Raw genomic sequence first — 71262 nt, forward strand, 5'->3', positions numbered from 1 at the left:
ATCAGACTAAGATTTTGATCCTAGGAGAAGGTTCATCAGACTAGGTCATTTTTTTTTCAAAACAACTTAGGAGGAAATGCATCTCCTATGGGTAAAACTTAACTTTGAGGAAGTGCGTCTCCTGTGGGTACAATAAACTTAGGAAGTGCGTCTCCTATTGGGGATAACTGTTCTTAGGAAGTGCGTCTCCTACTGGGTGAAACTATTCTTAGGAAGTGCGTCTCCTATTGGTACAATGGATCTAGGAAGTGCGTCTCCTATTGGTAAAACTTAACTTAGGAAGTGCGTCTCCTATCGGTGAAACTTTCTTAGGAAGTGCGTCTCCTATCGGTGAACTTAACTTAGGATGTGCGTCTCCTATCGGTGAAACTTTTTAGGAAGTGCGTCTCCTATTGGTGAAACTTAACTTAGGAAGTGCGTCTCCTATTGGTGAAACTTTTTAGGAAGTGCGTCTCCTACTGGTACAATGGATTTAGGAAGTGCGTCTCCTGTGGGTACAGTAAACTTAGGAAGGAAATGTATGCCTCTGTTATCTGGGCGGGCTCCCAACTTCAACACTTGAAAGTAAAGACTGAAATGTATGCCTCTGTTATCTGGGCGGGCTCCCAACTTCAACACTTGAAAGTAAAAACTGAATGTATGCCTCTATTATCTGGGCGGGCTCCCAACTTCAACACTTGAAAGTAAAAACTGAATGTATGCCTCTATTATCTGGGCGGGCTTTCAACTTCAACACTTAAAATAAAAAGACTGAATGTATGCCTCTATTATCTGGGTGGGCTCCCAACTTCAACACTTAAAATAAAAGACTGAAACCAACATATCCTATTTGAGGGCGGATGAACCCAACATATCCTATTTGAGGGCGGATGAACCCGACATATCCTATTTGAGGGCGGATGAACCCAACAGATCCTATTTGAGGGCGGATGAACCCGACAGATCCTATTTGAGGGCGGATGAACCCGACAGATCCTATTTGAGGGCGGATGAACCCAACAGATCCTATTTGAGGGCGGATGAACCCGACAGATCCTATTTGAGGGCGGATGAACCCCGACAGATCCTATTTGAGGGCGGATGAACCCGACAGATCCTATTTGAGGGCGGATGAACCCGACATATCCTATTTGAGGGCGGATGAACCCGACATATCCTATTTGAGGGCGGATGAACCCGACATATCCTATTTGAGGGCGGATGAACCCGACAGATCCTATTTGAGGGCGGATGAACCCGACATATCCTATTTGAGGGCGGATGAACCCGACAGATCCTATTTGAGGGCGGATGAACCCGACATATCCTATTTGAGGGCGGATGAACCCGACATATCCTATTTGAGGGCGGATGAACCCGACAGATCCTATTTGAGGGCGGATGAACCCGACATATCCTATTTGAGGGCGGATGAACCCAACAGATCCTATTTGAGGGCGGATGAACCCAACATATCCTATTTGAGGGCGGATGAACCCGACAGATCCTATTTGAGGGCGGATGAACCCGACATATCCTATTTGAGGGCGGATGAACCCGACAGATCCTATTTGAGGGCGGATGAACCCGACATATCCTATTTGAGGGCGGATGAACCTGACATATCCTATTTGAGGGCGGATGAACCCGACAGATCCTATTTGAGGGCGGATTAACCCAACATATCCTATTTGAGGGCGGATGAACCCGACAGATCCTATTTGAGGGCGGATGAACCCGACAAATCCTATTTGAGGGCGGATTAACCCGACATATCCTTAAGACTTGAAAATGTCTTACCTCGAATACTTGCTGGGGATTGGGATGAATTTTCATTTTCTACCTTCCCCATTTTTTATTATTATTCTTTTTTTTATTCCTTTTTTGTTTTGTTTTTGCATAGATTATTATTATTATTATTATTATTAGCTTCCTCCTTTGAAGTCTAACCGCTGAGGATACCGACTTTCCAACCTTGTGTTGGACCCCTCGCAACTGCTAGGGATAACACTGTTGAGGAATTATTTACTTACCTGTTGGGGGTAAAATGTTATCAGCTGGGGGTACCTGACTTCCAGAAAATTTTCTAAATGGAAGGAAAATTTTCTGCCCCAGTTTGATAATATCCCTTGTGGCATGCGTTTCTGCCTCAATGCCATTTCCCTTACCTGTTTCAAATCAAACAAAATTGTTAGTTTAAAACATGGTGGTTGGTTGTGATACTCCTGCTGGGATGGTTTTCCTTTTCTCCCTCCTTGCTCTGTGTTCCACAACTTGTTGGGGATGATATTATGTGCTGGGGATAATCCCTTCCTGCTGGGGATATCCATCTTCTTTTGTGGCATAGCTCGGAAACTGGCATTTTCCCGACCTTTTAGTCAAGTATGGATTTCGCCAAATCATGCTCACTGCTCTCCTTGCTCTGTTCAACGGGCCTTGTCTTTGAGGTTTATAACCTTGGTTTTGGCAAGGATATCCCTCTTGATGCTCGTCAATCCTTTTGTCAATTCCCTTTTGCTAGGGATATCTTTATTGACACTGGCCTCGCGTTTGTTCCCCGCTGACTATACCACTTGTATGTACTAGTCAGATCCCATTTTGGGAAGCTGATGGCCTATTTTGAAGTCAATTCACACTTGTTCTGACCAAACAGACTCTATTGGGGATTTTTATGAAAGGAAAAGATAAACGAGGATAGAATAAAAAAGACAAAGGAAAAATGACTCTTTATCAAAAGAAACTACAAATAAAAACCTATCAAATGCAGATACTGACTCTACTGGTCACGACATGCACATGTGGCCTATCCTCTACCGTCAATCATTCTTCAATTGGCAATTCCCACTCGATTCTCAATCTTGTTCGACTTGTAGTGCCCGAAGGGTTTTCACTATCAAGTCTCTCTCATTTTGGTTTCTCTCAGCTTTCATCGCCTTATGGTGCCTGTGAAGGTTTTCACCAATAAGACTCTCTCGTTTTATATTTCTCTCCAGCTAGGGGATTTGGAGTGTTGCCGGTATGACTCTTTATGTTGGAGATTAGAGTCCTTTCTGCTGTGGAACAGAATGTTATGTTCGCCGGTAAGACTCTTCATTTGTCTGACTTGGCATCTTTTGAAGACTGATCAGAAGGTCTTTCTTTGGACCGTAATGTGGTTTTTTGGATAGGGCTAGAAAGAAAGGGTATTAAAGGCTCAAAAATGCATCGATTTTGGGTTATTAATTACAACCTTCGGAACTAGATTTATCTACAACAAACGCAACATCTGCCCCAGTTTCTTGCTTGGGGATATTTTAATTGATTTTTTTTCATTTTTCAAAACTATGACCGAGCTGTGAAGCGCCTACGTATCCTCTTTGAGGAATCAGGTCAAACGTAGTTCCCAATTCCTCTTTTCATTTGATTTTCTTTTTTTTTTCTTTGTTATCAATTTCTTTTCTTTTCTTTTTCTCTTTTTTTTCTCTCTTTTTTCGTTTTGTTGTTTCTTTCTTTCTCTTTTTTTTTTGTTTTGTTACAGATTCCGAACGAGGGGTATGAAAGAAAAATAAATAAGGCTCAAAAGGGGTAACGAAGGATAAAGAGTTTGGGTAGCAGAACAAAATGCCTTCGTCATTACAGTCTTCAAAATATGCCAAATGCAAACAACACGATTTAAATTTGTAGTCTCTTCTGATGGTGATGGACTTGACAATTATATTCAACATCTGTTTATTCATTTGTCACTTCTAAAGCACCGTTGGGCGACACTCTCATTCTCATTATTATGAACGACCCTCATGCCAATTTAGGCGAATCTTTCTTTAACGGTTTTCTTTGTATTTAACTTGCCCCAGTTCCACATGACTCGGGCTCTGAATAATCTCAAACCGTCCTTATTTTCTTTAAATGGTCTGATCGCCTTTCCAGGGTTTTATGATTAACTTTAAAGACTAGGCCCAAAGTGTGCGCGCATGTCATGTCCCTAGAATCGGCATCGAACAAAAATGGTAAAAGGACTAAACAAAAAGATGACTGGAAATAATAAAAGACCGGACTTTGTATTAGACTACCGGTGAAATGGTTTAAATAACAAAACAAGCAAAACAATCCAGAACAAAAATCCTAAAAACAAACTGGACAAGACAACATCCGACTCATAACCCTAATAATCCGAACAACAGAAATGACAACAAAATGAGCCACCACAAGCTTCTCTCTTGCTGACCAAGGAACAAAACGTCCTCCCATTTTATCAAAATTGGCATTTTAGCCACTAAGCTTTGCATCCATATTACCAGTTTCAACCTCATCAACCTCCGTAGGCAAGTTCTCGAGGAGGTTCGAGTGCTCCATGTCACTGTTATTAATCGCAACCCGCCCTTCTCGGATCATTTTCTCTACTTCCCTTCTCCAGCTATGACAGCTCTCAATGTTGTGCCCTATGACATTGGAGTGGTAGGCGCATCGTGCTGCCGGATCAAAGCTCCTTGCAAGCGGATTTATAGTACATGCGGGGAGTGGCTCAATCGAACCAGCATGCCTTAGCCTTTCAAACAGACTGGCATAAGATACCCCGATGGGGGTGAGAGCCTTTCCTCGTTTCAGCAACCTCTTCATTCTTGCATGTTGACAGGGCCGGAAACCTGATCCAGGTGGCTTTTGGTAGGCTTGTGTAGGTGGGTAAGCATTTTGTGGAGCCGGGTGCCTGGAAAGTGAAGTATGGCGGGGAAAGAAGTGGTGTTGGGGAGTGGAGAAGCATTGAGGAGTGATGGAGCTACTCGGGTAGCTGGGAAAACTGTCATAAGCGGGTCGGGATGGTGAGTATGGGGGATCTTCCGCTATGGTGTTGGGCGCTTGGGAAGCGACAGAGTTCAAGAAGCTTGGCGGGGGAGGGGGCGGTGCTTTTCCAGTTATCCACGCCTGATACATGTCTGCCACATGTTGTCTCAGCATTTTTACTTCTTCCGCCAACCCGTTGTTCCGTTTGACCAATTGTTGTCGGTCATCAGTACCGACCCACTCGGTTCTGCGGTTCTGATCCATTGTCTTTTGACTTTGCTTTGCAGGGCGGAGTTACCACAACCAACCACTCTCTATATATGGACACATCAAAGGGAAGTCATCACGTTAGTGTTAGGGCATTGGACAGACAATCATATATCAATAATGTACCCAAGCAGTTAGGCAATTGTGCCCCCGAAAAATCTTCCACACTCTCTTTTATTTATTTATTATTATATATTTATTTTATTTTCTTTTTTTTATTATTATTTTTTCATTTTAGTGGTGGTCGAATCTTATGGAGATTGCCTATGTATCATGACCCCGCATGAATCAGACCTTGCGTAGTTCGGACCGCTGAAAGATACACAATACAAAATATTTTTCAATTTTCATATTAAAACAAACTGGGTTTCAAAGGTTTGAAGATGGCCTACAAACCGGCAAATCAAACAACCCACATATTTTAATCAAAAGCTTTACAAACTCAAAAACAAAAGGCTAGCTCCCTTTCTCTGTTCGACAAATGCAACCAAACGGTTATTTTTGCAAATGTGGCCCCTTCCAAATTTCACATGAATTTTGAGGCCGGGGAGGATTATTTATGATACTTTACAAACTTGTCCGTTCTTTTACAAAAATAACCTTTTGACAACTGAAAGATACTCTAAGGCTATTTCGGCAAGAACGGTTTAAGACGCGGCCGAAGCTGACTCGGCTTATCATGACAAAATTCAAACGGTATTCACCTGACCGCTGACCCTTTGTTTTTTTTTTCAAATTATAATGAAAACTTAGTGTTGCAAACACGACCCTTCAGCGCCTCGGGGACGAAGATTTTTTAAGGCTGTGTGGGTCCATATCTCAGAATGACCCAAAGGTGGTTGTTTACGCAAAGTCAGCCTTCCGGCGTCCCTTTCGGGAACATTCGGCTATTTATGACAAAACAACATCACCTGACTTATTTATAACTCTTTTTTCATCGTTTTTCAAATTAGAAAAGTCAATATTGCAAACACGGCCTTTCAACGTCTCGGGGACGAAGATTTTTAGGCTGTGGGGGTCAACTGGACCAAGTCTTAAAAATGACCCAAAAGTGGCTGTTTATGCAAAGTCAGCCTTCCGGCGTCCCTTTCGGGAACATTCGGCTATGTCTTGATAAAACAGCGTCACCCGACTTCTTTATGACAAAAACTAAAATTTGACATGCATTTTTTGTTATTATTATTATTATTTGTTTTTTTTTTGGCTTTTTAGCAAAAGGTGGGTTGGACCCGATGAGGGTTGCCTACGTATCTCACATCCGGTGAGAATCGAACCCGCGTAGTTCGGGCAATCAAGAATAAGTAGATGAACTAATTTTTCTGAATTCGTGAAAGAACTACTTTAAAAGAAGAAAGGAAGTATATTTTTTGATTTTTGATTGATTTTCTTTTTAAAAGAAACACTTCTAAGATATATTTTTGAATTTTCATTTGCTCTTTTTTCCTTTATTCTAAAGAAGAAGAAGAAAATATTTTTCGGAATTTTGCTTTTAATAAAAGGAATGCTTCTCAAAATGTTTTTTTTTTGGATTTTGAATTTTCTTTTCAATTTTGAAAAAGAATCAAAATATTTTCGGATTTGTTTTTTTTATTTTATATTATATTATTTTTTGAAAACAATTAGAAAGACTTCCTAGAGAAGCCAATAATGGAGAAAATATTTTTGGATTATTTTAATTTTGTCATTTTCATAAACAAATAAATAACACATATTTTAAAAACAAGACTCTTTTTTTCATTTTTATGGCAAGACAAACAATTTTCTTTTCTATTAATGCTTTTTTTTTTTAATAAAACAAACTAATAAGACATATATTTTTTATTTTATATTCTCAAAATTTTGGCAGAGTTTCGACACTACTCGGACATTTGTTTTTTTCTTTCTAAAAATAAGTAGTTATATCTCTACACTGCCATTTCCTCATCTTTTCACGATTTTCTAATTTGTGGAAAATGATGACAATATACAAAATCTTTTGAATTTTCAAGCCTTGTTTTTATATGTATTTTTATTTTTTTATATTTATTGTTATTTTCAAAATGTGGCATGGGAAACATAAGGATTTCCAAGACATCTTGGATTTCGCAAATGTTCCCCATGCGCTTTTTCCAACATATGAAGCGTCGGGGACATATGGGAATTCCAAGACTTCTTGGATTCCACAAATGTTCCCCATGTGTTTTCCCAAAAAGCAAGCGTGGGGGACATAGGGAATTCCAAGGCTTCTTGGATTCCACAAATGTTCCCCATGCTTTGATTAAAATAACATCATATTGGAAATGACCAAATGACCCATACGCCCTTGACTAAATACAACATGTAGCACATAGGATGCCGAAAGATTGTCTATTATTTTCAGGTTGCTTGTCCTAGACGGACCCAACCCCTATGTTGAGTCCCCTAAGTCAAATGCACATGATGCAAATAAACGTTCCTACTAGGGATCCGGCATGTGGCTTTGTTATACTAGGTTCAAAAACCTGGGTCGGGGTTCTAGACAGTGTACCCGAGCGGACAACTCGAGCTGAGGAAGGAGCTCCTTTCCGGGAACCAAAAGGCCAGCCGGCTTAGAAACTTTCCGAGCCTCTTTTATTTAGGGTATGACACTAACAGAATAGGGAGTCTCAACCAGTGAGCACATCCCCGGAGGTAAGAAGAGAAAGGTTTCGGCACAGTTTATATACAGTTCAAATAATATCAAAGCGGTAAAAGCAGCATTTAGCATGTTATGTCAAAACATGCAATATATATCGGATAATAAAGCCAAATGTAACAATTATTCTAAGCTTGAATCCTTGAGCCCTGAACCAGTGGTTCTGGGTTTAATTTCCAGCAGCGGTTTTGTCATACTGGGTTTATAACCTGGGTATACGTTCTAGACTGTGTACCCGAGCGGACAACTCGAGCCGAGGGGGGGCAGCGTACCGGGAATACAGAAGCTTCACCGGCTTAGCAACTTGTCCGAACCTCGTTCTAAATTGGGATTTGACACTATACAGAAAAGAAGTCGTACGAAGTACACCCTTCTTCATGATTCAGAAGACTCAGAAAGGATATGGGTTTCGGCACAGTTTATATACAGTTCAAATAATATCAAAGCGGTAAAAGCAACATTTAACACATTAGGCTCAAACATGTAAAAATCAGATAATAAATAAAGCCAAGTAATAACAATTATTTTAAGCTCGAATTCTTAACCCTGAACCAGTGGTTCTGGGCCCTTCCCCAGCAGAGTCGCCAGAGCTGTCACACCTCCTTTTTTCGCACCCGAAGGCGCAGGGGGAGTTTTTTCCAATTAAAGGACAATCGAGACGGGATTGGTTTATTTATTTCAGAGTCGCCACTTGGGAGATTTAGGGTGTCCCAAGTCACCAATTTTAATCCCGAATTGAGGAAAAGAATGACTCCATATTATCTGCGTACCAGAAATCCGGATAAGGAATTCTGTTAACCCGGGAGAAGGTGTTAGGCATTCCCGAGTTCCGTGGTTCTAGCACGGTCGCTCAACTGTTATATTCGGCTTGATTATCTGATTTTATACAAGTATGAACTTATGTGCAAATTTTAACTTTTAACCGCTTTATTATTATTGTTTTTACAAGAATGTGAACATCGCTTAAAACACGTCTTTGGACTGCGTCACATGAAATGCACCCACAATCCGGAACGCATTTTATTTGATGTTTTGAGATTTGGATTTGGGTCACATGAAATGCACACCCGAGTTTAAGAAAGTAGATTATTAAACACGCGCCTAAAGAGACTATCGTGTTATTATTTTGGGAAGGCCACGAAATTCGCTAAGCGGCCCTCCTGAATTCTAAATATTTTTAATATATATACATTTAGAGGGCCCCGCAGCTTCTACATTTTTGTTTGTCGAGGCTCGTCTCATTCATTATTTTTAAAAGAATTTGCAACGTCATGGAAATGCATCTCGGGCCACGCCATAATCAATATACCCGCGTTTAGAGACACATTTCGATTCCGTCGAGATTAGATTTGGGTCACATAAATGTGCACCCGAATTTAGGAAAATTAAATTATTAGAGGCGCGCCTAAAGCCACTAGCGCATTATTATTTTTGGGTTGGGCCGTGAAATTTGCTAAACGGCCCGTCCCGGAATCTAAGTATTTAATATACATTTGGAGGGCCCCGCAGCTTGTATTTTTTTTTGGCGAGGCTAGTCTCGTTTTTTTTTTATTTATTTATTTATTTGAGGGCAAACTTAAAGCAACTACGATTTTCTACCAATGAAATCATCCGAGGTTAAACAAAAAAACAACGATTCTAACAGGTAATAATATCCAGGGTAAAAATGAAAAAATAGAATAACCTCGTTCATATGCTTGCATTTACTTTAAGCATGCAGTAACTAAACATAGAATAAATATTTTTAACATAACAACAAAAATTGCATTGTTGACATTCATATATATCGAATATTCTCATTTATTGCCTTAAACCATAATATGCAAAATGAATGAAATGAAACAAAGGACGAAGAACACCAACCTTCGAACCTCGACAATCCTAGAACGACAAACAGTGCTCCCTACGGAACTCGAACCGGACTTCACTGAACAAGGCACAACAACGAAAACCCCGGAACAAACTCGACGAACCGGACCTCGACTCAGCTTTTGAACTTTGGACTGGAACTCGACTTCAACTCGACCTCACTGACGGACTGTTTGGTCGACGACTGTGGGGTCAACGGGCAGTGTTAGACGGGGAGGGCTCCTAGGTTTTTTCTAGGGTTTTGTGGTGAGGAAGAAGGCGATGGGGCTGGTGGTTTTGCTGGACGTGAGGAGGAGGGGGTTCGACTGCTGGGTAGTGACGACGAGGTGATGGTTGTTTGACGATGGTTTAGGGTGGTCGGAGGTTTTTGTGGACTGGTTTTTGTCGACTGTTCCTTTTGGCGTGGGGTGGCGTTCGGACAGTGGAGGTGAGCGATGGTCGTGGGCTGTGTGAGACGGTGGAGGGTCACGACTGGAGAATAATGAAGCAGCGATGGGGGACTGCTTGTGGTCGTTTGAACGCAAGGGAGTGGGTTGCGACTGGTTTGGTGGGTTACGCCGGGAAGATGAGGACGGTGGCGAGGAGGCAGTGAAGGTGACGGGCTGTTTGGGCAGTGGTTTTGGGGTGCAATGACAACGGGGGTCGTCGTGGGTAGTGGTCGACGATGGCTGCTGGGTTTTTGGACGTGGTCGATGATGGAGTAGGGGTTGTCGACCGGGAAGGTGATGTTTGGTGATGGGTGGTTGCTGGTTGGAGGTGGGTCGTTTGGTGTTGGATGAAGGGTCGTTTGGGTGGTTTACTGGAGAGGTCGTGACGGGGGTGTTCGAGCATGGGGAGGGGGTCCGGTGGTCGAAGGGTTTTTCCAGTAGGTTTTTTTTTTGGTTTTTTAAAGAAGACCGAGGAACAGTGGTCGTTTGCAGTAGGTTTTCTCCTTCTTCTTTTTAAGAAGAAGGTCTACAGTAGCTCCCTAAAAAAAACGGAAGTCCCCCTTTTTGGCTTGTTTGTCCGTGTTTTGTAATGTTTTGCCAAGAACAATGAGCCCCACGCGTGGTGGGGTTCAAGGTTTATGTCCCCCATGCGTGGTGGGGTTCCCCGTGTACGGTGGACTCGGTTTATTATGGGCTAGGTCCGAAAATTAGGCCTAAAAACCGGGTAGTTTGAACCCGAATATTATTCTTTTGCCCGGAGCCGAGAAATAGAAAACGTTGCTTAACTAGTCCTACGTAAACAAAATAACTACCAAAAATAAGACTAGTATTTAAACAAAACTATATCTTTTTTTAAATATTTTTTCAAGATTTAAAATAGCTACAAAATATTAATAAAACCATTTTGTGTAATTTTCGTTTTTTAAATATTAAGATAAAATATGAGGTAATATTTTTGTATTTTTCAAAGTTAAAATGACTATAAAACCTTAATAGAACTATATTTTATTTATTTTTTGTAATTTTCGAAATTATATAAAGTACCAAAATAAAGTACAATTTTTTTTTATTTTTCAAGTTTATGAGAAATACATAAACTAAAATTTATATATATTTTTTTGAAATTTTTCTTTTTGCAACGAAATAAAGTAAAAATAGTTAAAATAGCTATACTAGTCCTAAATTAGATATTTAAGCTTAAGAACGTAAAAATTTCCGGGAGGGTCAAAAATCACGTGCTTACAATAACCACTGACAGATTTCCTTGAGTCTGGGCAAGCTGCCCAACCAGAATCACAATAGGCTTTGATGGACCAGTCTGGATCATTAGGCATAAACACACCTAGAGTAGGATCACCTTTGAGGTATCTCAACAAACGGAAAGCAACCTTCAAATGCAATGTCCAATCTTGAGCTTGTGAGGAAGTTCGGCTTTCTAACTAGCTTTCTATAGTAAGTGAGGTCTGTTAAAGGCATCCCCTCTTTTGCTCTTAGTTTTACATTGGGATCAAGGGGTGAAGCGAGAGTACTGTACTCCAGGCAGTCATACTCTTTTAGAACGAACTTCTTTTGTGAGATGATTGTAAGCACGTGATTTTTGCCCTATATGAGAATTACTCCCAAAAAATTCAAAAAATAAAATAATTTTTCTTGGTGTGCAATTTTTGTGATATTTTGTGTAACTATTTGTATGTTTGTCTATACATGTTTATTTGTTAAATTAATAAAAAAATACAAAAATAGGCATCTTTTGCATTTTTAGCATTTAATGTCCAAATGAACAATTTTATGCTTAATTATTACTTAATTGTGTGTTAATTGTTATTGGAAGTTAATTTGCGCTTTATAACTTAATTTAGTTCTTAATAATAATTTAAGTACTTTTATAATTTAGTTTTAGAAAAATAAAAGAAGAAAAGAGAACAAAAATACAAAGAAAAATCGGATTGGGCCACTTCTTCAATTTCAAACCACAGGCCCAAATAATTGCCCAACTTTCCCCATGACCCGGTCCGTTTCAAACCGGGTCGACCCGGTCCGCTCCATTAACCCAACACCCCATCTTCATTTTTGTCCAACACAAAACAAAACCAAAAAAATAAAAAATAAAAGGTGAATTATCACTATTAATAGTTTTATTTTTTGTTTTTTTTATATATAAAAAAATCCGAAAATATTTTATTTTATTTTTTTATTTTTATTTTTTATTTTTTTAAAAAAACATATATAATAATTTCGGGAATGTTTTTTTTTTAAAAAAAGTAAAAGAATGTAGAAAATTTAAAAAAAAAAAAAGTTTAAAAAAAAAAAAAATTTAAAAGTAAAAGAAGGTTGGAATTAAAAAATAAATATAAAGGTATCTGAAAATTTAAAAAAATTTAAAGTAATTGAAAGTAGCATTTTTAAAAGAAAAAGAAAAGATAGTGGTTTGTTTTTTAAAGAAAAGTTAAATAAAGTGAGATTCTCTTTTAAAAAAAAATAAAAAGTGGGATTTTAAATAAGATAAAGTAATTAAAGTTGGAATTTTAAAAATAAAAGTAAATAAAGGTGGGATTTCTTTTTCTAAAAAAATAAAAGCAATTTGTAAGTGGGATTTCTTTTAATTAAAAAAATAATAAAATAATAAAAAATAAATCTGAAAATTTCGAAAATTTTGCTATAAATAGAAGAGAAAATTTAGGAAGAAGGGTGGAAAAAAAGAGAGGAAAAACTAGATAGAGAGAAGAAAAAAAAGAGGGGGCGGAGTGAGAAGTATACACCCGATATACATTCTGGATACACTGAATATACAGGGACATAATTCATTTTGGAGAGTTTTGAAGTTGAAAAGAATAGTTACTGTTTCATTGCCTCGCTTAAGATCTGAAATAGTCAGAACCTTCCTGCCTTTTACTTCTTCTCTATACTTGGAGTCGTTTATAGTCTCCTGGTTTACTACTATTCCTACTGTTACTGGTCTATTCCTGTGTTGCTGGACTGTCGTTGTTGTGCTACATTGTTACTACTGTTGCTGCTTCTCAGCTTCATCTTCTCTTGTTTTCCAATACCAGGTACATGTCTTTTAAATTTTAAGTTGGAAAGAGATTCAACATGACTCATCAATGAAGTTTGAATTGAAATTCTGTTTTCTATTTGTCCAAGTTCATCAATTTAAATTTCATTTTTGTTTTATGTTAGTTAATTAATAGTGAATTCAATTTGATAGCTATGAGCTAATTGTCTTACTTTGAAAGTTCGTATAAAGATTTGTAATAATATTAGCTCATTATCTCATTAGTTTAATCATATTAAATTGTCAAAGTAGGGAATATGGCATAAATGTTGGTCATTATTTAATTTTGTTGTTAGTTAAGCAAGAAGTGATGTATAAGTACCAATTGCAACACTTGATATCAATGGTAATTAGAAATAGAATTTGCATTAAGTAAATCATGAAAAAAAAAATTGGAAAATATTTCCTTCCTTTATGAATCATTCATTTTCAGTTTTATATGCAATTTATTCTTTGATATATATATATATATATATATATATATATATATATATATATATATATATATGTCATATTTGTTTTTTTTAATAATATTAATCATATTTGTATTCTGTCCTTTGAAATTGAATAGTTGAAATGAATATAACTTATATTCGGAAAATATAATCAACGGTCAACATTTAATAAATTGTAAATTCTTTTCAAAGAATTTAAGGGCACCTTAAATGGGAATTTATCATGATTTTCACATAAAAATGTATAGATATAATAAACAATTTGTGGAAAATCCCTAATATCATTACGAATATTTTGCACAATTAGGGATACGTTCGCATACCCTGATTATATTTTTAAAAGCAAAAATTCGGATTATGCGTACGCGCAATTTCGAACGAATATTTAATAAAAGGATTTTTCCAAAAGGCGTTAAATCAATTTCATAAAAACCCGAGATGTACGGTTCATTATTCAAGAAAAACAAATATTCTTGATCCAACACAATTTCGAAAAATGATTGCTTAATAAATATATTATAAAAAGTTATTGTGTACACGTACGCGTGACACAAGTCCGCAATTTTTTTAACACGAATATACGTACGCGTAATTCGATTCAAAGAAGGGTCATCAATAAGCGGTAGTAAAAACATGTAACATCAATGTATTTAATAAAATCAAGGTAATTAAGCCAATAATAAAAACAGTTAAGCGACCGTGCTAGAACCACGGAATCCGGAAATGCCTAACACCTTCTTCCGGATTAACAGAATTCCTTACTCAGGATTTCTGGTTCGCAGAATAATAAACAGAGTCATATTCTCCTCGATTAAGGGATTATAATTGGTGACTTGGGACGCCTTAAAATTCCCAGGTGGCGACTCTAAAACAAATAAACAAATCCCGTTTCGACTGTCCTTCAATTGGAGAAAACTCCCCACGCGCCCTGCGGGCGCGGCGAAAAGGAGGTGCGACAGCTCTGGCGACTCTGCTGGGGATCAGACCCAGAATCTCTGGTTCAGGGTTTAAAGAATTCAAGCTTAAAATATCTGTTTTTATCGGCTTTACTTACTATATAATTTTCAACTGTTTATATGCTAATATGCTAAATATTTTTTTATCGCTTTAATATTATTTGAATTGTGAATATATACAAATGCTACGAAACCCCCTTCTTTCTGAGTCTTCTGAATTTATGGTGTACACGTGCGCGTGACCCACCTTTCTGTTAAAGTCATACCAAATAAGACGGAGTTGGGACAAGTAACTAGGCCGGGCAGACTTTCGTGCTCCCGGTACGTTACCCCCACTTCGGCTCAAGCTGTCCGTTTGGGTAAGCCAGGTTTAGAACAATCAACCTAAGGTTTTACACTTAGAATAACTCAGCCATGTACCGGATCCCTAGTAGGAACGAATATTTGCATCATATGCATTTGCCCTTGGAGACTCAACACAGGGGTTGGGTCTGTCTAGGACAGGTGAACCCAAAATTAAAAGACCATCATGATGCATCCTACTTGCTACTTGTGCATTCATTTGCCTCGAACATGCTTGTTGACCAGCTTAAAATAAAATCATGGTAAGAAGCAAGGAATAAAATGGGTTGTTTTAAAATTTTCGAAAAAAAAATAGTTTTAAATTTTGAAATAAAAATATTTAATAAAAAAAATTCGAAAATAATTTTTAGTATAAATTTTCCAAAATAAATTTTGACTTTATTAAAATTAAATTTCAGATACAAAATGAGCACCACACAAAGCCCCTCATCCACAAGTACGGAGGAATTTCTATGTCAGCTTCAAATGTGGTGGTATGATTTGGGCGAAGACGGTCAAAAATGGGTCGTCAAGCATTTGGGAAATCTCACGGACATTATGAAAGTTGAGCCTCGGGATGATCTGATTACGGCATTAGTAACTTTCTGGGACCCTGTTCACAATGTTTTTCGTTTCTCTGACTTCGAGCTTACTCCTACATTAGAGGAGGTAGCTGGCTATGTTGGTTTTGACGGAAGTTTAAGAAATCAAAGCTTGATATTCACAAAGGCTCCTTCAATACATCGATTCTTCGGTCTTCTGAACATCAGCAGTCAAATCAGGAAAAGCAATGTCATCAATGGATGTTGTTCCTTCAACTTTTTGTATTCCAGATTTGGAAAGTCAGATGGGTTCGAAATTCATGAGAAAGGCCTTACTAATAAGCAAAACAAAGACACTTGGCAGATGCACCGACGATTTGCTTTCATGGTGGCTTTTCTAGGAGTCATGGTCTTCCCAAATAAAGAGCGAACAATTGATATTCGCACCGCAAAAATTGTGCAAATCCTCACCACTAAAGAAAATCACACCCTTGTCCCCATCATTCTGTCAGATATTTATCGGGCTTTGACTTTATGCAAATCAGGAGCGAAGGTTTTCGAAGGATGCAAAATTTTGTTGCAAATGTGGGTGATTGAACATCTCCAACAACAACCCAAGATCATACAGTATGGGTCGAACAAAGCTAATTGCATCGAGAGCTATGAGGAAAGAACAAAAAATTACCAAGCTCCAGAAGGGATAGAAGCATGGGTATCTCATCTAAAGGCTTTAACGGCAAATCAAATTGAATGGACTCTGGGATGGCTCCCGATGAGAGAAGTAATACATATGTCAACCTCAAATAATTATCTACTACTATTGGGATTGAGAAGCATTCAGCCATATGCACCACTAAGAGTCCTAAGGCAACTAGGGAGATATCAAATAGTTCCTGATGAGGAAGATTTGAGTATGCAAGTAATCGAATTACACCCAGAAGCCACTATTCCCGAAGCTCTACTTCAGCAGATGTGGAATGGGTGCCGATACTTGAAAAGTGATACTCAAGTCCTAGACGCTACCAAGGGTGAGATAAATCCTGGATATGCAAGGTGGTTCGAAAAACGGTCTCGCATGGATGATGTACCGGAACCTGAGCTAAAAAGGCCAACAAAAAGACCCCATGTTCAAAATTTCAATGATAAAATCCAAGAGCGGTTAATCTGGGGAGAAAAAGAAAAAGGGTACAAAGCCACTATCCATGCCCTAAAAGAAAATCTAAGAAGCCTCAGTTTGGAGAAAGATTTGCAAGAACAAGAAGCCAAAGGCGAGAAAAAGAGTCTAGCTTGTGAGAATGAAAATCTTCATGCTCGATTCCAAAAAATGAAAAGAGTCTCTGAAACGCCAAAGAGAAGCTGGAAAGATCAAAAAACCATTGCCAATCTCTTCGAAAAAATGCAAGATTATGATTCCATTCTTGCAGAAAACGAAAGGGCATTGAGCAAAGCAAAAGAAAGGATCCAACAATTAAATGAAGAAGCCAGATCTAACAAGGAACGCCAGGATAGGCGATCCGAAAAAGACAAGGCTCAATTCAAGAAGGAAAAAGATTATTGGATGCAATCAGAAGACCAGCTTCGTGCACAACTAGAAGAGGCAAGAAGATGCAACAGAGAATACCAACAAGCAGACCTCGACAGGGAAAGATCACAAGCAATATTAGAGCAGGCCAGACTCCGAGCTCTATTAGAATCAGCTTTAGATCGTGAAAACCATGTCAGAGACATAGCCACCACTCGTCAGCAGCAATTGCAAGACCAAGACCAACGTCTCCAAGGTTTCAGGGCACAAGTCCACGACCTGGCAGTCTTCACATCTCAAAGTTATGTAAACTGCCAAGGAATGGATTATGAAAGGTTTACAGAGCATGCGCCCACTTTTGCTCGTCATCTAGCAATAGAGTTGGAAAGGATGTATCGTACGCTGGGAGGCCATCCAGGTCAAGCCCCACATTGAGCAGATAATCCAATATTAGAGAACAAAAGTGGAAAGTGGGGCATTTTGTGAGATGTTATGAATTGTATCTTTTATTCTGATTTAAGTGTGTGTGTTTCAAGCTATTTTCTTAAAGTTTTCGAATGTAATTCCATCTTTGTGTAATAAATAAACATGATTGACTTTGGTCCGAACTACGCAAGGTCTGATTCATGTTTGACATAATACATAGGCAATCTCTAAGAGTCGACCACCACGATAAAGATATCTGTAATAGATAAAAGTGAATAACAATAAAAAATTTCAAAAGCTGGGACGATACAAGCAACCGAGCGAATGCATAATAGAAAGGGATTATTTGTCTAGGAGCATTGCATCTCAACGTGTGATTATATATGTGTTAAACTCTCGAAACTAACAAGTTTGTTCATTTTCAGAATTCAACCAGTTAGTTTCTCTAAAGAGTATACTGGCATATTATCACTATCACACAAGATCAAAAGGACCAATACCCGAAAGTATGTCTATCCCAGATGTTGACACAAGTATGGAGATAGAAGAGATGGATGTCGGGAAAATGAAAGAAGAAATGCTTAAGCTCAAGCAGCAAATGGCAGAAATGTATCAAGCTTGGTCTACAGGACAGTTGCCCCCATCTTACCCAAATAACCCTGCTCCATCAATAATCCAAACTCAGGATAATATCACCACTGAATTATCCCCAAGTTTCCCCATTTATCAGCACTACCGAGGCACCACCTCTCAGACACCACAGTCTCCACCTCCAAAACCAGTTCCGTACCTTCCTCCACCTATGACTCCTGTTTTTGTAGCACCTCCCCCTGCTACATTTCACAAATCTCCTAGTGAGCCTACATTTCAGGCCCAAGACAACCAATATTACCCCCGGAGCCCACCTTCAAAGCCTCCGAAATCAATTCACCTGCTCCTCAGTTTGATCTCCCAACCGAAATTAACAAGCCAGCCAAAAATGCTGAACAAGAAGAGATGTTCAGGAAGGTCAAAAGTCTAGAACAGTCGTTCCGAGACATGCGAGGATTAGGTGGGCAAGTCAGTGTAGCCTACAAAGATTTATGCTTATTCCCTAATGTACAATTGCCATTTGGCTTCAAGATGCCCAAATTTGACCTATACAGCGGGCATGGCGACCCAGTAGCCCACCTAAGGGGTTTCTGTAGCAAGATGCGAGGAGCTGGGGGAAAGGATGAATTATTGATGGCTTACTTCAGTCAAAGTCTAAGCGGATCAGCTTTGGAGTGGTATACACGCCAAGACCATGGAAGATGGTATACCTGGGATGACCTGGCACAAGCATTTGCATACCATTTCCAATACAATCTGGAAATCATCCCAGATCGATTATCTTTGACCAAATTTGAGAAGAAACACAATGAAAGTTTCAGAGAGTATGGTTTTCGGTGGAGAGAACAGGCAGCAAGAGTGGATCCTCCTATGAAGGAGAGCGAAATGGTAGACTATTTCCTCCAAGCCTTAGAACCAACTTACTACGCCCACTTGGTTTCAGCGGTTGGAAAATCATTCAACGAGGTAGTGAAAATGGGAGGTATGGTAGAAGAAGGCCTCAAGACAAACAAAATCATGAGCTATTCAGCAATTAAGGCAACTACTCAAGCTATTCAAGGCGGGGTAGGAGGAATCGGAAGAAAGAAGAGGGAGGAAGCAACCGTAGTTGATTCAGGAATTTGGCCAGGACCCAGGGGTTCACCGCTTTACTATAATCAGCAACGACCTCGCCAATCAGCTTACCACCATGATTCATCCCAACATTACTATCACCCTTCAGAGCCTCATTTCGCCATTAACCACGCTCAAGCATACAATCAGCCACCTGTTCACACCAATTGGCGTGCTCCTGTCACACCAAATACCTACCCCCGAGCTTATCCCGGACCAGGTTTCAGGCCTAGACCAGCATTCAGGGGAGAAAGGGAACAGAAAAAGAAAACTTACACTCCATTGGGAGAGTCTTACACTGGTCTGTTCCACAGGCTGAGACAGTTAGACATGTTAAGACCAATACAATCCAAGATACCCAATCCTCCACCAAAGAATCTGGATTACACCATTAGCTGTGAATATTGCTCCGGTACACCAGGCCATGATACGGAGAAATGTTGGCATTTGAAAAATGCAATACAAGAGCTGATTGACTCTAATAAAATCGAGGTTCAAACCCCCGAAGCTCCAAATATCAATAGAAATCCAATGCCAGCCCATCAAGAGGCTAATATGATAGAAATCATACAAGCTGATGGGGAGACAAAGAAGCCGTCACAAACTGTCATGATGATCAAGTCTCATGAAACCAAGCCAGATAAGCAGTTAATGGAGGAGAAGCCGGTATCTAAGCATAACAAGAATGGTGGTGAACCGTCTATGATAGTCGATGAGGGATCATTGAACAAAGTTGCCGCAAAACAAGAGAGGACAAAGGTGATAGTACCAGGGGTTGCTAACAAACCCGTCGTAATTGTGGAAGGAGCACGTACAGATCGAGTTATTATTGCACCTGTAATTCAGCTGCCAATCATCAACAACAAAGCCATCCCATGGAACTATGAACGGGTGACCGTAATGTACAAAGGCAAAGAAATCAAGGAAGAAGTGTGTGAGGTACAAGGCTTGACTCGTTCGGGAAGATGTTTTACTCCCGAAGAGCTGAGAAAAACTAAAAACAATCCAATGCCCACGAAGAAAGCTGTGACGGAAGAAGAGGCGGAGGAGTTTTTAAGAAAAATGAAGCTCCATGATTATTCTGTTGTGGATCAATTAAAGAAGACCCCTGCTCAAATTTCATTGTTGTCATTACTGATCCATTCAGAGGAACACCGTCTGGCATTGATGAAAATCCTGAATGAAGCTCATGTTCCTGAAAAGATCTCTGTAAATCATTTGGGCAAAATAGCCAACAGAATCTTTGAGACGAACAGGATTACATTTGCTGATGATGAATTACCTGTGGAAGGTACCGAGCACAACAGAGCTCTTTACCTCACCGTGAAATGTGAAAACTCCGTAGTAACCCGGGTATTGGTCGACAAGGGGTCCAGTGCAAACATATGCCCTCTCTCAACTTTAAACAAATTAAAAATTAAAGAGGAGAGGATTCAAAAGAACAGTATCTGCGTACGAGGATTTGACGGTGGAAGTAGAGATTCATTTGGCGACATAGTGTTGGAACTAACTATAGGGCCAGTTGAATTCATAATGGAATTCCAAGTTTTGGACATGACTGTTTCTTACAACTTGTTGTTGGGTCGACCATGGATCCATGCTGCTAAAGCAGTCCCGTCAACATTACATCAGGTTGTCAAGTTTGAATGGGACCATCAAGAAATAGTCGTGCATGGAGAAGAAAATTTAAATGCTCACAACAGCACCATTGTACCGGTCGAGAGAACAGAAATTGACCAAGGACCATGGGTATACCAAGTGTCCGACACGGTGTCGGTAGAAAAAATTCCAGAGGGGAAACACCTTTCGAATCCAAAGATATCCTCTGCATCAGTCATGGTAGCTTATGAAATGCTGAAGAATGGCTTTATACCCGGCAAAGGTCTGGGCTTATCTCTGCAAGGAATTGTACAACCAGTATCTCTCCCCGAGAACTGGGGAACATTCGGTTTAGGGTTCACACCTACCGCCAATGACGTGATAAGGGCCAGGAAGTTGAAACACCAAGCATGGTTTCTTCCAAAACCAGTACCACAGCTGTCGAAGTCTTTTGTCAAGACCGGTGCTAAAAATCGCCCGATAACAACAATTCCTAAATCCCAGGTCAATCCTGAGGAAGAATTAATTGAAAGGTTCGAGAAATTGTTTAGTGATGTGAATATGTTGGAAGGCGGAGAAGGGTGTAGCAACGCAGAAGTTCAATTCGTTGGACCAGAAACAAAGCTCAATAATTGGAAAGCCACTCCTCTCCCAATTCGAAAGGAGTCTTGGTAGTTTATTTTGATTTTCTTTCAGTTTGTTTGGGTTATTTCAAGGTTGTAATCCCAAAGTTTATCTTACAGTTTGGTTGAAGTGTGCAAACCTTGTTATTTTTCATCATCCAATAAAAAGCAGTTTCCTTTTTATTATCGTTCCTGATAGTTTTCTTTTCTTTTTCTTCTTTCCTATACAGTTCCTTTTACGCTGGCTCTAGTGATATGGCATGCATGAGGAATCCTCAGCCCAGTCTTAAAAATCAATCTGGTTCCGAAATAATAATTCAAGAAATATATTGTGATTATGAATCAGAATATGATGAAGATGCGGTTTTTGAAGAGATTAGTAAAGAGTTAATTCACTTTGAGGAAAAAATCAAACCTAACTTGAGTGATACCGAGGACATCAATATAGGGGACACGAGTAATATCCGAGAAACTAAAATAAGTGTCCATCTGGAGCCAAAGATCCGAGAGGAGTTAATTAAAGCACTCATAGAATTCAAAGATGTTTTTGCCTGGTCGTATGACGACATGCCGGGCTTGAGCACTGATTTAGTGGTCCACAAATTGCCCACCGATCCAACAGTGCCTCCTGTCAAGCAGAGGCTGAGAAAATTCAAGCCTGAGATGAGTATGAGAATTAAGGAAGAAATCACCAAACAATTGGAAGCAAAGGTCATTCGAGTCACTCGATATCCTGTTTGGTTGGCTAATATCGTTCCTGTACCAAAGAAAGACGGCAAAATTAGAGTATGCGTCGACTATCGCAATCTCAACAAAGCAAGTCCAAAGGATAATTTCCCATTACCCAATATCCATATTTTGATCGACAATTGTGCCAAGCATGATATAGGGTCTTTCGTGGATTGTTATGCCGGATATCATCAAATTCTAATGGATGAAGAAGATGCAGAAAAGACGGCATTCATCACACCATGGGGAACTTATTGCTACCGGGTAATGCCATTCGGTTTAAAAAACGCCGGAGCAACCTATATGAGAGCAATGACCACAGTGTTTCATGATATGATACACAAGGAGATTGAGGTATACGTGGACGATGTGATCATAAAATCAAAGCATCAGGCCGACCACGTTGAGGATTTGAGGAAGTTCTTCTTAAGACTTCGCAGGTACAACCTCAAGCTTAACCCTGCCAAGTGCGCATTTGGAGTTCCATCCGGAAAGTTGCTGGGATTCATAGTCAGTCGACGAGGCATTGAGCTAGATCCGTCAAAGATCAAAGCCATCCAAGAACTGCCACCCCCAAGAAACAAAACTGAAGTAATGAGTTTGTTGGGAAGGTTAAATTATATCAGCAGGTTTATTGCTCAGCTCACGACAACCTGCGAGCCAATTTTCAAATTGTTAAAAAAGGATGCTGCAGTCAAATGGACCGATGAGTGTCAGGAAGCGTTCGATAAAATAAAAGGGTACTTATCAAACCCACCCGTGTTGGTCCCGCCAGAGCCAGGAAGACCTTTGATTCTTTACTTGACGGTTTTGGAAAATTCATTTGGTTGTGTATTGGGGCAGCATGACCTCACTGACAGAAAAGAACAGGCCATCTACTACCTTAGCAAGAAGTTCACAGCTTATGAGGTTAAGTATACTCATCTGGAAAAGACATGTTGCGCCCTAACATGGGTAGCTCAAAAATTGAAACACTATTTGTCATCCTACACTACTTACCTCATTTCTCGTTTGGATCCCTTGAAATACATTTTTCAAAAGCCTATGCCAACGGGAAGACTTGCAAAGTGGCAGATATTGCTCACGGAATTCGACATCATCTATATGACTAGAACTGCAATGAAGGCTCAAGCACTGGCCGATCATTTAGCCGAAAACCCGGTCGATGAGGAATATGAGCCGTTGAAGACTTATTTTCCTGATGAAGAAACAATGCATATCGACGAGGTGGAACAAATCGAAAAACCTGGCTGGAAACTTTTCTTTGATGGAGCCGCCAACATGAAAGGAGTCGGAATAGGAGCTGTAATCATTTCTGAAACAGGGCGTCACTATCCTGTTACGGCTCAATTGCGATTTTATTGCACCAATAATATGGCTGAATATGAAGCTTGCATTTTGGGGTTAAGGCTAGCTGCAGACATGGGTATCCGAGAAATCTTAGTCATGGGAGATTCGGATCTTTTGGTACATCAAATTCAAGGAGAATGGGAAACCCGAGACTTGAAGCTCATACCATACCGACAATGTCTACATGATCTTTGTCAGCGGTTTCAATCAGTGGAATTCCGACATATTCCAAGAATCCATAATGAGGTAGCCGATGCATTGGCTACCGTGGCATCAATGTTGCACCATCCGGACAAAGCTTATGTAGATCCGATACATATTCAAGTCCACGATCAACACGCTTATTGCAATATGGTTGAAGAAGAATTTGATGGTGAACCATGGTTCCACGACATCAAGGAGTATATCAGAATGGGAATATATCCCGCACAAGCCACAAGAGATCAAAAGAGGACCATTAGGCGATTAGCAAATGGATTCTTCTTGAGCGGAGGAGTTTTGTATAAAAGAACACCAGATCTTGGATTGTTAAGATGCATAGATGCCAGACAAGCTACAACTATCATGTCTGAAGTACATTCAGGAGTTTGCGGACCCCACATGAGTGGATATGTGTTGGCAAAGAAAATCCTCCGAGCTGGTTACTATTGGCTTACCATGGAGAGAGATTGTATCAGTTTTGTACGCAAGTGTCATCAATGCCAAATACACGGAGATTTGATTCATTCTCCACCATCCGAGTTGCACACAATGTCGGCACCATGGCCTTTCGTTGCTTGGGGCATGGATGTGATTGGTCCAATTGAGCCGGCAGCATCCAATGGACACAGATTCATTCTGGTAGCTATTGATTATTTTACCAAATGGGTTGAGGCCAAGTCATTCAAATCAGTAACCAAGAAAGCTGTGGTCGATTTTGTCCACTCAAATATCATATGTCGATTCGGAATCCCGAAGGTGATCATCACAGATAACGGTGCTAATCTCAACAGCAACTTAATGAAAGAAGTATGTCAACAGTTTAAGATTACACATCGTAACTCTACCCCATATCGGCCCAAGGCTAATGGAGCAGTAGAAGCAGCCAACAAAAACATAAAGAAGATACTTCGGAAAATGGTAGAAGGTTCAAAACAATGGCATGAAAAATTACCATTTGCATTATTGGGATACCGCACTACTGTTCGCACTTCAGTAGGAGCAACTCCTTATTTGTTGGTATACGGCACTGAAGCAGTAATTCCTGCAGAAATTGAGATTCCTTCCCTTCGGATCATCGCCGAAGCAAAGATTGATGATGATGAATGGGTCAAAACCCGTCTAGAACAGTTAAACTTGATTGACGAAAAACGATTGACCGCAGTATGCCATGGTCAATTATATCAAAGAAGAATAGAAAGAGCATACAACAAAAAGGTGCGTCCCCGGAAGTTTGAAGTAGGTCAGCATGTGCTGAAACGTATTCTTCCACATCAGGTTGAAGCAAGAGGCAAATTTGCTCCGAATTGGCAAGGACCATTCATTGTGACCAGAGTATTATCGAATGGTGCACTATGTTTAACAGATATTGAAGGCAAATGCATAGATATGACGATCAATTCTGACGCGGTAAAGAGATATTATGCATAACTTTTTGAATGTTTGTATTTAGCACTATTTCGAAGATTGAAATGACAAAGGCAATTTATTCTGCTATCCAAACACTATACCATTTGCTTCCCCTTTGAGCCATACTTGTTTCTTTCCTACCCTCTCTTGGAATCAATAAAAAAAATAATCAAAATCTTCACTATTATGTAGTGAACTACGTTTGACCTGATTCCTCAAAGAAGGATACGTAGGCGCCTCACGGCTCGGTCATAGGGTGCACAACATGCACAATGTGCACGGAAAAGAAATATTAAGAGACCCCAATCAAGAAACTGGGGCAGGAATTGTATTGGAAATAAGAAAAGATTCCAAGAGTTGTAATTTTAAACCCATACCAAAGCTATTTAGCTTTTAATACCTTTTCCATTCCTAACCTTAATACCAAAAAGACCTTTTGATCAATCTTAGAAAAATGCTGAGGCAAGCAAATGAAGTGGTTCATAACACTCTGGTACAAACAAGGAAAAAAAGTAAAATGAGAGAGTCTTATAGGTGAAAACCCACACGGGCACCATAAGGCGACGGAGGTTGAGAGAAAAGTAAAATGAGAGAGCCTTATAGGTGAAAACCCACACAGGCACCATAAGGCGAAAAGGAAGTGAAGAAGTGAAAAACGAGGAAAATTTATCGGTGAAAACTCCTTGAGACAATTGAGAGGAGATGGATTAAAAGACTGGGTTGATTAATCCAAAATGCATACCCTGATCATTGGTGCCAGTAATTCCAATCAGATAAGTCCTTTATTCCTTTTCCAACAGTCATCCAAAAAATTGGATTTTTCTTTTCATTCTATAATTGTCGAAATCAGCGTATTTCGTTACTAATAATCTTACTTTCTCCAAGCTTTGAGATAAGTTTTATTCCAAACAAATAAGAAGGAATGTCAAGGTATACTACCAAGATTCAAGGTTACAAAATACAGCCACGAAAGGTGGGAGATAAAATACGGGTGTAAGAAAGATGAAATCAAAAGTGGATCAGCAAAGTCAGAAGAGGCACATGATTACAGTTGAAAGGTTTTGAAGGAAAACACACAGAGGGGAATCCTATAGTCAAGGATCAATTACAAAGACAAAACAGTCTTTTCAATCATTCCAAGGCAATAAAGAGAGACGAAGAGAAACATCACCATCTGCAAGAATACCACAGCCAACCACCCTGCTTTAAACTAACGAAGTTTTCTTTGATTTAAAACAGGGGCAAAAACAATATTTGTGTCAGGAAATACCTGGTAAAGAAAAAGAAGAAGTCAGGCGTCCACCTGGAAAATGAGGATGAGAAAAAGAAGAAGTCAGGCGTCCACCTGGAGAATGAGGATGAGAATTAAAAGAAGTCAGGCGTCCACCTGGAGAATGAGGATGAGAATTAAAGAAGTCAGGCGTCCACCTGGAGAATGAGGATGAGAATTAAAAGAAGTCAAGCGTCCACCTGGAGAATGAGGATGAAGAATTAAAGAAATCAGGCGTCCACCTGGAGAATGAGGATGAGAATTAAAGAAATCAGGCGTCCACCTGGAGAATGAGGATGAGAAAAAAAGAAGTCAGGCGTCCACCTGGAGAATGAGGATGAGAAAAGAAGAAGTCAGGCGTCCACCTAGAGAATGAGGATGAGAATTAAAGAAATCAGGCGTCCACCTAGAGAATGAGGATGAGAATTAAAGAAGTCAGACGTCCACCTGGAGAATGAGGATGAGAAAAAGAAGAAGTCAGGCGTCCACCTGGAGAATGAGGATGAGAATTAAAGAAGTCAGGCGTCCACCTGGAGAATGAGGATGAGAAAAGAAGAAATCAGGCGTCCACCTGGAGAATGAGGATGAGAATTAAAGAAGTCAGACGTCCACCTGGAGAATGAGGATGAGAAAAAGAAGAAGTCAGGCGTCCACCTGGAGAATGAGGATGAGAATTAAAAGAAGTCAGGCGTCCACCTGGAGAATGAGGATGAAGAATTAAAGAAATCAGGCGTCCACCTGGAGAATGAGGATGAGAATTGAAGAAATCAGGCGTCCACCTGGAGAATGAGGATGAGAAAAAAAAGAAGTCAGGCGTCCACCTGGAGAATGAGGATGAGAAAAGAAGAAGTCAGGCGTCCACCTGGAGAATGAGGATGAGAGAAGAAGAAGTCAGGCGTCCACCTGGAGAATGAGGATAAGAATTGAAGAAGTCAGGCGTCCACCTGGAGAATGAGGATGAGAATTAAAGAAGTCAGGCGTCCACCTGGAGAATGAGGATGAGAAAAAGAAGAAATCAGGCGTCCACCTGGAAAATGAGGATGAAGAAAGAAAAGAAGCAGTCGAGGCACCCACCTGAAGAACGAGGAAATGCAATTGAAGTGTTGAAATCAAAAGCCCGCTCATATGAAAAAGGAGCACACTTAGAATCAATAAAACAGAGGAGTCCAACAAGATCCCCAACAAGAAACAACAAGAGTTCCAAAAGGAATACGGAATAAGACCAATGCCCAAGAGTCACCAAGATATCAAGACAACAAGAAACGCGAGAGCATGATCTAGATAAGATTTTATAATTCATGTACCATAGTCTAGTTTAATTTTGTATTTCCTTTACAGTAAGGTGTAATAAGGAGGTCAGCAAGCAGTAAAAACAGCACGAAGCAGCAGTAACATCACAGTCCCACGGTAGTCCCAGCTACCAAAACTTCCCGAACTACATTGACCTGATTCCTGTTTAGCCCAGGATATGTAGGAAACCTTTGAAGCAAAGGTTCGGTCAAATCTTTTTCAAAAAAAAATAAAAAAATAAAAAAAATGCTTCACACTGAGTACTCGGATGGGCAAAAATCGCTCGCTTTATCTTTGCACGAAAACCCTTCGTGTCTTCGGGCAAAGAGGGGCAGTTGTAAGCACGTGATTTTTGCCCTATATGAGAATTACTCCCAAAAAATTCAAAAATAAAATAATTTTTCTTGGTGTGCAATTTTTGTGATATTTTGTGTAACTATTTGTATGTTTGTCTATACATGTTTATTTGTTAAATTAATAAAAAAATACAAAAATAGGCATCTTTTGCATTTTTAGCATTTAATGTCCAAATGAACAATTTTATGCTTAATTATTACTTAATTGTGCGTTAATTGTTATTGGAAGTTAATTTGCGCTTTTATAACTTAATTTAGTTCTTAATAATAATTTAAGTACTTTTATAATTTAGTTTTAGAAAAATAAAAGAAGAAAAGAGAACAAAAATACAAAGAAAAATCGGATTGGGCCACTTCTTCAATTTCAAACCACAGGCCCAAATAATTGCCCAACTTTCCCCATGACCCGGTCCGTTTCAAACCGGGTCGACCCGGTCCGCTCCATTAACCCAACACCCCATCTTCATTTTTGTCCAACACAAAACAAAACCAAAAAAATAAAAAATAAAAGGTGAATTATCACTATTAATAGTTTTATTTTTTGTTTTTTTTATATATAAAAAAATCCGAAAATATTTTATTTTATTTTTTTATTTTTATTTTTTTAAAAAAAACATATATAATAATTTCGGGAATGTTTTTTTTTTAAAAAAAAAAAGTAAAAGAATGTAGAAAATTTAAAAAAAAAAAAAGTTTAAAAAAAAAATAAAAAAATTTAAAAGTAAAAGAAGGTTGGAATTAAAAAATAAATATAAAGGTATCTGAAAATTTAAAAAAATTTAAAGTAATTGAAAGTAGCATTTTTAAAAGAAAAAGAAAAGATAGTGGTTTGTTTTTTAAAGAAAAGTTAAATAAAGTGAGATTCTCTTTTAAAAAAAAATAAAAAGTGGGATTTTAAATAAGATAAAGTAATTAAAGTTGGAATTTTAAAAATAAAAGTAAATAAAGGTGGGATTTCTTTTTCTAAAAAAATAAAAGCAATTTGTAAGTGGGATTTCTTTTAATTAAAAAAATAATAAAATAATAAAAAATAAATCTGAAAATTTCGAAAATTTTGCTATAAATAGAAGAGAAAATTTAGGAAGAAGGGTGGAAAAAAAGAGAGGAAAAACTAGATAGAGAGAAGAAAAAAAGAGGGGGCGGAGTGAGAAGTATACACCCGATATACATTCTGGATACACTGAATATACAGGGACATAATTCATTTTGGAGAGTTTTGAAGTTGAAAAGAATAGTTACTGTTTCATTGCCTCGCTTAAGATCTGAAATAGTCAGAACCTTCCTGCCTTTTACTTCTTCTCTATACTTGGAGTCGTTTATAGTCTCCTGGTTTACTACTATTCCTACTGTTACTGGTCTATTCCTGTGTTGCTGGACTGTCGTTGTTGTGCTACATTGTTACTACTGTTGCTGCTTCTCAGCTTCATCTTCTCTTGTTTTCCAATACCAGGTACATGTCTTTTAAATTTTAAGTTGGAAAGAGATTCAACATGACTCATCAATGAAGTTTGAATTGAAATTCTGTTTTCTATTTGTCCAAGTTCATCAATTTAAATTTCATTTTTGTTTTATGTTAGTTAATTAGTAGTGAATTCAATTTGATAGCTATGAGCTAATTGTCTTACTTTGAAAGTTCGTATAAAGATTTGTAATAATATTAGCTCATTATCTCATTAGTTTAATCATATTAAATTGTCAAAGTAGGGAATATGGCATGAATGTTGGTCATTATTTAATTTTGTTGTTAGTTAAGCAAGAAGTGATGTATAAGTACCAATTGCAACACTTGATATCAATGGTAATTAGAAATAGAATTTGCATTAAGTAAATCATGAAAAAAAAAATTGGAAAATATTTCCTTCCTTTATGAATCATTCATTTTCAGTTTTATATGCAATTTATTCTTTGATATATATATATATATATATATATATATATATATATATATATATATATATATATATATATATGTCATATTTGTTTTTTTTTTAATAATATTAATCATATTTGTATTCTGTCCTTTGAAATTGAATAGTTGAAATGAATATAACTTATATTCGGAAAATATAATCAACGGTCAACATTTAATAAATTGTAAATTCTTTTCAAAGAATTTAAGGGCACCTTAAATGGGAATTTATCATGATTTTCACATAAAAATGTATAGATATAATAAACAATTTGTGGAAAATCCCTAATATCATTACGAATATTTTGCACAATTAGGGATACGTTCGCGTACCCTGATTATATTTTTAAAAGCAAAAATTCGGATTATGCGTACGCGCAATTTCGAACGAATATTTAATAAAAGGATTTTTCCAAAAGGCGTTAAATCAATTTCATAAAAACCCGAGATGTACGGTTCATTATTCAAGAAAAACAAATATTCTTGATCCAACACAATTTCGAAAAATGATTGCTTAATAAATATATTATAAAAAGTTATTGTGTACACGTACGCGTGACACAAGTCCGCAATTTTTTTTAACACGAATATACGTACGCGTAATTCGATTCAAAGAAGGGTCATCAATAAGCGGTAGTAAAAACATGTAACATCAATGTATTTAATAAAATCAAGGTAATTAAGCCAATAATAAAAACAGTTAAGCGACCGTGCTAGAACCACGGAATCCGGAAATGCCTAACACCTTCTTCCGGATTAACAGAATTCCTTACTCAGGATTTCTGGTTCGCAGAATAATAAACAGAGTCATATTCTCCTCGATTCAGGGATTATAATTGGTGACTTGGGACGCCTTAAAATTCCCAGGTGGCGACTCTAAAACAAATAAACAAATCCCGTTTCGACTGTCCTTCAATTGGAGAAAACTCCCCACGCGCCCTGCGGGCGCGGCGAAAAGGAGGTGCGACAATGATAACACCATCTGCCTTGTACAAAACCTCCAAACCTAAGAAATAGTGCAACTTTTCGAGATCCTTGATCTTGAACTTATTGTGTAGGAAAGTCTTCAGCTGGTCCATTTTTGATTGGTCTTTCCCTATAAGTAGAACATCATCAACATAAACTGCTACATATGCAACTGAGTCCCCCTTCCTCTTAGAAAACAATGAGTAGTCATTCATAAATTGTTCATATCCCCTTGAACACAATGCCTCAGTTAATTTTTACACCATTTTTTGCTTGCCTGTTTCAAACCATATAGAGATTTATTCAATTTACTGGCCAAACCTTGACTATCCACCATAAGTTCTGGTGGGACTTTCATATACACCTCTTCATGCAAGTCACCATGAAGGATTGCATTATTTACATCCAATTAGAAGATGTTCCACTCACTCTTTACTGCAACTACAATAAGTGTCCTAACTGTATTCATCTTCACCACCGGAGAAAATGCTTCTGTGTAGTCCACTCCTACTTGTTGTGTGTAGCCTTTCACTACTAACCTAGTCTTGAACCTTTTAATAGTTCCATTTGCTTTGTGCTTCACTTTATAAACCCATCTACATCCTATTGCCTTCTTTATAGGAGGCAGAGGTACCAGGTCTTATGTATTATTGGCATAAAAGGCTTCAAACTTCTGAACCATAGCTGCTTGCCAAGCAGGGTTGATAGCAGCTTCCTCAAATGAAGATAGTTCACTATCATTGCATATGCTACTTACCAAAGATTGACTGTCATGAACCAAGGTATTAGCAGAAATATGATGATGTTTAGGGAAAGAGGCATTCAAGGAGAAATCAGTATGGTTATGTCTGTCTGTATGTTCATGAGGAGTTGGTCTATGCACAAAATATATATAATCTTTCAAGTATACAGGTGTTTTGTGTTCTCTTAGTAACTTTCTTAAATTTTGGAGTTGGATTAGGTGTGTGATGTGTTAGAGGTGAATCAGTGGTGTGTGGGAAATATGCATATTGTGATTGTTGTAAGCCTGCATTGTTTGGTGCATGTGAAGGAGGTAGAGGACCAGGAGAGGAACTCGTAGAGGAAGGTGACAATATATTGGATATAGTACCTACATTCCTTTGATCACTTATAGTACCTTCTTAAGATGACATTGTATTAGTATCAATCATGTGACTAATAGGAAATGGATGAAGAGTTGAAGGGAAAAAGGAAGATTCAAAACTAATATTGAAGGGGAAAATAGACTCATGAAACACTACCTCCCTGGAAATGTGGATTTTCTTGGTGGCTAAATTCAGCACTTTGTAGCCTTTCGTGCCAAAGGGGTAGCCTATAAAAATATGTGGTGTTGTCCTTGGTTCAAACTTATCTCTATGGACTTTTGGTATTGTTGGAAAACATAAGCATCCAAAACTTCTTAACTGAGAGTAATCTGGTCTTCTATTGTATAAGACTTCAAAAGGAAACTTGTTCTTAAGATAGGTCGTAGGTAATATATTTATAATGTAAGTGCCTGTTAGAATACATTCCCCCAATTACTTCAAAGGCAAATTAGAATGAAACAATAAGGCTCTGGCTGTTTCAAGAATATATTTGTATTTCCTTTTCACCACTCCATTTTATTCTGGTGTATAGGGGCAAGTCTTTTGGTGAACAATTCCTTTTGAGTAAAAAAATACGGTAGCTTCAGTATTAATAAACTCCAGTCCATTATCAGATCTTAAGGACTTGATGGAGGTTTTGAATTGGTTTACAACTAAGGAAACAAAAGCTTTGATAGTCTGGAGGGCATTGATTTTACATATTAGCAGGTGAGTCCAAGTGGACCTGCTAAAGTCATCAACCATAGTAATGAAGTGTTTGTATTTATCATGTGTACATTCATGGTAAGGACCCTACTAATCCACATGCAAGAGTTCAAAGATTTTATTTGAAATACTGATTCTTTGAGGAAAGGGAGCCTGGCCTGTCTAGCCATAGGACAAATTGAGCAAACAAAGGATTGCTTAAGGGAAAAAGTTGGTATGAAGGATATTCCCCTCATTTTTACAAAAGGCACATGTCCTAGTTAGGGGTGTACAAAGGAAACCGACAAATCGCACCAACCCGATAATCCGAGTCAAACCGAGAAAAAAAACCCCCACTATGGTTTGGTTGGAAAAAAAATTCGACCATAATTGGCTTAGTTTGATTTTAACTAAAGAAAGTCAAACCGAAACCAAACCAACCCGACATTACATATATAGAAATTTTAGATATATTTAATATATAAATATACTTATTGTGATGTAATTTATAAATATTTCTTAAAAGATTTCATAATTTTATCTTTTGAGGTATTTTTTCAAGGTTGGACTTAGAACTTTTGAATGTTCCAATAAGTTTTATAGCCATTAACATTAGTAAATTAAATAGTTTTAACAAAAGCCCAAACCAAAATCAAATCAATACTAATGCTAACAAAAGAAATTCAACTCAATACTACGAACGAGAATGTATTGAATATCTATTTTTTGTTTTGCAATAATTTAGATAAAAATGCATAACATATTTTTATTTTTTCTTAGCGTTTAGTCATGTAATTAATACTCCCTTATTAGTCTACTTATTTTAACATGACTTAGTACTTTTAGATTATGTTTATTTTATTATGGATTTTAATTAGCGATATTTATAGAATATAATTTTATTTTCTTTATTGTTGAATATTTTAGGATAATGCCATGACATATCTCATATTTTGTATTATTTTCTTAGAAAATACTTTATATAGTTGTATCTTAATAGGACTAAAGAAATATTTTGAGCACAATTTATATGTTTTGTTCTACGAAGATTTTATCAGGAAAAAAACCCCGAAAAAATCCGAATAACCCGAAAACCCGAGAAAATTCGAGAAAAACCGAGAGTGAAAAACTCGAGTTTTATTGGTTTGGTTTGGTCTTTAGATTTAATAACCCGACACAATTGGTTTGTTTTGGTAATTGTAAAATCCGAACCAACCCGATCTATGTACACCCCTAGTCCTAGCCTATCATGCCACAGAAGGTTAACATTATTGACTTGAAACATGCATGAATTGAATCCAGAACAATGACTCTTATTATCCAGGTATGGATTATTTACAATTGAATATTGATGATTCTGCAAATGACTCAAGGATGATCTATTTACATATGGAGATGGATGAGAATGCAGGTTATTCAGAAGAGGACTATTTACATCACATGAATGAGTAGAAGAACAAACAACAGAGTTGTTAGCTAAACTATTGTTTCTCAGACATTGAGAGCATATCAGGTACAGTCCATCCTTGACTTTACCAATCTCTAGAGGCCTCTTCAGTGAAGGGGCTTGCAGAAGACAAGTATTGTCAGTGAAAGAAGTCATACCTCTCAAATGTTTGCTCAACCAATATACAGAAATAAGATTGAATTTAAATGAAGGAATGTGAAATGCTTTATATAGAGTGATCTTAGGTGCAAGTTTTACATTTTCAATTTCTATCACCTTCACTTTATAACCATTTGGTAAAACAACTAATAAGGGATAAGGTAGGATTTTGATGTCAGACAATAAGGACTTGTTAAAGGTCATATGGTTTGAGGCTCCTGAATCTAGTATCCATGTGTCAATCTTTGATTCAAAGCACCTACATGAGAGTTTACCAAAATCAATAGAAGATGTGCAAACAATAATACCTACAAAGTTTACAACATTGGTAGGATTTGAGTTGTTTGAGTTCTTTCCATCATTGCCAAGTTGAAAATGCTGAAGTAGATTAACAAGTTGTTCGTACTGATCCTTATTCAAATTTACATTCTGATTCTCATCTTGGGCATCACACTCATCAAGCTTGCTTGTCATTGCATCAGTTGACATCCTTTGTATATTTGCTAACATCTTATTCCCTCTATTGTGTCTGAAGTTTTGATTGGAGTTCTGGGCATTCTGAGGGTATCGTGTATTTTGATTAGAATTCTATCCATTTTGTGAATAACCGTATAGCTTATAACACTTATCCCTTGTATGGCCTGGCCTCTTACAAAAATCACACATAGGACGCCCTCTGTTGTTCCTAGAATAGTTGTAACTTGGTGAGAAATTTGTTCTAAAAAGACTTGGTCTTGAATTGCTCACATTCAAAGAGGTGGACTTAATCGACAACTTTTATTTGGCTTGATCTCTCTTTGCTTTTCATCCTGGATAAGTAAGGAGAAGGCTCGAGCCAACGTAGGCAGTGTATTCATCATAAGAATACTCCATCGAATGATAATGTACACTTCATTGAGTCCCATGAGAAATTGTATCAACCTCCTATCTTGTTCAGATTTGTACATGCTTTCCTTTGGGCCACAATTACAAAGGCAGCTACATTGAGTCCTCTTGTTCAGAGTATTCAGCTCTTCCCATAACTTTTTCAGCTTAGTATAATAGCTAGTGACGTCAAGGGCTTTTTGGGAGAGATCCTTGATTTCTTTCTGAATTTGATACAATCTAGCTCCATTGGTTTGTTCATAGCGATCCTCCAACTCCTTCCACCACTCAACAACATCACTCGCATATTCTACACTATCCGCAATTTCTTTGGAAAGAGAATTCAGAATCCATGAAGTGACCATGTTATCACATCGTTCCCACTGCAGATAGGTTGGAGATTGGGGATTTGGTTGCTTACATTCACCACTCACAAAACCTAAGTTTGTTCTTTACGGATAAGCCACGAAGACACTACGTCTCTGGGATCTATACCCTATCCTATCGAATAGAACAAATACAAACATCACACCAGGATTGTCGGATGGATGCAGATACAAGAGACCACTTGGGTTGATTCCCGTGCTCGGAGGCACGGTGACACCCGTACTAGTATTAGCCGTATCTTGTTGGTCGGTAATAGCCATTAGAACGCAGAATTAGTTGATTACTGATAGAGGAAAAACAATCGAAACCAAAACTTTTAGAGTTCTATGCGGTAGATTACTGACGTACGAAGAACTGATCGAATTAGGGTAGATCGATCAAATTAGGTCAAAAAACTAGAAAAGAGAAAAGAGGATTAGGAAATGAGTGAGAAGAGACGAGAAGGATTAACTTTGCTCTGATACCATGACAAGATTGTGACTGATACTAGCTTAGTGGATCTCAACCTCAGCTCCAATGGCTGAAGCTGAATCTGGAAGCTTTTGAAGAGTCCCTGTGAGAGAGAGAGGAAGAAGACGAAAGCAGAAGAAGAATGCTTTGATGAAGAATGAAGCTCAATTATATTGAATATGTACAGTAACATATATATATACACGCAGAAAGAGTGACAGCGGTACACCTTGACTACTAACTGTTGTTAGCGGTATCCCAACTAACTAACCAACTAACTCTACCTTTAACTAACATACAAAAATGAACATAAAAGAATAAATACAATCTCAATAAAACTTACAAATAAATTAGAAAGACGTGAAGCTATTCATATTTGAATACTTTTGAATTTATCGCGCCTGTGAGTTGAATGGTCACGCTTAGCACTGTTGAGCCTGTGAAGATGCAGCAAGATGAGACATAAAGGTAGCATCAAACTCCAACCACATGCTCATGTGCTTTAGTTTGGTTTAATTTCTTTTTGTTCTCATTTATTTCCTACCAAAAAGTGTCTCTCAAATGCAGTACAACTACATTCAATTATTTATGCTTTTGTCTGTCCCTGTTCATTTTTTAATGTACTTTTTCTCCCTATAATGCACCCTTTGCTTCAAAGCAGTTGTTTGTGCTAACCTATGAAATTTCACCAAATGATAATTTAAATTAAAAATAGCCAACAAATGTATAAGTTATATATAATCTATGTATAATATGTATATAATCAATATATAATATATGTATATCGGTTAGGAAAAGTAAACTATATAATCGAAGGGCTATTATTACTGTTATTTCATAAACGAATCCTTCTCGAATTTTCTCATTTTTCTATGTATATATGTAATACATTGTGAAGTATAAGATGCCAAAATATGTAACACACAATGATGGGTAGACTAAGATTGAGTAATAAAGTCGTGAAGGTACATAACAATTTTAAAAGACTAAAAGGAGGTGGCAAGATAGTAATGGATAGCACATGGTGGATGCTAAAACAGGAGAAAAAATTTGAGCACTCAGAACAAACAGAAAACAGATGGAAAGAAGATGACAAAAATAAGTCTAACATTCACGGGTAACAGAAATTGGAATTAACCATTAAAAGGAGCTAGCAGTCCTTTTTTCACATGCCAACACTACTGAAATCAAATAATTCACGCCCTAAATTCAACTGTTTCTGTGAAGTAAGTATGTCCCTACGTCCACCACCTATTTTAAGAGTTTGTGCACTGGCAGTATATAAGTTTTTTTTTTTTTTACATTATAACATTAAGTTGACCTACAATAACAGATAATTATTTAATAACAAGTTTGATATAAAAATCTGTTATAACAGATTAAACTGCACTAATAATATCAAAACAATTACACTAGTGATATATATAACTTAAATTCTTAGTATTTCTTTTACCCGTTCCCTCTTCCATACCGTCAAGGGTGCTGGTTTGAATTGATTTCTCATTGTACCATAATGTATTTACTCTCAAATTCTTCTAGTTTGTATCTGCAAATATTCTTGGTTTTATTGTGGTGTATCCACACATTGGAGTTTCTTGAATTGGCAAGTGCAGCTACTCCAAAAGTGAAAGTTGGGAATATATCAAAAGTGGAAGATGCTTCATATTTTAGGATATACTATGGACAGACCTTCAAGGTTATCAAGAACACTCTTGATGGCAAGAGTTATCTTCTTATCCAGGTACTCTAATAACTACTACTACTAGTTTGCTTAAGCCATAATATTGGCACAATGATCTCTGCTTATTGCTATTCCTTCTCAGAAGTCAGTGACAGTTGAATTAATTAATCAAGACTAAATGTTGATCCTTAATAACTGTGTTTTCGTCGTTTAGTCCATTGCTAGAACATGCTCTAGTTTTGTTTAAGGAAGGGCAAGAAAAAGGATTTAAGTTATATATAATGATAATTTAAAGTTTTTTTTTACACTATCAGGTGTATATTTAACCTATTATAGTAGGTTTCTTATCGTTTTTATCGTGTTAAAAAATAATGAATATCATAAAATTCACTAGTAATTACCTTAAAATCGAAAAAGAAGAGGCTAGTCCTGTTTAAAATTTTGGTACTTGAGTGATTTCAAGGCTAAGATTACTCTGAAATGAATATGATAAGGGTTGCTGGACCACAAATATTGGACCTTGGATGTAGTAGGGCCAAAGGTGAAAAAAAGAGAGGGTTCTTTATCATTTGATCCTCTGTAATTGGAAATCCAAGAACTCACAAGTCCTTCTTGGTTGCTGAATTCCATGGCACAAGTTCCTTTGTGAGTTTTGTTTTGAGGGGTGCCAGGAGCTTTTCTTTTGGGGAATGGTCACAATCTGGGAAAAAGTAAAAGTGTTATTACCTAAACTATTCCATCGATTAATACAAACCATATTGTTTTGCTGAGACCATTTTCCAGCTTGACAATAATTCTAATGGTGTCATGACAACATGTGACTTCCTAGGTGAATCCCACATCGACAAAACACGGAAGAAATGCTGGGTATATAAGTAAACAAGCCTTAGACCCTACTGATCGTTTTAAAGCCGTAGAGGCTGGGCCCAAAGCGGACAATATTACTAGTGGTCTGGGCTGCACCAGAGCATACCTTTGCAAACCAAGAACTCATAGAGTTATGATACATAGAGGTAATCCATGATTTAATTCGATATGAGTACCACAGTCCACAGGTCTCACTACTCTTTTGGAATAATGCTGCTGATGTACTAGGACTATATCTACTCTTTAAATTCTTACAACCAGATATATATTGCTCGAGTCAAATATAGTAGATGTACCCCATCTACTTGTCGATAATATGCATCCAACCCTGCATACAGAAAACTAGCTAGAGCTATTATCTACTCTATAAAAATGGTTCTTGTGAATTCCAGCAAGCTGCAAGTTATCAGTTTTTTTCTGATTTAAGAATATGATTCCAGCAAACCAGCTCTCTTTTGAATTAGTATGTAAAATTGTGTGCAGAACAACACGAGAATGGCCAGCAGAACAAAATATTGCACCTCAAGAATAAAATCTTTCGTTATCCCACTAGCAAACTACTCGATCGAGACTGATTACTATTTTCCAGGTACCATTTTAACCACCTCAACTTTCCTCTTTGTAATATCTTGTAAGCTTTACATGTTTTTTCTATATGTTAATAACTCAGGTACTGACTTTGTTTCGTTTTTTTCTTTTCTGTTCTTTTTCCTTCAATTTTCAGTTTCATTTTTCGAGGTAAGAATGCATAACTTTATTACTACTATTGTCATAGCTGTAATACTAGTATTATGAATATATGTTTTGGTTAGAAAAATCCGGAAAAGGAAAATCTTTCTCTAGTTTGACAATTCTTGCATGGAATATTGCAGCTTCTAGGCATGTTGGGAAATTTGAAAGGCATAACATCAACATTTGTCGCCTCTCAATGCGTACTAAAACTATATCAGGATGGACAAATAGAGAGCATTAACAAGAGTGAGCCTCAACAACTTGCACAATATGCAGCTCACTTCATTGCCAACACTGATGAAACTCAACCCTGCAACTTTGCCACATTTGTCCCTATTGGTGAAGATGCACCTCTCCAGGTAACAACCCTTCCCTACACGGACAGTGTAAAGAATTTTTATATTATCAGTGTAATTTAACTTGTTGTAGCATGGGTGGTCTGCCTTATGTTTGGTAACTGGTTCTACTTATTATGGACAGTTATCTTTTAAATTGTCAGTAGAAGTTAAGCTTATGAGCTAAGGCTTTGTTCTGTTTTGTCGAGCTTTGCTTTGGTCACTGGTTGGATGGCCACACATAATTTGCATTTCTTTAACAGCGTGCAGAGTGGATAAAATACTTGGGAGTTTTTGCGAATTTGGAAAACAGGGCAAACCAAGTCTATGATGCAGTAAGTGAAGAATTGAGACATACTCCTTAGTTTTCATTATGATGAAAATATTTAGAAGAATTTCTTGTTTATTAAGGATTTTTTGTTTTGTGGACAGATTAAGGAGAACTATTTGTGCTTGAGCAAATCTGCAACTAGTAAGACTTCAGTTAAACCAACTGTATCTTGGATGGAGTATAAAGATGTGCGTACACTGACTCAAGAACTCAACCTTTTCTTTGAATTTGTTTTATAATCGCCCTTAACATACAAATATTTCCTTGTATAGGGAGTGTGGTCATTTACAAGAGAGCCATACAAATTAAAGGTTAGATCTTTATCACTTTCAACAGTTTTTTGGGTAATTCTCGAGTTTTAGCTTATATTAATCTTGACAATAACGGCTGCAGTTGGTGGAGGATGCTGGTGGAGTTAATGTCGATGATTCCATCAACAAAATCACATACAATATGTCCATTCCTGATGATTTAGAAGAGTTTCATGCCATTTTGTGTGTAAGTTAATTCTCTCATTGTTATTTCAATTTAGCTAACTTATTGCTTTTGATCATTTAAATTGTCATCTACTTTTTGCTGATTTAGATATTTGTTTTGTAGACTGTGGATGTAGTGATAGATGAAACATATACCTCAGATCCAGTGGTCTATAATGCTTCCACATTTCTTGGAAACATCAATTTGGAAGATCAATCTTGCTTTGCTTTTCTCTCAAATCAAAGCTTGTGGAGATATGATAAAAGGGTGCAAAACTCTACAGTCCTGGGTAGGTTCTAAAGTTTTTTTGTGTATGCATTGCCTACATGATCCTTTTCTATATTGATATTATTCAAGTAATATGTCCTTGTTATCTGAAGATAACGTTTTATTCTACACCAAATAGTAAGAAACTAGGGTTATTTTAGTTTTCATAAACGAGGAAGAAACATATCATAGTTTCATATAAGGTGTTGATTAGTCAGAGCTTTTCTTTTCAAGATTATTCAGAGTTGAATGCTTAATTGATTTAATTGGGCAATAACTAGTATAATAATTTAGAACCTTCCTTTCAAACTTTTTCTGGGATTGATGGTGTTTCCCTTTTGGTTGTTCAAGACTGGTATGATGGAGCTGTGTCTCAACCGCAACAGGTCTTAGCAGATATTATTGAAGCTTTATATCCTACAGGAAACTATAACACAACATATTTCAGAAATATTGCAAAGGTATGACACTTTTGTATTATACATTTTTCTTCTGCGTACTCTGGACAACATAAGAAAATTTTAGACGATCTGTTCAACTAAATGTAATTGTTCACACAAGTGAGATTAATTACCTGAAAAAACAAGGTGTACTGCTTGTTACAACCTGATAAAATACACTAATAGCGTAAAACCTAATGTATTGTTTGTGTATACAACCCACCTAAAAGGAGTGGGAAGCCACCCTAGTATTTTGACGTGTTACCTATTTCAGGGAGAAGGGATCATAAGCGTTGGTCCTGAAATGTGTGAAAGAGACAGCTCCATCGCAATGGAACCTACAGTTGTAGCTTGCCAGTAGCCGCTGCTCTATTCAGATTCTTTGTCCTGATTTTTGGTTCTTTTTCTTCACGCATTTTGGCCTGACAATTGTTCAAATTTATTGTACGTTCAGAACTGAATATTCTTCATCAGTTACAGAAAGGAAAAGTTGAAGCCATAAGCATTTTGGTTATTCAAAATATGATATACTATACTGTGTTCAGTTTCTAACCAAAATAACGGAATATAATGCCATCAGTGGATAATTCTGCTCAAGTATACTGAATTTCAGTTCTCACTTCTCAGTCCTGCTCTGATCAACAACAGTTTCTTGGTTGGATATTTGTATAATGACGTCCAACTCGAAATTAACCAACACACACAAGGCCATCAACCGCACAATAACTTAGGTGCGTCCAATATGGTGCACGTATCTACATTAGCGTGTTGACTAGGCAGCACAACTAAACTAAACAAGCTAAATCTATTCGCATAAATAGGTATGTTAGAGAGAAAAGCATGGTCAAAATACAACAACAACAACAACCCAGTAAAAATCCATTAAAGATGGTCAAAATATATGTTAAATCTAAAGTCTTGCATAATCACAAGCAAAAGTTCTACATCTTTAATGGAGTACATTATGTTATTATAGTATTAAAGAAGAAAGAAAAAAAAAAGAGCTATCATCCGTTGAAGACTAATTTAAAATTAGAGTAGAAAACTTAAATAGTTTAAGATTTGATATTTGGTGATTCTCTCCCGCTTTCGCGACATTATTCGCTTGGTAATGAGTTATTTAAGGAATCCAATATTCGGGAGGTTCGTTTGGCTACCATGTTCTAGACTTGATACACTTAAAAAACGAGGCCACATGGGTTTGATTTAACCAAATTCTTGGCTATTTTTGAACTAGGTTTGCCTGATTTTATCTTAGTCCGATCTGGAATGGGTTTGCATGTGATTCTTTCCTTGTTTGTAATTTAATTGGTGTTCTTTTATAATCAAAATTATATAGGAATAAATTTTCTAATTTTAAGTCAAAATAAATTTGCACTATTAATAGGGCGTATTTTTAGTAGTCTGCTTTCCAACATAAGTGAAAGTGAAGTGTATTGTTTCCTGCCGAATAAGAGCCCCTAATCGAGAATCAGAAGGAGAAAGACAGTCACACCATAAACCCTATCTAAATCAGCCGACGGACGGTATGAGTCGATCAGTTGACGACAGCGGAACCAAGCCAGATCCGTCAAAGAAGCCTGTCTTCCTTACTAAAGCACAGCGAGAGGAGTTAGCCCTTAAGCGCCGCCACGAAGAAATCGCCGAGCAGAAACGGCGGTCCGAACAGCTTCTCCAAGAACAAGGTAACAACCGCCCTTCCTCTACTGACAACGACCGTGACCATGACCGGGATCCTCGTGAGAGAGATAGGGATAGGGATAGAGGGGACCACCATCGCTCCAGAGACCGTGACAGAGAAAGAGACAGAGAAAGGGAGTCGAGGGACCGTGATAGGGAGGCGGAGCGTCGGAAGCGGGAGAGGGATCGTGACGAAGAGCTAAAAGAACGAGAGCGAGCTCGATTGGAGAAACTAGCAGAACGAGAGCGAGAGAAGGAGCTTGATGCCATTAAAGAGCAGTATCTGGGCTCTAAAAAACCTAAGAAGCGGGTGATTAAGCCCAGTGAGAAATTCCGATTCTCCTTCGACTGGGAGAACACGGAGGACACATCACGTGACATGAACGCTCTCTACCAAAACCCTCATGAAGCCCGCTTGCTCTTTGGTCGCGGATTTCGTGCTGGAATGGATAGAAGGGAGCAGAAGAAGCTTGCTGCTAAGAATGAACGGGAGCTCCGTGAGGAGATTCGCAAGAAGGACGGAATCGAAGAGTCTGCTATTGAAGCAGCTGCTTTAAAGAAGAAGGAACTAGATGCTGATATGTATGATACTTTCGACATGAGGGTTGACCGTCATTGGTCGGATAAGAAGCTGGAGGAGATGACGGAGAGAGATTGGAGAATATTCAGGGAGGATCATAATATATCCTATAAGGGGTCGAGGATACCCCGGCCCATGAGGAATTGGGCTGAGAGCAAGTTAACTACCGAGTTGCTCAAGGCCGTTGAGAGGGCTGGCTACAAGAAGCCTTCTCCTATTCAAATGGCTGCAATTCCGCTTGGACTTCAACAGCGTGATGTGATTGGCGTGGCAGAGACTGGTTCAGGTAAAACTGCTGCTTTTGTTCTCCCTATGTTGACTTATATCACTAGGCTTCCTCCGTTGAGCGAGGAGAATGAGGCGGAGGGTCCATATGCTGTTGTGATGGCACCTACCCGAGAATTGGCTCAACAGATTGAGGATGAGACAGTTAAGTTTGCGCACTATTTGGGTATAAAAGTTGTTTCTATTGTTGGTGGGCAGTCCATTGAGGAGCAAGGTTTTAGGATTAGGCAGGGTTGTGAAGTTGTGATTGCAACCCCTGGACGACTTCTTGATTGCTTGGAGAGGCGTTATTGTGTACTGAACCAGTGTAATTATATTGTTCTTGATGAGGCTGATCGAATGATTGACATGGGTTTTGAACCTCAAGTTGTCGGTGTACTGGATGCTATGCCTTCGAGTAATATGAAACCAGAGAATGAGGATGAAGAGCTTGACGAGAAGAGGATTTATCGAACCACTTATATGTTCAGTGCTACTATGCCACCTGCTGTAGAGCGGCTGGCTAGAAAATACTTGAGAAATCCTGTTGTCGTGACTATTGGCACTGCTGGAAAGACTACTGACCTCATTACTCAGCACGTGTTCATGGTTAAGGAATCCGAGAAAATGTATAAGCTGCAGAAATTGCTGGATGAGCTTGGAGATAAGACGGCTATCGTGTTCATCAACACTAAGAAGCAGGCTGATACTGTTGCCAAGAATCTGGATAAAAACGGCTACAGGGTAACCACACTGCATGGTGGAAAGTCACAGGATCAAAGAGAAATCAGCCTTGAAGGATTTAGGACAAAGAGGTATAATGTGTTAGTTGCTACTGATGTTGCTGGTCGTGGGATTGATATACCTGATGTGGCCCATGTGATAAACTATGATATGCCAAACAATATTGAAGCATACACCCATCGTATTGGACGTACAGGTCGTGCTGGAAAGACTGGTGTAGCCACAACATTCTTGACCATGCAGGATACTGAAGTCTTTTACGATCTTAAGCAAATGCTCACTCAAAGCAACAGTCCGGTCCCCCCTGAACTTGCCCGGCATGAGGCTTCGAAGTTCAAGCCAGGAAGTATACCCGACAGACCACCTAGGCGGCAGGAAACTTTATTTACTCATTAAATTGTAATTGATTTATGTTCTATCGTAGTGGTCAAGAGTTGAGAGTTTCTGTAATGGGATCTGCTGAAAGATGGAGCGAGCTGGGAATGATGGTGTTGGTAGATACAACGGAGGATTCCAACATAATGAAAGTGGTAAACACGTGACCAGTTATTTTGGATAAATAAGTTTCATTCTGTTACTAACAAGTAATGAGTTGTTAACTTTGCCGAACACATTTGCTTTCTTGTTCTGATTTGGATTATGGATAGCTAAGCTTTACTTAAGGTCTTCTTGTAAATTTTTGATGTCTTGTTTCTTATGATTCTATTATATATTACTTTATCTTAAGAGTCTCAGGAACTTAAATGGAGTGCCTTGGTTTGATGACAGGCCGAAGTATGACATTTGTTGCCATTAAGTAGCTAATTCCTTCAACGATAGGTAGACATGCCTATGAAATTATTTCTTCAACCAATCAGTTTCCGGTAAAAAAGACCAACTTCCTTTGTCCAGAAAAGCAACGTGTTATAGTTGTTTTACATTATTAATACAATTTTCTCATTTGCTTCAAATCCTTCTTCTAGCCTGCCATATAACTTTCCTAATTTGGATTATCCAGCAGTTCACTTTTCATCCAAATGCGAAGATCTCATGCTTACTCAACTACTTAACTGTGTGAATTTCCATAAAATGGATAGTGTAGAGATAAACATGATAGTGAGGAAAATAATTAGTGCGGTTCACTGACAAAGTGAAAATAGTTTACTCTCAGTAATCAGTCATTACCATTTAAATCATCTTTCTGTATTTTTTTTTGGAATACACCAAAATTTATAAGTTGGTGTTAATTCTGTTTAAGATTTTTATCGTCATATCGTATATCCGTATGTCCAACTTGTGATTTGAGAAGAATGGCTGTGTTTGAGTATTGCTTGAAGTTGAAATCTGTACTTTGTGAGTAATAGGGATTTACTTGCTGTGGATATCAATTGTTGTGCTAGTAAATTCTGGACTTTCAGTATTCAATGAAAGATTCAAGCAATCAAACTGGATTTCGGAAGCAAACAAAAACCATCAATGCTGGTTTCATTTATTTTCTGCCTTGAAATTGAATTACAAATCACACTTGAAAATTACACTCTCTTTATTTGTTGTTTCCTTCCACAATGGTAATCCTTCACATCTTGGACCCTTCAAGCGCCAAACAACCTGGAAGATTGGAACACTTCAAATTGTTAGTTACCTCCTCAAACGGGGAGGGAAAAAAAAAGAAATAGAGCATCCATGATTCATGCAGTAGCAATTTTATCTAATCTTACTTCTGCAACCTTGATTGTGAGCGCCTGGTACACAGAAATAATTAGTATGTCAGTACAGTTGTAGTAAAAGAAGTACAGGAGAAAACAATGAAGGAAGACTACCATAAACAAAGTAGGAGTAATAACAATCAAGCATAGGAAAGGGAAAATCCCAATTTATTGATTTTGTCAACTTGATTGACACAACTGGTGATTTAGAAAGGTGAACAGCAAAAGCTGCATGCTGTATAATTCTAATTTAGTACTAGAATATACTAGGGTCTCTTGAAAAACTGTAGGCAAAAGCTTTAGAGCATGCCTTTGTGATATCTGTGGCTTAACTTTCTCCCTCTCCTTTGGTCCTTGTGGTGTTTCGTCCTTTCTGATAGGCACATTTTTTACCTGCAATAAGTGCCATTAAGGAAGCAAAGGTTAAAAACAATTTTATTAAAAGTAATTCATCTCATAAAGATGTTTGTGGTATACTGTCAATGTCATGCAGCACTATACCAAGTTCCTAAACTCAAGATTGTAGAAAGTCTCGATGTATCTTTGCTTTGCTTGTTTCTGATCTCTGTACAATGTCCTCCAAAAAGTATAGATGGACCCCATATTCAATACCTTGTTTGCATAGATCTTCCATGTGTAACTGCAAAAAATTAGGATTTAAGGATTAAGAAATTTTCTGCAAGATATGTGCCTCTTTGCAATTTGAATGGCTTATCTGTGAGTTACCATTCATATATACGGTTTAGACCCTGGACTGAAATCCTGTTCCAATACTCAGGATCCTCCCTGCATTTTTGGAAAAAGTTGGCAATTTTGTTGCTTGATTCATCCCCATTATTTGGATCAATATGAAAGCCTGAGACCCCATCAACAATAATCTCAGCAGGGCCACCTTGGTTGGTAGCAAAGGTTGGTAATCCACAGTTCATTGCCTCAATGACTGTTAGACCAAATGCTTCATACAATGCAGGCTGCACAAAAGCTCCTTTGGAATCTGCTATTGTGCGGTAGAGTTCACTATTTCTGTATCTGTCAGTCTGAGCTGCTATCCATCTAATCTGACCCTTAAGCTGGTATTTCTCTATCAGCATGTGCATCTTTTTTATTTCAGCTGCTTCTTCCCTATCCTTGGATTTTGTAGGATCAAAGGAACCACCAACCACAACAAGGTTAACTAAGCTTCTGAGCCTCTTGTTCTTGCCATACCATTCTGTTAGTCCAGATGTGTTCTTCACTGTGTCCAGCCTTGCCATGGTAAACAGGATAGGTTTCTTTCTGTCTTCTAAATATCCACTGTTTGAAACAAGTGAAACATCAATACATAGAGCAGTGGGATGTTCTAGGCACTAAGCTGAAGTTTAACACTTAGACTTACACGTGCTCGTCATTGTCCACTTTACTAAAAAGCAGTTCCTCAATGGCAGGGCGGAAAGCAGTCAAACGCTTCTGCTTTTCTGTGTAAGGGAAATACACCGACTGGTCTGCCCCAGGTGCAGCAATATTAAATTTTGGATCAAAGACATTGATACCTGAAGCAACTCTGTAAAGCCCTGGAAGGGTAAATGCACTATGGCTCTCATACTGTCCTGGTTTATCTTTGCTGCATATGTTGAAGCATTCAAGAATGAGATCCATTAAGTTGCAAACTTTTGAGCAAATACATTTACTGAGTAGTGGTGTGTATTCGATGATGGTGAAAGAGCGATGCTGAAATACATATGAATGCATTACTTATTAGCTCTAATTCTTACCTTCCAGCTATTTCTTGGTATGTGCTAGTGATAATGAAATCTGCTGAATTCATTGCAATCAAATCAGCTGTGAATTGGCAAGAGAAGTGGTACTTCGGATCGAGTTCCTTCAATTTTATGTCAGAGTCTTCATATTTTGTCTTCTCCAAAGCATGAGCAATAGTTCCCTGTTGCAAAGATGGTCTAGGTCAGTGGAGATTAAGAACTAACTTGGAGAAGAAGCAACATCAAATATGATTAAGAAAAGTTACCAGAGTTATCCCAAGTTTTCTAGCCATTAGTGAAGCCACTAGATTCCCATCAGTGTAGTTACCAATGATTAGATCAGGTTTGCCTTCCATTAGCTCGACGATTTTGTCAGCAGCATCCTTTTGCCAAGGGGAAAAATGGAATTGAGGAAACAACACATCTTTGATGAGCAAGGTTGATATAAAAATACATACCTGAGTATATCTCTCCAGATATGGATAGATATCAAATCGTGAAACCCATTGATTAAGCACTCCTTTTTCTGTCCTAAATGGAACTCTGAGGATGTGTGAATGTTTTGTATTCTTGATTGGTTCTAGTTCCTGGTTGCACTTTGTTCCTTTTGCATCCGGAATCAGTCGGGTTAACTGTGCAATCAACATATGATATTAACTTTTCTAAACAGCCTCTACATAATTGCATAGTCACGTCGATTGTCTAGGAGCTCACCACAAGAATTTGAGGCTTAATATTGAGCCCCTGCTGTTTAATTCTTTGTAGCATTTCTTCTTCAAAAGCTACAACTTGATCCAAAACATAAACTACCTGTTGAACAAGAGCAGAAGTGGTCAAACTGTTAAAAATTATTTTATTGTCAATGCATAGAAGTTAAATGTAAAAGCTATTAAATGCTTACCTGACCACCAGTGTCTGGCAAGCCAAGAACATCTGCTTGGCCAAAGTATCCATGGACAGAGAACAATACAATATTGAAAACAGTTGGAACCCTTCCAAAGAACTTCTGAATGTTCAATGGATCTGGTGCCTGAAGCACCTCAGACAGTGTTCTCATGGTGTCGCTGACCCTTTCAGCTGTATCACCCCATCCTTTCTCAAAACCCCACTGTTTGAATCTTTACAAGAATTGAAGTTACTTAGTACTACGTAGCATGGCACAAGTGGAGGGAAGTAGAGGAAAAAACAAATCACCTTAGCTCAAAGCTCTCATATGGTGTATCTGTTGGTAAAGAGGAAATAGATGCTTCTGCTACAACCAGTGCAGCCTGAAGCTTTGAGACAGTGCTGAGTGTCTCATTGATCATCAGTTTCTGCAGTTGAACATAAAGAAAATTTGTTACGTGAATCTTCTTTTCCTATTTTTTCTTCTTAGAGTTGACAAGTTTACTTATGGAGTTTGATTTTTGTTGACGTACATCTCCTTGATGATTCAAAGTGAGCAAGTAGTCAACCAGACACTGTGCACTCGCGGAGGTAGCATTTAGCTTTGAAGTTAGAAACTTGGAAACATAACTGAGACCATTGCCAATTGAAGAGGATAGGGTCAGTCGAGGCGTTGAGAAGTCTACTGCTCCAAAATCAATTTCCAGTGCATATTCATCTTTTGCCCTGCATTTCATGTTCACACAAAGGTAACTCTGATGAGTTTTCTGATTGAAGTTATAAAACCACAAAAGGTATGATAAGCTGCAACGTATACTATACCAGCATTCATCAACTATCATTTCCTTGAATTTCAAGTATTCTGTAGCTGTAATACCCTCAACAGAAAGATCATTAGCATTCACTTTCACATATTCCCAGAATCCAGGATTCTGTCTCGTGGCAAAGGCAATGTAGGGAGGAACAACTGCAGCCTCCTGTAAATTTGATCAAAGAAGGTTTTAAGAGTAATACATCAGGAAACAATATAAGGGCATCATAAGTACATATGAATCTAGCTATACCATTGTAGTGCATAATATGTAGCCAAGTAAGCCTTCCAAAACATGGTTCCTTTCAGCAGGATCATCAATTACTTTCTCCAACTCATCCATCAAGTTATGAAGTTTCATCATCCTCTTTCCTTGCTCTATGTACTTGGCAAAACATTTCTTCATGTGGTACCGGCTTTGCCTTAAGGCCTCTGGCATGCTATCAGCTATGGACTCTGATCTATTTAGGGCTGGTGCAGTAGCCATTTTTGCAAGTTCTAAAAGCTTAAGGTATGGATATGTACAGAAAGAATTGGTTTGATTGACTTGGGATTCATGTTGAGATTTTTTGGAATTTATAGGTAATAGCAGGAGACAAAAATGAACTCATACAAGGAAAAGAGGAATGAAAGAAGGAGAAAGAACAAACTTTCTACTAAGAAAATGAGCAAAGAAAGGAATTTTTTGTCATTTGTGAGAATGGTCGAGGTATAGGTATCATTCTTTTCTTTGTGTCTGATTCTTGATCACAGCCATGAGAATATTCACTATTTCCCGACAATAATAAACTGTACCAAATGAGAAAGACTACGAGGAAACCAAAAGGAACATTAAAATAGCAATCTTGATGATCAGGACAGGCAAGAACCTTTGTATCCTCATTTCCTCACTTTACAAAAACGTCCCATGAAGCAACTCTTCATTTCAAATTCATTTTCCTGGCTTAAAGGTTAGGCTTTCAAGACTGCATCTTTTTTGGTTCACTTGTACCACCTAAAATTATACTATGAGGATTGAAGTTAGACGCACTTATTGTTTAAAGAATTTTTATACTATTAGTGTAATTTAACATGTCTGTTGAAAACAGCTCTCTATCCTCTCAAGGTAGGGATAAGGTCTGCATACACACTACCCTCCCCAGGTCTCACAGTATGGGATAATATTGGGTATGTTGTTGTTGTTGTTGTTGTTGTTGTTGTGTAATTTAACATGTTAAAGCAAGTAACTTACTATTTTTTTAGGTTACCAATTAGTATAATTATAAAAGGTTACCTATAATTGCTCTTTAAGTGATTTGATTATGTATAATTATTTTTACACAGTCAATACATAAATTACTAGTCCAACCAAATAGCAATGGCCATGAAGTTGCTAGAATAGACACTTACATTTTGGCTGCAATTGTGACATCTTGTTCATTAGATTGTCCCTTATGAACATAGTGACAACTTTAAAAGTTTCGTAAGCATTTTGTTCTTGTCTTTTTAAAAATATATGAGCATTTTGCGATTAACCATGACATCTTGTTCATTAGGTTGTCCGATGTCACTTAGCTGTTTTATAAAAGCATTTTTCTCTAGCTTACATATTATATAGTAACAACAACAATAAAAACACCACCACCAAATCCAGTGTAATTCACAAGTGGGGTCTGGGGAGGGTAGTGTGTATGCAAACCTTACCCCTACCTTGAACGTAAAGAGGCTATTTTAGATAGACCCTCGGCTCAACCAGGGGCGGATTTAGGAGGGCGTAAGGGTGTTCACCCGAACCCCCTTCGCCGAAAAATTATACTATATATATAAGGCATAATTTATTTTTTATATATACATATATTATGTTTTGAATCCTCCTGACATAGCTTAAAAGCATAGCTTAGTGGTCTAAGGGGTTCAAAACTTTTGTAAGGTCATTGGTTCTATTCCCACTACATATAATCTTTTTAATTTTTTTTCTTTTTTGAACCCCTTTTAAGGTTAATTCTGCCTCCGCCACTTGCAACAACAAGATAGTAAGAAAACGAGGCGAAAGTAACAACATGTGGTAATAGAAATCTAACAATAATAAAATACAAGACTAACACTAATATTCTCAACTACCTAGTACCCGTCTACCTTTGAAGTATCTTCTGCCTTGAGAAAAGAAAGAAGAATGAAATTTTTACGTTGTATAGTCGCCATTAAAAAAAATAGCCAATAGATATATAATATATGTAAAATTTGTATATCGACTAGCAGATATAAATTTTTTGACGGAATGGCCAAATGTGTTACTTCCAAAAATGAACAAAATTGTACACAATCCTTGAGGGGTGTAATTACCAATTTGTAAAACTTTAAGGGTATATCTTCCGATAACAAACTCGAGGAAGCTCAAATGCCACTTTATCTAAACCTCACGGTATCCTTGTAAACAAAAATAGAGAGGCGCCCAAATCTCAATTAGGGTTTTGATAAAACCAAAACCCTAGAGCTGCTACGTCACTTGGCTATATATAAGCAACAGACACAAACTCTCTTCTTCATTGGCTCCCTCTTATCCCAATTTCCCATCCCGTCTCCTCCCCTCCGGCGGCCACCGTTTCTTCTCCGGTGAATATTCTGTGAATAGGGTTAGCTGTTCCTATTAAATCAGTTGTGATTTGGTCTTTGAATTATCTTTGTCCATTTGATTCGTTACTATAGCGTAAAAATAAGTTCTGAATTTTTCTTGTTTTTTCTATAAAACAAATTTTGTAAAGGAGATGGAAGTGATGAGTATTTCCCCAGATGATCGAAGCTGAAATTACTGAGCGCTTTTTATGTATTTCTTCCTTTGGGAGATAATCCAAGCCAGATATTCTGATCCATTCTCCTTTCAATTTGACATATGTTTTTCAATATTTTTGATTTCTAAAATTGCATGTGTGAACTTGAAAATTGTACTCATTTTTTTGGAATTTGGGTATGGATATGATGACTATTTCCCCAGATGATCGAAGCTGAAATTACTGAGCGCTTTTTATGTGTTTTCTCCCTTTTAGGGAGAAAATCCAAGCCAGATATTCTGATCCATACCCATTATTCTGTATTTTATATAAGATTAATTTCATTCTCTGTGACTGGTGATCTTGTTTTAAAAAAATTCTAACTTATTTCAGAACATAAACACATGATTTAGGTTTCCGAGTCATTAATTAATTGATTTGTAATACTGACAGAAACTTAAAGGTTTCCCACAAGAGGTCTCTCTTTTTTCCGTAGATAGCTGTTTGTTGCCTTTGGTTTAGTCGTAAGAACACAATGCATTTGAGTTACTGAGAGAGACAAAAGCTTCAAAAACTTGGTATTTAGCTTGAGGAAATAAGGCATGGGAGCTCGTTATTATTAAAGAAATTGTTCGACTACAAGCATGAAAACGGGATAACGATAGACAGATTGGAACACATAGAGTTTATTATCATTAGTTATATTAAGTTTATAGTTTTGCAATAGGCTTTATCATTGAATTTGTGGGTCACTAAGTAATAGCTATTACGTCGGACAAAGGTTTCTCTTCATGAAAATGGGCAGAACGTACCTAAAATCAGTAAGAAGTTAAATGAGCTAACTAAAGTTGCTTTGGGCAAATGTTTAAGCTAAAGAAATTATTTGCTTACTGGGAAAAAATTCTTAAAAAGCAACACTATTCATCACGATGAAGGAAATCTTCATCTATCGTGAAAGGCATTTTACTTAACAATAGTTAACCAATATTCCAAAGAATACTATTAGCAGTCATACACACATTTTCAATCAATATTCCAGTGCAAATACTGTTCAATTTGTTTATGTTGTTAACAATCAATTGTTGTTCAATTTGAACCTAACTCACCAATTCTTGAAAAAGAATATTTGAACCTAGCACACCAAGAAGAAAAATGAAGGGAAAAATATATAAGTCTGTCTTGTTTTCTTAATTATTGACAATTGCAAGAAATAAAAGCGCAATACTCCTCTCAAATGACCTGAAATAGGATTCACACCTTTGTGCTTACGGCTCTTCTGGAATAGTTAAGCCAGCGTAATAGTAACTAATTTGAGGGGAATAAAGTACGGTCAAGCTAGCATAATAACTAGAGAAACAATATTTAAGTTTTGACAAATGATAATCTACCTTATGTTTGAGGATTTTAAGATGGAAAAGTCTTAAAAAGAGGGTGAATGAAAAATGGAGGGAAAATGAAATTTTTGAGTAAAATTTTAAGTTTCTCTCTCGCTCTTCTTATAGCTCTTAAAGAGTTAAGAAGAAGGTAAGCTTAGCGCCGTCATCGCTCACTCGGCTGCAGCTTCGGATTTGGTTAAATGATTGATTGATTAATTTTTTGGACCAAATTTATTTGTTAATTGTGAATATTAACGTAATATTATCCGTGTTTGTAACAGATATTTTCCAATTCGTGGATAGAATCCAAGTGTCCAACCAATTCGGCCAAGTGCATGCTCCATTGTCCATTGGCAGCCTAGTGCTCCATGAGCAAGTGCTCCTTCCATCATGTCAAGTGCTTCTTCCATAACAGTCTAGTGATTGCTCCACCGTGAGTGGTGGCTGGTCATTCTCTTAATAGCTGACTGCACTATAAATATGTGCAGTAGCTGTTAGAGCAAGGACACACAACACAAAAACTGAACGGAAAAAACGGTATAAGAGCTGTTAGGAGAAGGCACAAGCAAAAATGAAATTGAGAGTTGGTTGTCGTTGATATCCTCTTTAGTAAGAACTCAACATCGGCTATAAATTGTAGTCCTTCCTCTCAGAATTTTCATTCGACTTATGAGTTCTCCTCCCTTGTTTTGCATTGTTTTAAACTACAAACAAAACAACCGTAAGTGTGATTTGTTGCCGAACTTTGTGTTCGCTGAAACACTGGGGTTTGAAGTACTGCTACACCAGTGTGTAATTCGTTCTATCCTGGGAGGAAATAATCCATAACCTTGAGTACTAGGAGGGGATTAAATTTCTTAAGGAAATACTGTGAATTCAGTGGGCTCGAATTAATTACTGTTTCATTTATATTTACGTTTATACGCTAACGTTCTTTTCTCTAGAATTATTATTTACAAATACAGCAAGTAAGAAGATAGCAACCAACAAGCTTAAGGAATTTAACATCTTTATTTCTGTATTTGTGGTATACTTACTGCTCTGGAGACTAAAACCTTTGTGGTTTTGTCTACTCCCGCTTTTGGAGGTTAAAGCCTTCGTGGCGTTTTGTTGGAGAACTTGCAGTTATGAAGACTAAAACCTTTGTGGTTTTGTCTACTCCCGTTTTGGAGATTAAAACCTTCATAGCATTTTGTTGGAGATTAAAATCTACGTGATTTTTACTCCAGATTTAAAGCTTTTGTGGCGGTTTGTTGGAGATTAAAATCTACGTGATTTTTTACTCCAATTTTAAAGCCTTCGTGGGGTTTTAGTGGAGATTAAAATCTACGTAATTTTTTACTCCAGATTTAAAGCCTTCGTGGCGGTTTATTGGAGATTAAAATCTACGTGATTTTTTTTTACTCCAAGTCTAAACGTTTATTAAACGTTTGTTTGTGTCATTCTTTTACAGAAAAAATGACGAATGACAACGAAAACCAAACTGGTCTGATGGTGACTGCCAATGCATCAACATGGTTTCTGAAGAAGGGTCAAGCAAACATGATTGAAAAACACGAAGATATTGATGACTTGTGTGCTATGGAGTGGTGGATTAATTCTGGAGCTACTCGCCATGTTTGTGCTGTGAGGGAAGCATTTTCTACATATGCTTCTGCTGGACCAGAAGAGACGCTCTCTATGAGAAATGCTGCTACAGCAAAAATTGAAGGATATGGGAAGATATTTCTCAAGATGACTTCTGGCAAGGTCATGACTTTGAACAACGTCCTTCATGTTCCCGAAATTAGGAAGAACTTAGTCTCTACCGGACTTCTTGTAAAGCACAGTTACAAGTGCATTTTTGTATCCGACAAGGTGGTGATAAGTAAGAATGAAATGTTTGTAGGAAAAGGTTACCTTACTGAGGGCCTTTTCAAGCTGAATGTAATAGTTGTCGAAACTAATAATAAAACTTCAGCTTCTTCTTACTTACTTGAGTCAAATGATTTATGGCATGTACGTTTGGGTCATGTCAATTATAAAACCTTGCGGAAAATGATTAACTTGGAAGTATTGCCTAAGTTGGAATGCAAAAAATCAAAATGTCAAATATGTGTGGAATCTAAGTATGTTAAACATCCTTATAAGTCGGTTGAAAGGAATTCAAATCCTTTAGACTTATTCACACAGATATTTGTGACATGAAGTCAATACCATCTCGCGGTGGAAAGAAGTATTTCATAACTTTTATTGACGATAGTACTCGATATTGTTATGTTTACTTACTTAATAGTAAAGATGAATTCAATAGACACATTCAGGCAATATAAAAATGAAGTTGAAACACAACTTAACAAGAAAGTCAAAATGATAAGAAGTGATAGGGGTGGTGATTATGAAACTCCTTTTGAAGAAATATGTCTAGAATATGGAATTATTCATCAAATAACAGCCCCTTACACGCCCCAATCCAATGGGATTGCGGAAAGAAAGAATCGTTCATTAAAGGAGATGATGAACGCATTGTTGATAAGTTCTGGTTTGCCACCAAACTTGTGGGGGGAAGCCGTTTTTACGGCTAACCGGATACTAAATCGAGTACCCCATAGCAAAACACAATCCATTCCCTATGAAAAATGGAAAGGAAGGAAGCCCAGCTTGAATTATTTGAAAGTGTGGGGGTGTTTGGCAAAAGTGCAAGTTCCTAAACCCAAAAGGGTAAAAATAGGATCGAAAACAATTGATTGTGTTTTCATAGGATGTGCGACCAATAGTAAAGCATATCGATTTCTTCATAAATCAAAAAATCCCGACATTCATAATAATACGGTTATAGAATCAGATAATGCTGAGTTCTTTAAAAATATATATCTGTATAAAAAGGAATACGAGTTGATTAGTGAAGGATCTAAACGATCTCTGGAAGAAACAAAAGAAAGTACATTTAATCAGGGGGATCCAAGACGTAGTAAACGTCAAAGAACGTCTACTTCGTTTGGACTAGATTTTGTGACTTTCTTATTGGAAAATGAGCCTCGAACATTTAAAGAAGTTATGTCTTCTTCGGAATCATTGTTCTGGAAAGAGGCAGTCAATAGTGAAATAGAATCCATATTGAACAACCATACATGACAATTGGTTGATCTTCCTCCTGGAAATAAACTTTTGGGTTATAAATGGATTTTTAAAAGAAAAATGAAAGATGATGGCACTATTGATAAATTTAAGGCAAGACTTGTTGTCAAAGGGTGTAGACAACGAGAAGGTCTTGACTACTTTGATACATATTCTCCAGTGACGAGAATTACGTCCATACGAATGCTAGTAGCTATAGCTGCAATTTATGGTCTTGAAATTCATCAAATGGACGTAAAAACAACCTTCTTAAATGGAGAATTGGAGGAAGAAATCTACATGGAACAACCTGAAGGGTTTGTGGTTCCAGATAAAGAAAAAAAGGTATGTAGACTTGTTAAGTCCCTCTACGAACTAAAACAAGCACCCAAATAATGACATGCGAAATTTGACCAAACAATGTTGTCAAATGGTTTTAAGATAAATGAATGTGATAAATGTGTGTACATTAAAAATGTTCTAAATCACATAGTCATTGTTTGCCTATATGTGGATGATATGCTGATAATGAGTAATGACATTGCCAACATAAAAGCAACTAAGCGTATGTTAACTAGCAAGTTTGATATGAAGGACTTGGGAGTTGCGGTTTAATTCTGGGGATTAAGATCCAAAAGACTCCTCAAGGTCTGGTATTGTCACAATCTCATTATATTAAGACAATACTTGAAAAATTCAAGCACTTAGGGTTTAAAGCTGCAAAGACTCCAATTGACGTGAATCTTGCATTAGCAAAAAACAAAGGCCAAAGCATATCACAATTGGATTATGCTCGTGTATTGGGATGCTTAGTGTACATCATGAATTGTACACGGCCAGATATAGCTTGTGCTATAAGTAAACTGAGTCGATACACGAGCAATCCAGGTCAATCTCATTGGATGTCAATGAAACGAGTTTTGGGATATTTGGAACATACCCAAAACTTTGATTTGCACTACAGTAAATATCCTGCAGTGATTGAAGGATATTGTGATGCAAATTAGATCACCGGTTCAACTGATTCGAAGTCCACAAGTGGATATGTATTCACTATTGGTAGAGGAGTGGTATCTTGGAAGTCGTCCAAACAAACTTGTATTGCCCGCTCTACAATGGAGGTTGAGTTCATAGCCTTAGATAAAGCCGGTGAAGAAGCCGAATGGCTCCGGAATTTCTTGGAAGATATTCCATTTTGGCCCAAACCATTGGCACCAATATGCATACATTGCGATAGCCAAGCGGCAATTGGAAGGATTGGGAACGTTATGTATAACGGTAAATCTCGTCATATACGACGAAGACATAAAACCGTTAGGCAACTACTCTCTAGAAGAATTATCACGATTGACTATGTAAAGTTAAGTGATAATGTGTCAGATCCACTTACAAAAGGCCTAACTAGAGAGGTAGTTGAGAAATCATCGATGGGAATAGGACTATGGCCGAGAACAAGTCATTGTGGCGGTAACTCTACCTAGAAGACTGGAGATCCCAAGATCTAGGTTCAAGGAGATCAAACAAAGTCATTAATGACAGTTCAACATTGTCAACAAAAATTTTGGTCCATTCTCGTGATGAGACAATGTTTAGTACCAGGGATAAAGCATTAAGGCTTTTTAATAATTTCTAAATTTGATACGGGGTATATCAAATAGTGTATTTACGAGATGACACGTTTAGGAATCACCTATGTAAGTGTGAAGTGTTAGCCGCTTCAAGGAGAATTTTGCAAGGCCATTTCTCTACGCACTTATGAAACCAGGCGATGTTCATGGCTTAAAAGAACACAACAATGAGAACCAAAGACGGTTAATGGTTGATTGTGTGACTTATAGTTGTCTAGGTATACACTAAAGTTCGACGGTTCAAAGATATCAAATTTACTGATCGGCCGTGTATATCCAACATAAGTTTACTACGGAAAGTTAAAAGGGAAACCTACTTATCCAGATGCAATTAATTCTTGCTTACAAATCACACAAGTTTTTCATGCATACTTCCGTGATATAGTCATTCCCCATTCATGTGAGTATTGTTGAGGATTTTAAGATGGAAAAGTCTTAAAAAGAGGGTGAATGGGAAATGGAGGGAAAATGAAATTTTTGAGTAAAATTTTAAGTTTCCCTCTCTTGAAACATTGTCCCATATTGGAAGAGGAAAAAGATTTTGGTGGCTATATATACAATTGATCTTCTTGTAGCTCTTAAAGAGTTAAGAAGAAGGCAAGACTCCCGACGTCGTCGTCGTCGCTTGCTCGGCTACGGCTTCGGCTTTGGATTTGGTCAAATGATCGATTGTTTGATTAATTTTTTGGACCAAATTTATTTGTTAATAGTGAATATTAACGTAATATTATCTGTGTTTGTAACGGATGTTTTCCAATCCGTGGATAGAATCCAAGTGTCCCACTAGTTCGGCCAAGTGCATGCTCCATTGTCCATTGGCAGCCTAGTGCTCCATGAGCAAGTGCTCCTTCCACCATGTCAAGTGCTTCTTCCATAACAGCCTAGTGATTGTTCCACAATGAGTGGAGGCTGGTCATTCTCTTAATAGCTAACTACACTATAAATATGTGCAGTAGCTGTTAGAGCAAGGACACACAACACAAAAACTGAACTAAAAAAATGGTATAATAGCTGTTAGGAGAAGGCACAGGTGGAAACGAAATTGAGAGCTTGGCTGTCGTTGATATCCTCTTCAGTAAGAACTCAACATCGGCTATAAATTGCAGTCCTTCCTCTCAGAATTTCCATTCGACTTCTGAGTTCTCCTCCCTTGTTCTGCATTATTTTAAACTACAAACAAAGCAACTGTAAGTGTGATTTGCTGCCGAACTTTGTGTTCACTGAAACACTGGGGTTTGAAGTACCGCTACACCAGTGTGTAATTCGTTCTATCCTAGGAGGAAATAATCCATAACCTTGGGTACTAGGAGGGGATTAAATTTCTTAAGGAAACACTGTGAATTCAGTGGGCTCGAATAAATTACTGTTTCATTTATATTTACGTTTATACGCTTTTCTCCAGAATTATTATTTACAAATACAGCAAGTAAGAAGATAGCAACCAACACCTTAGCGCCCCTAAACCATTTTATCACTCCCTTCTATTTGTTTTTTCACCATCCCCTCTACCACCATAATCGCCATCATGAACAACGGAGTATTAATTTTCAGCTAGTCAACTCAGATCAAATCGAAGTATCTGAATAGTATGAACTTGAATGTCCATCGACAAATTCTTTGAGCACCCGGTTCTGCAAAAAAAAACTTCAATTAGTCACCCCCAATATCCCGCGCACTAGTAGTACATAATGAGATTATTTAGTTTCTCGAGGAAGAGAACTTCACCTGAAATTTGAGAAGCTTCGGATTGTATTGAATCCAATGCGAGCGATGGTGGCTAAATGGTGGTGGAGATGAAGGAAATCTTAGTGGTGGTAAAAAAATAGAATGGAGGAGTAAAATGGGTTAGGGGCGCTGAGGTTGCATGCCACATAGCATCCACTTCATAAAATATTAGTGTCACGTAGGATTGGATATCTACCTAGAACAAACTTAGCGGTAAATGGGTACATTTAAATCAATAGTATAACCGCAGGGGTATATTTAAACTCAAAGTATAACGGGGAATATATTTAAACATCTTCTCATAGTACAAGAGTATATTTGGTCATTTACCGTAGAAAGAATTATATACAGTCAGATCTCTATAACACTTCATTATAGCAGCAAAAAAAAGTATAGAAACAAATGAGACTATTATGGAGAGTTGACTCTAGTTCAATAATGTATTAGTGTGCTCCTTAACATGGTTTAGTAACTCAGTTCCTCCATTAGTTAATACTCCCTCCGGTCTACAATAAGTGACCAATTTGCTTTGAGCACACCCATTAAGGAAATATTAAATTCTAGACGAAAATAGTTAGTGTGACTAAACTACCCTTCATTAAATGTTGCACAATAGTTATAGTAGCACTTACTTGTCTTCTCAAATGTGAGGAGTAAATGGCTTTTTAAGAATACGTACATAAGGGTAATTTTGGAAAAATAAATTAATTTTTTTCTTGATTATATAAATGGATACTTATTTTGGACCAAAATTAAAAAGCAAATTGGTCACTTATTGTGGACCCGAAGGAGTACAAAATAATCATACTTTGTTGTGTGCTACTATTAATACCAAATTTTTATTGTTTTTCTAGCTTCTTGGAAAAGAGAAAGGGAAGGTCTTAAGGCAAGTTATTTACGCAGATCTAATACTTGCAACACAAGTATGATTTAAAGCTTTGTCGTCTTAACTAATGCAGGAGCATAGAGAACTGTTTCTACCAACGACATCTGATTACAAATGACGAAATCAGATTCACTAGACTACCCAATTACAAGACTTAATAATTTTACGAGCAAGGGGTGGTAGAAAGATCGGGATCCCCCTACCTCTGACCAAAAGTCTCGAGTTCGAAAAGTAGAGAATCTCTTGGTAATGAGCGCTTTACCCCGGCTTTACCTAATGTGTAACTAGACCAGTCAGGTAAACGTAGAGAATCTCTTAGTAGTGAGCGCTTTACCCCGACCTTACCTAATGTGAAACTAGACCAGTCAGGTTAGTGGGTTTCGAGTATCGGATGCCCAAAAAAAGAAATTACTTAAATATAGGCTTAATGAAGATTTCCTCGTATTCAGAATCTTTTGAAGAAATAATTTCATTAATAACCTCGGTACAATGTATAATGCAATTGCAAAGTATTTTTTTGTAGTGATGTCTCCATTGAATTGCTAACTTCCATCTCTCTATTGACCTTCTAGCTACACTTGACAGGACATAAATGTCTTCACTAAGCATATCCTTGCTTTCCATGAAAGCACAAAGCTCACTAGCAAGTGGTGGCGGCATCTCTTCAATCTCCACGAGTTGATGTATATCCTGAAATTTATCAAGGATGATGAGTAACTTACCGTCTTCTTCAGCAGTAGTTGGAAGTATGTCCAATGTTGTTCTGCATTTCTTTGCTAGCCATCTCATTGCAGCAACTTCATTATGTGTTGAAAGTCGGTTTCCTGAATAAACAAGGTGTAAAAGGGACCTGCGCTTTTTTTGAGGGACTGCCCACAATCGCACTGTTGATAGTAGCGCAAAGGATGGCTTCCCATCTGGCTGAATATAGAGTAACTCATTCTCCCATGAACAGAGAGAATACATATCTGGTTCTAAAGGTATAAAAGCCTTGTCATTTAGGTTGTCAGTCAGAAGAAATCCATAATGTTGAAGAAGCTCCAAATTTGTGTAGGTTCCGTAGCTTAGCAGAACCTGCATCAAATCAATAACATTAGAGGCATCAGCGCTACTCTTACAAGCTAGAAACAATAATGCAAAGGGGAAATGGCAAACTGTCTTGATAATGACACTGGATATTCAATGCATGACATTCATTTCTGTAGTTCTTAATTTCCAGAATATCACATACTAGTAGTGTCAGTCTGTCAGACAAAAAGAAAGGAAAAAGTATTAAAAGGGAGAAAGAATTTCAGTATCACCTGTTCTCCTTTCTGGTAGTTTCTTCTAGCATAGATACAGTATGAAGAAACGTCTTCCTCATATCCAGCATCTATTAGCCTATGGGCTGCGGCCAAATCAGTTGCTGATTTAAGCATACGGTCTTCTTGCAAAGAAAAGGCTTTTCCAGCAACCTGATCTTCAGAATTAGATGTTTCCTCTCCAGGTGCTGCGTAGTTGAAGAAATCTCCCACAGGGCATAAACATCCAGCTTCATCCCAAGATATATGCATGGTGCGCGAGGATATCTTCAGCGAGAACCTTTTTTAGGTTAAACTATGAAAATAAGAAGAAAAACGGGGAAAATATAGCAAGTAGCGGACAGACACTGAATCCTCAAGTACATCATGAATCAAGACAGAAACGACAGACAATGCTAAAGTCCACCATGAATCAAGCACATCATACGTATATCTTGCGATGAGGTTAAAGTTCAAGTACATCATGAATTAAGACAGAAAAGACAGACAATGCTCAAGTCCACCATGAATCAAGCACATCATACATATATCTTGCAATGAGGTTAAAGTTCAAGTACATCATGCATTAAGACAGAAAAGACTGACAAGCTCAAGTCAACCATGAATCAAGATTCAAGCACATCATAAATATATCTTGTGATGAGGTTAAAGTTTCTAATAAGAAATGGTTAACTAAAATAATTTTAGAAATTAGCTCTTATGAGTTGATTCCGTACTTACAGAACCAGAGGCCCACACCCAAGCCTTGAGAGTCAGGAGCTGTGGCTTGAGCTTGAGATCATGCATAAGCACACTAGCTTCTTTCCACTCTGCTTCGGCCTTCAGAGAAGCCTTTTGTGCAGCCCAGATGGCATCATCAATCTAAAATCATTAGAAATAATTCAGATGAAGCCTTTTCGTGGTGAATTTCAGTCAACTAATATGACAGACATTAGCAATGCAATGAACAATAGTAGTGCTTGACTGCTTGTAAACAAAGAAATAAATTTTAGCTTGTAGGGATTGCTACAAACTTGCAATGCTTGTATCTCGAATTTGCCAAAATCCACAAGTGTGTCATAGCTGCGAGGGAAGTGTTTTAGATAGGGCCACCACCGAGAACTCTTTCCCTTGTTCACTTCATTTAACAGTGCAACAGCCAATATCTGCAGTAACAGTAAGTTCAGAAGGCATAAACATCAACTTGAAGGAACCATCTGTATGGGTCAAAATCCCCCCCTTAGAATATTCAGGGCGAGATAGCATTACGGGAAGAATCCTCAAGCCGTCACTTGTTAAGACGGTCCGAGAAGCCGCACGGCCCGCGGTCAAAGAGTCGATGAGAGTTGTAGTCAAGGTGTCAACAAGGATTGAGGTCGAGGTCGAGTACGTTCGATAGGGCAGAAACGGCTAGTTTTTGAGATAGGATATTAAAGAGAATATTCCCTTGGATATTCTCTACACTTGCACTTTTGGGGTTTCTTGGAAGTATGTCCCCTATAAATAGAAGAAGAAACAATGATAGAGGGGATATTGATTTTCTTTAAGAAAAGCACTTTGACAAAAAGATTTAGTCTTCACTCAATACAAAGATCTACTTCTCACTAAAATTCTTATTTATACTTTATCATCAGATCCGATAAATCCTCGATTGTTCTAGGATTTGTCTTTCAATCATTGTCACATGGAAGGTTCACTTATTCCGTCTTTTATTGATTGAATCATTCCCCTTATCTACTTAAATGCCATTTATTATTGTCTATTGGATGTTATATGCTATTGCTACACCACCGCATGAACACCTGTTAATTGCTTTTTCTAATATTAAGATCTAAGGATATAATTATTAATTAGGATTGACCTTTGTTTATATAAATTTAATTATTTGAACCAAGATTTATATTTTTGGTCAAACACCGTCATCACTGGCCAAAAAAATCACAAACTGCAGAGTAGGTGGTTAGCACTCGGACTGTGGAGATACGAGCAAAAGATTCACTTGCACAACCAAGGTAGCAAAGCATTTACAACAAACATTTGAAGAAACTACAGACTCAACATAAAGGTCAGGCCTTTCAATACTATAGTAGCTTCTAATTTGTGTTGTTTCAAATTTGTATTAACTTTCTTTAAAGCAATGCTTTTCTCTACACTATCCAAAGCTTTTCAACACTTAACAAAAATTCACTTTGAACAACACCTTTTCACTTAAAGATTTTCATTTCAGAACGTTATCCACTCTCGTGCAGATGTAACAAAACTTTAACTCTCACCATAATATGGTGCACAAACTAAATAGAACACTTAAATTGGGGCAGTGAGTAGTAGTTCAGTGAACGGAGAAACTTTAAGCCACAGTTCTTTACCCAATTTGTTGTAATAACAACTGATAGCTCCATAATCTTTTATAGTTGCAGAAACACGTCGAGTTAACTTCACACTACTGGTTGAGCATATAAAACTCCAAAAAAGTTTCTGCCTTTAGTCCAAAAAACGCAAAACCCAAGTTCTAATTCTTAAATAAAAAGAATAACCTGAGTGGAGGAGAGAGAAGGGTGCTTCTTGACAACAATTGACAGCACCTCATCGCTAATCATAAGGCTTTGACTAGTCATTAACGCTCCGTTTGGAACTTTAAGAATCAATTCCCCTTTCCTAATATCACGAGCTGCTGCTAAACCTCTCCTGCAACATCAGAAAAATCATCCATTCATCACCATGCGTATATAACATATTCATAAGCAGAAAAGAGTTTTGATTAATATATATATACCCTCCGGCATCAGGGAAATTAGAGAGAAAAAGGGAGTGTCCCAAACATGAATCTGATTGAGGGGTTGAAGTTAAAGGAGTGTCTGAGATTCCTAAATCAGCTGCCCATTGCAGGAAGCTCTTTAGGTTCAATGCTTCTTCCATGGCGGCTTCGCAGGGAAGCTGTGGGCTTTTCCCTTTCTTCTGTTAGAGAAAATGCTCAAGGGTAAATTAGACAACTACTTCATCAACTCCAGCGTGGAAATAACAGCTGGCAGCCACTTTTAAGCATAACATTTAAAATATATTTACAAATCATAATGTATTTAAAATTAGTCAATTTGTTCAAACTTCATAATCTCGTGTCTTAAAGTTTAAAAATTATATCCAAATTTTGAATCTTATGTCCTGAATTTTAAATTAATAGTTCAAAAATTCAGGGCACTTAGGGTGTGTTTGGTATGAAAATATTTTCCGGAAAATATTTTACAATTTTTCCATGTTTAGTTGGCTTAAATCTTTTGGAAAACATTTTACTCATGAACTCATTTGGAGGAAAATATTTCATTATCAAGAGAAGGAAAAACATTTTCCAAAACTCCTTCTCAACCTTCCCCACCCTCACCAACCCCCCTCTCCAAAAAGGTTTCTTTTTAAAAAAAAAAAAATCAGTTTTTCCGTTACCACCCACCCTACTACCCTTCCACCCCACCCCACCGCAAAAAAATAATTTTTTTACCTTAATTTTTTTTTTTGTATTTTAAATTTTCTATTTTTTTTTCGTTTTTCTGCACCACCCACCCCAACCCCCCAACCCCCGCAATTTTATTTTATTTTTTACTTCTTTTTTTTATTTCTGTTTTTTCGTTTTTCTGCACCTACTTATTTTTTTTATTTATCGGTTTAAAGGTTCAAAATTTTATAAGTTCCAAAATTATGAGTTCGGAGGTGTATGTGTTTGGAAGTTTACAGGTTTAGAAATTATAAAGTTTACGGGTTCGAAATTCCGCGGTTTTGAAAGTTCAGCGGTTCGAAAATTTATGAAATTTGTGGGTTCGGAAGGTTGTTGCTTTGAAAGTTTATGACTTCATATTTATTATATCTAAATTGTTTATGTATACTCTTGAGAGGTCATTTCCCTTAATTTACATACCAAACACCAAAAAATGAATAAGATTACTACTTGTTTTCCAAGAAAACATTTTCTTGGAAAATATTTTCCATTATACCAAACACACCCTTCGTTTAGAAATTCAGATTTAGTCCCGAATTTCAAATTAACAGCCCAAAAATTTAGGACATTGAGTCCTAAATTTTAAATTAGCAACTCAAAAATTTAAGATACAAAATTCAAGATACTTAGTCTTGAAGATTGGGTAAATTAGCTAATCTTTAAATAAATTATAAATTATAAATATATTTTAAATAGCGAATTTAAAAATAACTATTATTGCACTTCGCCCACGAAAATTGCTATTTACATGGACGATTAATGCATTTTGAATATAGCTAACCGTTCTGTCAATCAAGATTAGGTCGTCAAAAATTATTAAAAAGAAAAAAAATTCAAAATCCCTTAATTTTAGCTTGTCAATTACATGACACCTACTCCTATTTCCAATAACTCCCCCTATATATAAGATTATGTTCCTTTTTCTCTCTTTTTTAATAATCACCCAAAATCTCTCTTTTATTTTTATAACCCCACCCCCAAATTTCCAATTCTTTTCAAACCCAGTTTTTCTTTTTCTTATTAATCGCCCAAAATCTCTATTTCTTATTGATACAATGCAGACGAAATTCAGAATATTGCTCTAGAATCAAGTGGTGGGTAAGTTTTTGAATGTTGTTTTTTTTTTCCTTCTAAAATCTTTATTATATGTGACTTGTATATGATACATCAATACCCAAACAATACTCGATACAATACTAATACAATGATAATACTATTATATTATTTTTTTAGTGTAGAGTTGTGATTAAAACTTGAAAAAGATGAAGATCATAATTGTATCATAATTTTTTAAAAATGTATGGCGATTGTTTTATAATTGTATATGTATCGTAATTATTGCAGGAATTGTATTACAAATGTACGATAATCATATGTTGTTACGAGCAGTTGTGAGTTCGTGACGAATTTCACAGTTTGTATCACAAGTATGATAATTGTATATTAATTTATTAGTATATTAATTTGGGTATTAATGTACCGGATACAAGTTAGATATAAATTGTGAAATAAGTATGATACAATTATGTTTTAGGCATTGATGTATCCGATACAATTCAAATATAATTATGATACAGTTATTATACTATTATCATATATTTTTTGAATATGTTTTAATAATATAAAGTTGTCGGCAATGGTAGGAAGAGAGAAGATAGAGATTCTGGGCGTAGATTAAGGGATTTTAATGTAAAAAGAAAGGAGAGAGAAGAGTGTCACACCTCCTCTCTGGTGTCTGGACCTCGATTTTATTGGTGTCAATAAGATCCTGTATGGCATGCCTTAATTTCCAGCACTTCTCGGTATCATGCCCGAGCATCCCTGAGCAGTATTCACAACTGATTGATCGATCCAAATTCTGAGGTGGGGGATTTGGTTCTCGAGTCTGGACAAGACTAACCAAACCCAATTGCCTCAGCTTGTGGAACAAAGCGGTGTGGGTTTCTCCCAACTCCGTGAAAGTTCTCTGTTTTCGCAACCTGTCATTCCTAGCATCTGGATTTCCCCGAAAACCTGCCCCTGGAGGGTTTCTATACGCCCTTGGTGGAGGGTAGGTGTTTTGTGGTGGTGCATATATGTTCTGGGGAGCCGGCGCGCGCCATTGTGGGCGAACCGGAGGCTGAGTGTATGCTTGGGCTTGGTGTACGGAACAATGTGGTTCTCGAGGTGGATAGAAATTTTGTGGTGGGTTGTATGGGTAGTTCGACCTGTGAGGTCTGGGTTGGTTGTAGTGCGGCCTGCCAGCCCTGGACCAACTGCCTGCCTCGATCGTGGCAACCTCTTCTTTCTTTCTTCTCAGCGCACCTCCCGTGCCGCTTTGAATAGCCTGGGTTGTGGCTTTGAGTGCCGAATAGTTCAAGATTTTGTCAGACCTCAGACCCTCTTCTATCATGACCCCTATCTTGACCACCTCGTTGAAAGATTTTCCAACTGTTGTCACCAAGTGACCAAAGTAGGTTGGATCCAGTGTCTGCAAGAAATAGTCCACCATCTCTCCCTCTCTCATGGGAGGATCGACTCTAGCTGCTTGTTCTCTCCAGCGGAACCCGAACTCGCGAAAACTTTCCCCGGGTTTCTTCCCAGTTCTCAATAATGTGAGACGGTCAGGGACTATCTCGAGATTGTACTGGAAATGACCTGCAAAAGCCTGCGCCAGATCATCCCACGTGTACCACCTGCTGGAATCCTGCCTGGTATACCATTCTAGTGCAGATCCGCTCAGACTTTGGCCGAAATAAGCTATCAGCAGCTCATCCTTGCCGCCTGCCCCTCTCATTTTGCTACAGAATCCCCGCAAATGTGCCATGGGATCACCGTGCCCTTCATATAAATCAAACTTAGGCATCTTGAACCCAGCCGGGAGTTGGACGTCTGGGAAAGGGCACAGATCTTTGTATGCTACGCTGACTTGATTGCCCAGCCCGTGCAAGTTCCTGAAGGACTGCTCCAGGCTTTTGAACTTTCTCAATACTTCATCCTGTTCAGGGGCCTTAGCCGGCTTCTCAATCTCTGCCGGCACTTCCAAATGTGGATTGTAAGCCTGTGGTTCGGGGGCATGAAACGTAGGCTCGGGGGGTAGTATTGTGTATCGTGAGCCTGAAACAATGGCTCACTGGTCGTTCTTTGCAAAGGGGTTGATGTTGGTCCCACAAAAATGGGAATATTGGGTGTTGGGAGAGGTTGATGGGGTGGTGGAGCTTGGGAATCATGAGGGCTTCTTTCTTGATGATAAAGGGGATTTGGGCGGCTTGTGGAAGGGCCAGAGTGAGGGTATTCCGGCGTGTGTCCCAGTGTTTCAGGGCTCTTTTGTGTTTTGGCTATGGCTAGCTGCATTGCACTCATCTCTAGTCCCATCCTTTCAATATTTTCCATCGCTTCTTTCAACAACTGGCTCATCGGCCTCTCTTCCTCATTACTATTCTCTGAGGTAGTCATGCTTGTTGCTATTGGTCCTTTGGATCTGGTTTGGTAGGAGTGTGTTGCCAGAGTTCTTTAACAACTAACTTGTCTGGATCAGACAACAACAAACTTTGTTAGCGGTAGAGTTTAACAGATTTGATCATAACACATAAAGGATGCCATGCTCCTAGGCAGTTAACCGTTTCTACATGCTCATTCGTCCCTTTAAAGTATTTTGGGAAACCTTGTGTTTTATTTTATTTGTATTTTCTTTTCTTTATTTATTAAAGCGGTCGAATCTTATGGGGATTGCCTACGTATCACGTCCCCGCGCGAATCAGACCAGGCGTAGTTCTGCCATGAGGCTAACATTTATATAAAAAAGATGAACAAACATTACATTTGAAAACTTTGTAAAAACAATGTCTTGAAATACACACATTCAAATTGAAATAAAAAGATACAATTCTTAACATCTCACAACGTGCCCCACTTTCCACTTGTGTTGTAAATTATTAGATCATTTGCTCAAGGCGGGGCTTGACCTGGATGACCTCCCAATGTACGATACATCCTTTCCAACTCCACTGCTAGATGACGGGCAAAAGTGGGTGCATGCTCTGTAAACCTTTCATCTAATAGAGCTTGGAGTCTGGCCTGCAATTGCTGCTGGCGAGTGGTGGCTATATCTCTGATACGATCTTCACGATCTAGGGCTGACTCTAATAGAGCTTGGAGTCTGGCCTGCTCTAATCTCACCTGCGCTCTTTCTCTATCAATGTCCGCTTGTTGATGCTCTCTGTACCTTCTTGCCTCTTCTAGTTGTGCACGAAGTTGGTCTTCTGATCGTATCCAATGGTCTTTTTCCTTCTTGAATTGTGCCCTGTCTTTCTCGGATTGCCTATCTTGGCGTTCCTTATCAGATCTGGCTTCTTTGTTTAATTGTTGGATCCTTTCTTTTGCTTTGCTCAACGCCCTTTCATTTGCAGCAAGAACGGAATCATAATCTTGCATTCTTTCAAAAAGATTGGCGATGGTTTTTTGATCCTTCCAATTCCTCATTGGCGTTTCAGAAGCCTTTTTCATTCTCAGAAATCGAGCATGAAGACTTTCATTCTCACAGGCTAGACTCTTCTTCTCGCCTTCAGCTTCTTGTGCTTGCAAATCCTTCTCCAGACTGAGGTTCCTTAGATTTTCCTTTAGGGCATGGATAGTTGCTTTGTACCCCTTCTCTTTTTCTCCCCAGATGAACTGCTCTTGGATTTTATCATTAAAGTTTTGAATATGGGGTCTTTTCGTTGGCCTTCTTAGCTCAGGTTCTGGTACATCATCCACGCGAGACCGTTTCTCGAACCACCTTGCATATCCAGAATTTATCTCACCCTTTGTAGTGTCTGGGACTTGAGTATCGCTTTTCAAGTATCGACATCCATTCCACATCTGCTGAAGTAAAGCCTCAGGAATAGTGGCCTCTGGGTGTAATTCGATTTCTTGCGTACTCAAATCTTCATCATCAGGAACTACTTGATATCTTCCTATTTGTCTTAGGACTCTCAATGGCGCATACGGCTGGATGCTTCTCAATCCCAATAGTAGCAGATAACTATTTGAGTTTGACATATGTATCACTCATCGGGAGCTATCCCAGAGTCCATTCAATTTGATTTGTCGTTAGAGCCCTTAGACGAGATACCCATGCTTCTATCCCTTCTGGAACCTGATAATTTTTCACTCTTTCCTCATAACCCTCGATGTAATTATCGTTGCTTGGCCCATACTGTATGATCTTGGGCTGTTGTTGGAGATGTTCAATCAGCCACATTTGCAACAAAATTTTGCATCCTTCGAAGACTTTCGCTCCTGCTTTACATAAAGTCAAAGCCCGATAAATGTCTGAGAGAATGATGGGGACAAGGGTGTGGTTTTCCTTGGTGGTGAGGATTTGCACAACTTTTGTGGTGCGAATATCGATTGTTCGTTCTTTGTTCGGGAAGACCATGATTCCTAGAAAAGCCACCATGAAGGCGAAGCGACGGTGAACCTGCCATGCGTCTTTGTCTTGTTTGTTAGTAAGGCCTTTCTCATGAATTTCGAACCCATCTGACTTTCCGAACCTTGAATACAAAAAGTTGAAAGAACAACATCCGTTGACGACATTGCTTTTCCTGATTTGACTGCTGATGTTCAGAAGACCGAAGAATCGATGTACCGAGGGAGCCTTCGTGAATATCAAGCTTTGATTCCTTAAACTTCCGTCAAAACCAACATATCCAGCTACCTCCTCTAATGTAGGAGTGAGCTCGAAGTCAGAGAAACGAAAGACATTGTGAACAGGGTCCCAAAAAGTTACTAATGCCGCAATCAGATCATCACGGG

General features: G+C 37.8%; 5 protein-coding genes and 2 non-coding genes across 12 annotated transcripts; 4 read left to right on the forward strand and 3 right to left on the reverse strand.

The window, feature by feature from the left end:
• Positions 1-34798: 34798 nt before the first annotated feature.
• LOC107769657 (uncharacterized) lies at positions 34799-35278 on the reverse strand. The gene has a single exon (XM_016588895.1). It carries the CDS (start codon positions 35276-35278, stop codon positions 34799-34801), a length of 480 nt encoding a protein of 159 aa, XP_016444381.1.
• A 1639-nt stretch (positions 35279-36917) lies between these two features.
• Positions 36918-41401, forward strand: LOC107769653 (uncharacterized). 2 transcript variants are annotated; one of them, XM_016588890.2, is made up of 12 exons: positions 36918-37491; positions 38261-38444; positions 38782-38887; positions 39023-39036; positions 39171-39389; positions 39629-39700; positions 39798-39884; positions 39969-40007; positions 40090-40194; positions 40297-40462; positions 40792-40901; positions 41155-41401. In XM_016588890.2, the coding sequence occupies exons 3-12, from the start codon at positions 38794-38796 to the stop codon at positions 41239-41241; spliced, it is 993 nt and encodes a 330-aa protein (XP_016444376.1). In that variant the 5' UTR covers positions 36918-37491; positions 38261-38444; positions 38782-38793; the 3' UTR covers positions 41242-41401. The 2 variants fall into 2 exon arrangements, with proteins under 2 accessions (XP_016444376.1, XP_016444375.1); XM_016588889.2 differs by lacking the exon at positions 38261-38444 and having other exon boundaries at positions 37142-37491.
• Positions 41402-42201: 800 nt separating this feature from the next.
• Positions 42202-47590, forward strand: LOC107769656 (DEAD-box ATP-dependent RNA helicase 21). 3 transcript variants are annotated; one of them, XM_075250396.1, is made up of 4 exons: positions 42208-44678; positions 46612-46840; positions 46975-47087; positions 47258-47590. In XM_075250396.1, the coding sequence occupies exon 1, from the start codon at positions 42409-42411 to the stop codon at positions 44542-44544; it is 2136 nt and encodes a 711-aa protein (XP_075106497.1). In that variant the 5' UTR covers positions 42208-42408; the 3' UTR covers positions 44545-44678; positions 46612-46840; positions 46975-47087; positions 47258-47590. The 3 variants fall into 3 exon arrangements, with proteins under 3 accessions (XP_075106495.1, XP_075106497.1, XP_075106496.1); XM_075250395.1 differs by having other exon boundaries at positions 46612-47087; XM_075250394.1 differs by having other exon boundaries at positions 42202-44678; positions 46612-47590.
• Positions 45579-50226, reverse strand: LOC107769655 (sucrose synthase 7). Of its 3 annotated transcripts, XM_016588892.2 has the most exons (15): positions 49519-50226; positions 49277-49431; positions 48988-49180; positions 48764-48882; positions 48471-48687; positions 48284-48379; positions 48028-48201; positions 47836-47952; positions 47585-47751; positions 47209-47433; positions 46560-47126; positions 46335-46473; positions 46144-46226; positions 45846-45869; positions 45579-45735 (listed from the first exon to the last, which is right to left on the reverse strand). In XM_016588892.2, the coding sequence occupies exons 1-15, from the start codon at positions 49750-49752 to the stop codon at positions 45720-45722; spliced, it is 2526 nt and encodes an 841-aa protein (XP_016444378.1). In that variant the 5' UTR covers positions 49753-50226; the 3' UTR covers positions 45579-45719. The 3 variants fall into 3 exon arrangements, with proteins under 3 accessions (XP_016444378.1, XP_075106494.1, XP_075106493.1); XM_075250393.1 differs by lacking the exon at positions 45846-45869 and having other exon boundaries at positions 46119-46226; XM_075250392.1 differs by lacking the exons at positions 45579-45735; positions 45846-45869 and having other exon boundaries at positions 45912-46226.
• Positions 50227-52009: 1783 nt separating this feature from the next.
• On the forward strand, positions 52010-52115 carry LOC142179689 (small nucleolar RNA Z103). The gene has a single exon (XR_012708233.1). It is a non-coding gene; the product is annotated as a small nucleolar RNA Z103 (small nucleolar RNA).
• Positions 52116-52211: 96 nt separating this feature from the next.
• LOC142179690 (small nucleolar RNA Z103) lies at positions 52212-52320 on the forward strand. Its single transcript, XR_012708234.1, has one exon. It is a non-coding gene; the product is annotated as a small nucleolar RNA Z103 (small nucleolar RNA).
• Positions 52321-61147: 8827 nt separating this feature from the next.
• Positions 61148-65010, reverse strand: LOC107769658 (protein SET DOMAIN GROUP 40-like). The gene is given in 7 exon segments (XM_016588896.2): positions 61148-61168; positions 61171-61797; positions 62025-62291; positions 62745-62885; positions 63038-63169; positions 64538-64688; positions 64777-65010. Coding segments are annotated over 7 exon segments (1482 nt in total). The 5' UTR covers positions 64920-65010.
• Between the last annotated feature and the right edge of the window lie 6252 nt (positions 65011-71262).

The sequence above is a fragment of the Nicotiana tabacum genome, chromosome 3 (assembly GCF_000715075.1).
Source record: "Nicotiana tabacum cultivar K326 chromosome 3, ASM71507v2, whole genome shotgun sequence".
Lineage (NCBI taxonomy): Eukaryota > Viridiplantae > Streptophyta > Magnoliopsida > Solanales > Solanaceae > Nicotiana > Nicotiana tabacum.

Bases quoted from the DNA above. Each gene is read 5' to 3' on its own strand.
- LOC107769656 (XM_075250394.1), top strand. From the start codon at position 42,409: ATGAGTCGATCAGTTGACGACAGCGGAACCAAGCCAGATCCGTCAAAG.
- LOC107769657 (XM_016588895.1), bottom strand. From the start codon at position 35,278: ATGGTCACTTCATGGATTCTGAATTCTCTTTCCAAAGAAATTGCGGAT.
- LOC107769655 (XM_075250392.1), bottom strand. From the start codon at position 49,752: ATGGCTACTGCACCAGCCCTAAATAGATCAGAGTCCATAGCTGATAGC. The intron at 49,432-49,518 runs GTATAGCTAGAT...TCAAATTTACAG, and splicing joins ACATATTATGCACTACAATG to GAGGCTGCAGTTGTTCCTCC. The intron at 49,181-49,276 runs GTATAGTATACG...CATGAAATGCAG, and splicing joins ATGATAGTTGATGAATGCTG to GGCAAAAGATGAATATGCAC.
- LOC107769653 (XM_016588889.2), top strand. From the start codon at position 37,264: ATGTATTTACTCTCAAATTCTTCTAGTTTGTATCTGCAAATATTCTTG. The intron at 40,463-40,791 runs GTAGGTTCTAAA...TGGTTGTTCAAG, and splicing joins GCAAAACTCTACAGTCCTGG to ACTGGTATGATGGAGCTGTG. The intron at 40,902-41,154 runs GTATGACACTTT...TACCTATTTCAG, and splicing joins ATTTCAGAAATATTGCAAAG to GGAGAAGGGATCATAAGCGT.